Source organism: Arachis hypogaea, chromosome 4 (assembly GCF_003086295.3).
Source record: "Arachis hypogaea cultivar Tifrunner chromosome 4, arahy.Tifrunner.gnm2.J5K5, whole genome shotgun sequence".
NCBI classification, from domain to species: Eukaryota; Viridiplantae; Streptophyta; class Magnoliopsida; order Fabales; family Fabaceae; genus Arachis; species Arachis hypogaea.
In genome coordinates this window covers 98,415,282-98,487,370 of record NC_092039.1, presented here as the reverse complement: position 1 = coordinate 98,487,370, position 72,089 = coordinate 98,415,282, and the positions used below count along the sequence as shown (strand labels likewise).

Here is a 72,089-nt window from a genome sequence, read left to right as displayed (position 1 = left end):
TATCTTGTTGCTTAGATTAGGACTATTTTATTTTAGTTGGTTTAGAGTCTTTTATTTGAGTTTAGTTTCATATTTTAAGTTTGGTGTCAATTGCATGCTTTTGTTGTCTTTCAGTTTTTCAAATTTGCATGTTCTTAGTCCTTTCTAGTTCTTTAAAAATTCTATGTTTGGTGTCTTCTTTGTGTTTTTCCTTTAAAATTTTCAAAAATTAGTGTTTGATTTTCTAAAAAAAAAAATTTAAGTTTGGTGTCATTTTGTTGTTTTTCTCTTTCCTCATTTCAAAAATCAAATCTTTTTCAAAATAATTTTCAATTATATCTTTTCAATTGATTTAGTTTTCAATTTGCTTTGATCTTATTTTCTTTTAGTTTTCGAAATTTTCTTTTATTTTCTTTTTTTTTTTATTTTTTTATTTTATTTTTATTATTTTCGGTCATCCCAAAAAAAAATAATATATATATATATTTTTTACTTTACTTGTGAATTCATATCATATTCCCTTTCTCCATCATGGACTTAAGTGGAATTGAGGACATGATTGTCAAGGTTGGGCCATTTGCCTTTCCAACTGACTTTGTAGTGCTGGAAATGCAGGAGCACAAGAGTGCAACTCTCATTCTAGGAAGACCTTTCCTAGCAACTGGACGGACCCTCATTGACGTCCAAAAAGGGGAATTAACCCTGAGAGTCAATGAGGATGAGTTCAAGTTGAATGTTGTCAAAGCTATGCAGCATCCAGACACATCAAATGACTGCATGAGCACTGATATTATTGACTCTTTGGTGGAGGAGGTCAATATGACTGAAAGTCTTGAATCAGAGCTAGATGACATCTTTAAAGATGTTTAGCCTGATCTGGAGGAACTAAAGGAAATAAAAGAAATTCTGAAAATTCCTCAAGAAGAAGATAAACCTCCTAAACCAGAGCTCAAGCCACTACCACCATCCCTGAAATATGCATTTCTGGGAGAAGGTGACACTTTTCTAGTGATCATAAGCTCTGCTTTAAATCCACAGGAAGAGGAAGCACTAATTCAAGTGCTAAGGACACACAAGACAGCTCTTGGGTGGTCCATAAGTGATCTTAAGGGCATTAGCCCAGCAAGATGCATGCACAAGATCCTATTGGAGGATGATGCTAAGCCAGTGGTTCAACCACAAAGGCGGCTAAATCCAGCCATGAGGGAGGTGGTGCAGAAAGAGGTCACTAAGTTACTAGAGGCTGGGATTATTTATCCTATTTCTGACAGCCCCTGGGTGAGCCCTGTCCATGTTGTCCCCAAGAAGGGAGGCATAACAGTGGTTCATAATGAAAAGAATGAACTAGTTCCTACAAGAACAGTTACAGGGTGGCGTATGTGTATTGACTACAGAAGGCTCAATACAACCACCAGGAAGGATTATTTTCCTTTACCATTCATAGACCAGATGCTAGAGAGACTGGCAGGTCATGAATATTACTGCTTTTTGGATGGCTATTTAGGTTACAACCAAATTACAGTAGATCCTCAGGACCAAGAGAAAACAGCATTTACATGTCCTTCTGGAGTATTTGCCTACAGAAGGATGCCTTTTGGTCTGTGCAATGCACCTGCAACCTTTCAGAGGTGCATGCTCTCTATCTTCTCAGATATGGTAGAGAAATTTCTAGAAGTCTTTATGGATGACTTTTCAGTATTTGGAGACTCATTTAGCTCCTGCCTTAACCATCTAGCACTTGTTCTGAAAAGATGCCAAGAGACTAACTTAGTCTTAAACTGGGAAAAATGTCACTTTATGGTGACTGAAGGAATTGTCCTTGGGCATAAAATTTCAAGCAATGGAATAGAGGTGGATAAGGCAAAGGTAGAGGTAATTGAAAAATTACCACCACCTGCCAATGTTAAGGCAATCAGAAGCTTTCTAGGGCATGCAGGATTCTACAGAAGGTTTATAAGGGATTTTTCAAAAATTGCCAAACCTCTGAGTAATCTGCTAGCTGTTGACACTCCATTTATTTTTGATAATGAGTGTCTGCAGGCGTTTGAGACTTTGAAAGCTAAGCTGGTCACAGCACCAGTCATCTCTGCACCAGACTGGACATTACCATTTGAACTAATGTGTGATGCCAGTGACCATGCCATTGGTGTAGTATTGGGACAAAGGCATGGTAAGCTTCTGCACGTCATTTATTATGGCAGCCGTATTCTAAATGATGCACAGAAGAACTACACAACCACAGAAAAGGAGTTACTTGCAGTGGTTTATGCCATTGACAAGTTCAGATCTTATTTAGTAGGATCAAAAGTGATTGTGTACACTGACCATGCTGCTCTTAAATATCTACTCACAAAGCAGGATTCAAAACCCAGGCTCATAAGATGGGTGTTGCTTCTGCAAGAGTTTGATATAGAAATAAGAGACAGAAAAGGGACAGAGAATCAAGTAGCTGATCACCTGTCAAGGATAGAACCAGTAGCAGGAGCATCCCTCCTTCCTACTGAGATCTCTAAAACCTTTCCGGATGAGCAATTATTTGCTATTCAGGAGGCTCCGTGGCTTGCAGACAGTGCAAACTATAAGACTCAAGGTTCTTCTTCTGTAACCATGGAGAGGAAGCATGAAGAGCTTCTCTCAAAACAGAGTCAAACAGAGCCCCCACAGTCAAACTCTAAGTTTGGTGTTGGGAGGCCACCACCAACTTCTAAGTTTGGTGTTGAACCCCCACATTCAAACTCTAAGTTTGGTGTTGGGAGGTTCCACCATTGCTCTGAACATCTGTGAGGCTCCATGAGAGCCCACTGTCAAGCTACTGACATTAAAGAAGCGCTTGTTGGGAGGCAACCCAATGTTATATTTATTATTTTCCTTTGTTATTTTATGTTTTCTATAGGTTGATGATCATGGGAAGTCACAAATTCAATTGAAAAAGCAGAAACAGAATGAAAAACAGGAAGAAAAATAGCACACCCTGGAGGAAAACCTTGCTGGCGTTTAAACGCCAGTAAGGGCAGCAAATGGGCGTTTAACGCCCAGTCTGGCACCATTCTGAGCGTTTAATGCCAGAAAGGGGCACCAGACTGGCGTTAAACGCCAAGAATGGGCACCAAGCTGGCGTTAAACGCCAGAAATGGGCACCAGCCCGGCGTTTAACGCCAGGATTGGCAGAAGGAGCATTTTTGCTCGCCACTTGGTGCAGGGATGAATTATCCTTGACACCTTAGGATCTGTGGACCCCACAGGATCCCCATCTACCCCACTATCTCTCTCTTCTTTCTTCTTTTGCTCGAGGACGAGCAAACCTTCTAAGTTTGGTGTGGTAAAAGCGTTGCTTTTTGTTTCTCCAAAACCATTTATGGCACCTAAGGCCGGAGAAACCTCTAGAAGGAGGAAGGGGAAGGCAAAAGCTTCCACCTCCGAGCCATGGGAGATGGAGAGATTCATCTCAAGGGATGCACTTTCCTCCACAAAACTATTGGGAGCAAATCAACACCTCCCTAGGAGAATTGAGTTCCAACATGGGACAACTAAGGGTGGAGCACCAAGAACATTCCAGCCTCCTCCATGAAATTAAAGAAGATCATAGAATCATGAGAGAGGAGCAACAAAGGCAAGGAAGAGACATTGAGGAGCTCAAGCACTCCATAAGATCTTCAAGAGGAAGAACAAGCCGCCATCACTAAGGTGGACCCGTTCTTTAATCTCCTTGTTCTTTATTTTCTATTTTTCGAATCTTTATGCTTATGTTTATCCATGTTTGTGTCTTATTACATGATCATTAGTATCTTAGTGTCTATGCCTTAAAGCTATGAATGTCCTATGAATCCATCACCTCTCTTAAATGAAAAATGCTTTAATCACAAAAGAACAAGAAGTACAGGATTTCGAATTCATCTTTGAAACTAGTTGAATTAGTTTGATGTGGTGACAATACTTTTTGTTTTCTGAATGAATGCTTGAACAGTGCATATGTCTTTTGAATTTGTTGTTTTAAGAATGTTAAAATTGTTGGCTCTTGAAAGAATGATGGAAAAGGAAAACTGTTATTGAGGATCTGAAAAATCATCAAAGTGATTCTTAAAGCAAGAAAAAGCAGTGAATACAAAAAAAAAGAAAAAAAGAAAAGAAAGAGAAAAAGAGAAAGAAAGAAATAAAGTTGTGATCCAAAGCAAAAAGAGTGTGCTTAAGAACCCTGGACACCTCTAATTGGGGACTCTAGTAAAGCTGAGTCACAATCTGAAAAGGTTCACTCAATTATGTGTCTGTGGCATGTATGTATCCGGTGGTAATACTGGAAGACAGAGTGCTTTGGGCCACGGCCAAGACTCATAAAGTAGCTATGTTCAAGAATCATCATACTTAACTAGGAAAATCAATAACACTGTCTGAGTTCTGAGTTCCTGTGGATGCCAATCATTCTAAACTTCAAAGGATAAAGTGAGATGCCAAAACTGTTCAGAAGCAAAAATCTACTAGTCCCGCTCATCTAATTGGAGCTAAGTTTCTTTGATATTTTGGAGTCTATAGTATATTCTCTTCTTTTTATTCTATTTTGATTTTCAGTTGCTTGGGGACAAGCAACAATTTAAGTTTGGTGTTGTGATGAGCAGATAATTTATACGCTTTTTGGCATTATTTTTAGTGTGTTTTGAGTATATTTTAATTAGTTTTTATTATATTTTTATTATTTTTTAGTTAAAATTCACTTTTCTGGACTTTACTATGAGTTTGTGTGTTTTTCTGTGATTTCAGGTATTTTCTGGCTTAAATTGAGAGTCCTGAGCAAAAATCTGATTCAGAGGCTGAAAAGGACTGCAGATGCTGTTGGATTCTGACCTCCCTGCACTCGAAGTAGATTTTCTGGAGCTACAGAAGCCCAATTGGTGCGCTCTTAACGGCGTTGGAAAGTAGACATCCTGGGCTTTCCAGCAATGTATAATAGTCCATACTTTGCCCCAGATTTGATGGCCCAAACCGGCGTTGCAAATCAGCTTCAGAATTCCCGGCGTTTAACGCCGGAACTGGCATAAGAATTGGAGTTAAACGCCCAAACTGGCATAAAAACTGGCGTTTAACTCCAGAAAAAGTCTCTACACGAAAAGTATCAATGCTCAGCCCAAGCACACACCAAGTGGATCCCGGAAGTGAATTTTTATGTCATTTACTCATTTCTGTATACCCTAGGTTACTAGTTCACTATTAATAGGATCTTTTGACATTGTATCTGTACCTTATGACACTTTACACGTTTCTCATTGTATCTTCTACAGCATGAGTCTCTAAACCTCATGGTTGGGGGTGAGGAGCTCTGCTGTGTCTTGATGGATTAATGCAATTACTACTGTTTTTCATTCAATCATGCTTGCTTCCATTCTAAGATATCACTTGTTCCTAAATCTGATGAATGTGATGATCCGTGACACTCATCATCATTCTCACCTATGAACGTGTGCCTGACAACCACCTCCGTTCTACTTTAGATTGAGTAGATATCTCTTGGATTCCTTAATCAGAATCTTCGTGGTATAAGCTAGAATTGATGGCGGCATTCAAGAGAATCCGGAAGGTCTAAACCTTGTCTGTGGTATTCTGAGTAGGATTCAAGGATTGAATGACTGTGACGAGCTTCAAACTCCTGAGGGCTGGGCGTTAGTGACAGACGCAAAAGAATCACTGGATTCTATTCCAACCTGATTGAGAACCGACAGATGATTAGCCGTGCTGTGACAGAGCGCGTAGAACATTTTCACTGAGAGGATGGGAGGTAGCCATTGACAACGGTGAAACCCTACATACAGCTTGCCATGGAAGGAGCCTTGCGTGTTTGAAGAAGAAGACAGTAGGAAAGCAGAGGTTCGGAAGACAGAGCATCTCCAAAACCTTAACCTGTTCCCCATCACTGCAAAACAAGTACTTATTTCATGTTCTTTTGCTTTTTACAATCAATCCTGATAATTATTGATATCCTGACTAAGAGTTACAAGAGAACCATAGCTTGCTTCAAGCCGACAATCTCCGTGGGATCGACCCTTACTCACGTAAGGTATTACTTAGACGACCCAGTGCACTTGCTGGTTAGTTGTGCGGGATTGCAATTTCGTGCACCAAGTTTTTGGCACCGTTGCCGGGGATTGTTGAGTTTGGACAACTGACGGTTCATCTTGTTGCTTAGATTAGGTATTTTTCAGAGTTCTTAAAGAACGAATTCTAGTGTTTCATGATGATCTGTTGAAGTCTGGCTGGCTGTGAAGCCATGTCTAATTTTATTGGACTGAGGTTTCAACTTATCATCACAAGAGCTTGTTGATTTCTATCAATCTTGCTGTTGGAGCAGTGATCTGCTAAGGCTTGGCTGGCCATTAGTCATGTCTAGTGTTTTGGACCGGAGCTTTCTTTGAAAGCTTGGCTGGCTATGAAGCCATGTCTAATTCCTGGACCGGAGTCTTAGACTAGCATTGCAATGATTCCTGGAATTCTCATTAAGAATTTTGATACCTTTATTCTCCACTTAATTTTCGAAAAAAAAAACAAAAACAAAAAAATTTACAAAATTATTAAAAATCCAAAAATATTTTTAATTTGTGTCTTTTCAAGTCAATAATACAGAGAATTGAAGATTCAGAACATACAACAGAGGAATTACACAGAAAAAGCTAGGCATTCAAAACGCCCAGTGAAGAAGGACAAACTGGCGTTTAAACGCCAGCCAGGGTGCCTGGCTGGGCGTTTAACGCCCAAAAGGGTAGTAGTTTGGGCGGTAAACGCCAGAATGTGCACCATTCTGGGCGTTTAACGCCAGGATGGCACAAGAGGGAAGATTTTGTTTTCAAATCAATTTTTTTAAGTTTTCAAAATATTTTCAAAATCAAATCTTTTTCAAATCAAATATTTTCAATCAAATCTTTTTCAAAATCAATTTCTTTCTATTTTCAAAAATACTTGCTATCAATTAATGATTTGATTCAACATTTCAAGTATGTTGCCTTTTCTGTTGAGAAAGGTTTAATGTTTGAATCATATCTTTTCTTGTTAGCCAAGTCATTAATTTTTAAAATCAAATCTTTTTAAATTGTTTTTCAAATCATATCTTTTTAATCACATCGTTTTCAAGGTAGTTTTCAATCATATCTTTTTAATTTCTTATTTCAAAATCTTTTTCAAAAATTACTTGATTTCTTTCTCAATCTTAGTTTTCGAAAATCAAATTGTGTTTTTCAAAATGTTTTTAAAATCTCTTACCTAATTTTCGAAAATTCTTCCCCTCTTTTCACATTCTTCTTCTACCTCTTCCTTCTATTTTTCTATTCCTCTGACACCTCAAGGAATCTCTATACTGTGACATAGAGGATTCCATATTTCCTTGTTTTCTTCTCTTTCATATGAGCAGGAGCAAAGACAAAAGCATTCTTGTTGAGGCTGACCCTGAACCTGAAAGGACCTTGAAGCGAAAGCTAAGGGAAGCTAAGGCACAATTCTCTGTAGAGGACCTAACAGAAATCTTCAAAGAAGAAGACCCCATGGCAGCCGAAAACAACAACGATGCCAACAATGCAAGGAAGGTGCTGGGTGACTTTACTGCACCTACTCCCGACTTCTACGGGAGAAGCATCTCTATCCCTGCCATTGGAGCAAACAACTTTGAGCTTAAGCCTCAATTAGTTTCTCTAATGCAACAGAATTGCAAGTTTCATGGACTTCCATTGGAAGATCCTCATTAGTTTTCGGCTGAGTTCTTGCAAATCTGTGACACTGTCAAGACCAATGGGGTTGATCCTGAGGTCTACAGACTTATGCTATTCCCTTTTGCTGTAAGAGACAGAGCTAGAATATGGTTGGACTCACAACCTAAAGAAAGCCTGAACTCTTGGGAGAAGCTAGTCAATGCCTTCTTGGCAAAGTTCTTTCCACCTTAAAAATTGAGTAAGCTTAGAGTGGAAGTCCAAACCTTCAGACAGAAGGAAGGAGAATCCCTCTATGGAGCTTGGGAAAGATACAAACAATTGATCAGAAAGTGTCCCTCTGACATGCTTTCTGAATGGAGCATCATAGGTATTTTCTATGATGGTCTGTCTGAACTGTCCAAGATGTCTTTGGATAGCTCTGCTGGAGGATCTCTTCATCTGAAGAAGACGCCTACAGAAGCTCAAGAACTAATTGAAATGGTTGCAAATAACCAATTCATGTACACTTCTGAAAGGAATCCTGTGAACAATGGGACAAATCAGAAGAAAGAAGTTCTTGAGATTGATACTCTGAATGCCATATTGGCTCAGAACAAGATATTGACTCAGCAAGTCAATATGATTTCTCAAAGTCTGTCTGGAATGCAAAATGCACCATGCAGTACTAAGGAAGCTTCATCTGAAGAAGAAGCTTATGATCCTGAGAACCCTTCAATGGAAGAGGTGAATTACATGGGAGAACCTTATGGAAACACCTATAATCCTTCATGGAGAAATCATCCAAATCTCTTATGGAAGGATCAACAGAGACCTCAACCAGGTTTCAACAACAATAATGGTGGAAGAAACAGGTTTAGCAATGGCAAGCCTTTTCCATCATCTTCTCAGCAACAGACAGAGAGTTCTAAGCAGAACACCTCTGACTTAGCAACCATGGTCTCTGATCTAATCAAAACCACTCAAAGTTTCATGACTGAAACAAGGTCCTCCATTAGAAACTTGGAGGCACAAGTGGGTCAGCTGAGCAAGAAATAACTGAACTCCCTCCCAGTACTCTTCCAAGCAATACAGAAGAAAATCCAAAAGGAGAGTGCAAGGCCATCAACATGGCCGAATTTGGAGAGGAGGAAGAGGCAGTGAACGCCACTGAGGAAGACCTCAATGGACGTCCATTGGCCTCCAATGAGTTCCCTAATGAGGAACCATGGGAATCTGAGGCTCCCACTGAGACCAAAGAGATTCCATTGGATTTACTCCTGCCATTCATGAGCTCTGATGAGTATTCTTCCTCTGAAGAGGACGAATATATCACTGAAGAGCAAGTTGCTAAATACCTTGGAGCAATCATGAAGCTAAATGACAAGTTATTTGGTAATGAGACTTGAGAGGATGAAACCACTTTGCTCACCAAAGAACTGGATGACTTGTCTAGGCAGAAATTACCTCAAAAGAGACAAGATCCTGGGAAGTTCTCAATACCTTGTGCCATAGGCACCATGACCTTCAAGAAGGCCTTGTGTGACCTAGGGTCAAGTATAAACCTCATGCCTCTCTCTGTAATGGAGAAGCTAGGGATCTTTGAGGTGCAAGCTGTAAAAATCTCACTAGAGATGGCAGACAATTCAAGAAAACAAGCTTATGGACTTGTAGAGGATGTTCTGGTAAAAGTTGAACACCATTACATCCCTGCTGATTTCATAGTCCTAGAGACTGGGAAGTGCATGGATGAATCCATCATCCTTGGCAGACCCTTCCTAGCCACAGCAAAGGCTGTGATTGATGTTGATAGAGGAGAATTGATCATTCAAGTGAATGAAGAATCCTTTGTATTTAAAGCTCAAGGATATCCCTCTGTCACCATGGAGAGGAAGCATGAAGAGCTTCTCTCTAAACAGAGTCAAACAGAGCCCCCACAGTCAAACTCTAAGTTTGGTGTTGGGAGGCCACAACCAACTTCTAAGTTTGGTGTTGAACCCCCACACTCAAACTCTAAGTTTGGTGTTGGGAGGTTCCAACATTGCTCTGAGTATCTCTGAGGCTCCATGAGAGCCCACTGTCAAGCTACTGACATTAAAGAAGCGCTTGTTGGGAGGCAACCCAATGTTATATTTTATCTATTTTCTTTTGTTATTTTATGTTTTCTGTAGGTTGATGATCATGAGAAGTCACAAAATCAATTGAAAAAGCAAAAACAGAAAGAAAAACAGAAAGAAAAATAGCACACCCTAGAGGAGAGCTTGGTGGCGTTTAAACGCCAATAAGGCTAGCAGATGGGCATTTAACGCCCAGTCTGGCACCATTCTGGGCGTTTAACGCCAGAAAGAGGCACCAGACTGGCGTTAAACGCCAGGAAAAGGCAAGAACTCGGTGTTAAACGCCAGAAATGGGCACCAGCCCGGCGTTTAACGCCAGAATTGGCACAAAGGGCGTTTTTGCTCGCCACTTGGTGCAGGGATGACTTTTCCTTGACACCTCAGGATCTGTGGACCCCACAGGATCCCCACCTACCCCACCACTCTCTCTCTTCTTCACCCATTCACCAATCACCTCAACACCTCTTCCCCAAAAAACCCTTCACCTATCAAATCCCATCTTTCTCTTCACCACTCACATCCATCCTTCATAAAATCCCACCTACCTTACCATTCAAATTCAAACCACTTTCCCTCCCAAACCCACCCATATATGACTGAACCCTACCCCTCTCTCCACCCCTATATAAACCCATCTTCACTCCTTCATTTTCAGACAACCTAAACACTACTTCTCCCCCTTTGGCCGAATCACAAAGCCATCTCCCTCTCCTTTATTTCTTCTTCTTCTACTCTCTTCTTTCTTCTTTTGCTCGAGGACGAGCAAACCTTTTAGGTTTGGTGTGGTAAAAGCATTGCTTTTTGTTTTTCCATAACCATTTATGGCATCCAAGGCCGGAGAAACCTCTAGAAAGAGGAAAGGGAAGGCAAAAGCTTTCACCTCTGAGTCATGGGAGATGGAGAGATTCATCTCAAGGGTGCATCAAGACCACTTCTATGAAGTTGTGGCCTTGAAGAAGGTGATCCCCGAGGTCCCTTTCAAACTCAAAAAGAGTGAATATCCAGAGATCCGACATGAGATCCAAAGAAGAGGTTGGGAAGTTCTTACCAACCCCATTCAACAAGTCGGAATCTTAATGGTTCAAGAGTTCTATGCCAATGCATGGATCACCAAGAACCATGATCAAAGTGTGAACCCGGACCCAAAGAATTGGCTTACAATGGTTCGGGGGAAATACTTGGATTTTAGTCCGGAAAATGTAAGGTTGGCATTCAACTTGCCCATGATGCAAGGAGATGAACATCCTTACACTAGAAGGGTCAACTTTGATCAAAGGTTGGACCAAGTCCTCACAGTCATTTGTGAAGAGCACGCCCAATGGAAGAGAAATTCAAGAGGGAAGCCGGTTCAATTGAGAAGGCATGACCTCAAACCCGTGGCTAGGGGATGGTTGGAGTTTATCCAACGCTCAATCATTCCCACTAGCAACCGGTCCGAAGTTACTATAGACCGGGCCATCATGATTCATAGCATCATGGTTGGAGAAGAAATAGAAGTTCATGAGGTCATAGCCCAAGAGCTTTATAAGGTGGCGGACAAGTCCTCTACCTTGGCAAGGTTAGCCTTTCCTCATCTCATTTGTCACCTCTGTTATTCAGTTGGAGTTGACATAGAGGGAGACATCCCCATTGATGAGGACAAACCCATCACTAAGAAAAGGATGGAGCACACAAGAGATCCCACTCATCATGAGATCCCTGAGATCCCTCAAGGGATGCACTTTCCTCCACAAAACTATTGGGAGCAACTGAACACCTCCCTAGGAGAATTGAGTTCCAACATGGGACAACTAAGGGTGGAGCACCAAGAACATTCCATTCTCCTCCATGAAATTAGAGAAGATCAAAGAATCATGAGAGAGGAGCAACTAAGACAAGGAAGAGACATTGAGGAGCTCAAGCACTCCATAGGATCTTCAAGAGGAAGAACAAGCCGCCATCACTAAGGTGGACTCGTTCTTTAATTTCCTTGTTCTTTATTTTCCTGTTTTTCAAATTTTAGTGCTTATGTTTATCTATGTTTGTGTCTTGTGATCATTAGTGTCTTAGTGTCTATGCCTTAAAGTTATGAATGTCCTATGAATCCATCACCTCTCTTAAATAAAAAATGTTCTTAATTAAAAAAGAGAAGAATTGCATGAATTTTGAATTTTATAACAGTTTAATTATTTTGATGTGGTGGCAATACTTTTGTTTTCTGAATGTATGCTTAAACAGTGCATATGTCTTTTGAATTTGTGGTTCATGAATGTTGGCTCTTGAAAGAATGATGAAAAAGGAGACATGTTACTGAGGATCTGAAAAATCATAAAAATGATTCTTGAAGCAAGAAAAAGCAGTGAAAAAAAAAGAAGGAGAAAAACGAAAAAAAAAGAGGGAGAAAAGAAAAAAAAGAGAAAAAGAAATGAATAAAGTTGTGATCCAAGGCAAAAAGAGTGTGCTTAAGAACCCTGGACATCTCTAATTGGGGACTCTAGCAAAGTTGAGTCACAATCTGAAAAGGTTCACCCAATTATGTGTCTGTGGCATGTATGTATCCGGTGGTAATACTGGAAGACAGAGTGCTTTGGGCCACGGCCAAGACTCAATAAGTAGCTGTGTTCAAGAATTATCATACTTAACTAGGAGAATCAATGACACTATCTGGATTCTGAGTTCCTAAAGAAGCCAATCATTCTGAATTTCAAAGGATAGAGTGAGATGCCAAAACTGTTCAGAGGTAAAAAGCTAAAAGTCCCGCTCATCTAATTAATACTGATCTTCATAGATGTTTTTGGAATTCATTGCATATTCTCTTCTTTTTATCTTATTTAATTTTCAGTTGCTTGAGGACAAGCAACAATTTAAGTTTGGTGTTGTGATGAGCGGATAATTTGTACGCTTTTTGGCATTGTTTTTAGTATGTTTTTAGTATGATCTAGTTAGTTTTTAGTATATTTTTATTAGTTTTTAGTTAAAATTCACTTTTCTGGACTTTACTATGAGTTTGTGTGTTTTTCTGTGATTTCAGGTATTTTCTGGCTGAAATTGAGGGACCTGAGCAAAAATCTGATTCAGAGACTGAAAAGGACTGCAGATGCTGTTGGATTCTGACCTCCCTGCACTCTAAGTGGATTTTCTGGATCTACAGAAGCCCAATTGGCGTGCTCTCAATGGCGTTGGAAAGTAGACATCCTGGGCTTTCCAGCAATATATGATAGTCCATACTTTTCCCAAGATTTGATGGCCCAAACCGGCGTTCAAAGTCACCATCAGAATTCCCAGCGTTAAACGCCGGAATTGGCACAAGAATGGGAGTTAAACGCCCAAACTGGCATAAAAGCTGGCGTTTAACTCCAAGAAGAGTCTCTACATGAAAATGCTTCAATGCTCAGCCCAAGCACACACCAAGTGGGCCCGGAAGTGGATTTTTATGTCATTTACTCATTTCTGTAAACCTTAGGCTACTAGTTCTTTATAAATAAGACCTTTTTCTATTGTATTTTCATCTTGGTTCTTCTGGTTCTCTCTCTGGGGGCCGAAGCCAATGATCACACTATCACTTATGTATTTTCAACGGTGGAGTTTCTACACACCATAGATTAAGGTGTGGAGCTCTGCTGTACCTCGAGTATTAATGCAATTACTATTGTTCTTCTATTCAATTCAGCTTGTTCTTGTTCTAAGATATCACTTGTTCCTAAACTTGATGAATGTGATGATCCGTGACACTCATCATCATTCTCACCTATGAACGTGTGCCTGACAACCACCTCCGTTCTACCTTAGATTGGGTGGATATCTCTTGGATTTCCTTAACCGGAATCTTCGTGGTATAAGCTAGAATTGATGGCGGCATTCAAGAGAAGCCGGAAGGTCTAAACCTTGTCTGTGGTATTCTGAGTAGGATTCAATGATTGAATGACTGTGACGAGCTTCAAACTCCTGAGGATTGGGTGTTAGTGACAGACGCAAAAGAATCACTGGATTCTATTCCAACTTGATTGAGAACCGACAGATGAATAGCCGTGCCGTGACAGGGTGCGTTGAACATTTTCACTGAGAGGATGGGAGGTAGCCACTGACAACGGTGAAACCCTTGCATACAGCTTGCCATGGAAAGGAGTAAGAAGGATTGGATGAAGACAGTAGGAAAGCAGAGAGACGGAAGGAACACAGCATCTCCATACGCTTATCTGAAATTCCCACCAATGAATTGCATAAGTATCTCTATCTTTATCTTTATGTTCTATTCATCATTCATAACCAATTGAGTTTGCCTGACTAAGATTTACAAGGTGACCATAGCTTGCTTCATACCAACAATCTCTGTGGGATCGACCCTTACTCGCGTAAGGTTTATTACTTGGACGACCCAGTACACTTGCTGGTTAGTTGTGCGAAGTTGTAGTGATCACAATTTCGTCCACCAAGTTTTTGTGTGATGAGCGGATAATTTATACGCTTTTTGGCATTGTTTTCAGTATGTTTTTAGTATATTTTAGTTAGATTTTAGTATACTTTTATTAGTTTTTAGTTAAAATTCACTTTTCTGGACTTTACTATGAGTTTGTGTGTTTTTTTGTGATTTCAGGTATTTTCTGGCTGAAATTGAGGGTCCTGAGCAAAAATCTGATTCAGAGGCTGAAAAGGACTGCAAATGTTGTTGGATTCTGACCTCCCTGCACTCAAAGTGGATTTTCTGGAGCTACAGAAGCCCAATTGGCGCGCTCTCAATGGCGTTGGAAAGTAGACATCCTGGGCTTTCCAGCAATGTATAATAGTCCATACTTTGCCCGAGATTTGATGGCCCAAACTGGCATTGCAAATCAGCTTCAGAATTCCCAGCGTTTAACGCTGGAACTGGCATAAAAATTGGAGTTAAACGCCCAAACTGGCATGAAAGCTGGCATTTAACTCCAGAAAAGGTCTCTACACATGAAAGCTTCAATGCTCAGCCCAAGCACACACTAAGTGGACCCAGAAGTGGATTTTTACGTCATTTACTCATTTCTGTATACCCTAGGTTACTAGTTCACTATTAATAGGATCTTTTGACATTGTATCGGTACCTCATGACACTTTACACGTTTCTTTGTGTACTTCCTATGGCATGAGTCTCTAAACCCCATGGTTGGGGGTGAGGAGCTCTGCTGTGTCTTGATGGATTAATGCAATTACTACTGTTTTTCATTCAATCATGTTTGCTTCCATTCTAAGATATCATTTGTTCTTAAAACTGATGAATGTGATGATCCGTGACACTCATCATCATTCTCAACTATGAATGTGTGCCTGACAACCACCTCCGTTCTACCTTAGATTGAGTAGATATCTCTTAGATTCCTTAATCAGAATCTTCGTGGTATAAGCTAGAGTTGATGGCGGCATTCAAGAGAATCCGGAAGGTCTAAACCTTGTCTGTGGTATTCTGAGTAGGATTCAAGGATTGAATGACTGTGACGAGCTTCAAACTTCTGAGGGCTGGGCGTTAGTGACAGACGCAAAAGAATCACTGGATTCTATTCCAACCTGATTGAGAACCGACAGATGATTAGCCGTGCTGTGACAGATTGCGTAGAACATTTTCACTGAGAGGATGGGAGGTAGCCATTGACAATGGTGAAATCCTATATACAGCTTGCCATGGAAGGAGCCTTGTGTGCTTGAAGAAGAAGACAGTAGGAAAGCAGAGATTCAGAAGATAGAGCATCTCCAAAACCTCAACCTGTTCCCCATTACTCCAAAACAAGTACTTATTTCATGTTCTTTTGCTTTTTACAATCAACCCTAATAATTATTGATATCCTGACTAAGAGTTACAAGATAACCATAGCTTGCTTCAAGCCGACAATCTCTGTGGGATCGACCCTTACTCACTTAAGGTATTACTTGGACGACCCAGTGCACTTGCTGGTTAGTTGTGCTGAATTGCAAAAGTGTGATTGCAATTTCGTGCACCAAGTTTTTGGCGCTGTTGCCGGGGAGTGTTCGAGTTTGGACAACTGACGGCTTATCTTGTTGCTTAGATTAGGACTATTTTATTTTAGTTGGTTTAGAGTCTTTTATTTGAGTTTAGTTTCATATTTTAAGTTTGGTGTCAATTGCATGCTTTTGTTGTCTTTCAGTTTTTCGAATTTGCATGTTCTTAGTCCTTTCTAGTTCTTTAAAAATTCTAAGTTTGGTGTCTTCTTTTTGTTTTTCCTTTAAAATTTTCGAAAATTAGTGTTTGATTTTCTAAAAAAAATTTTAAGTTTGGTGTCATTTTGTTGTTTTTCTCTTTCCTCATTTCAAAAATCAAATCTTTTTCAAAATAATTTTCAATTATATCTTTTCAATTGATTTAGTTTTCAATTTGCTTTGATCTTATTTTCTTTTAGTTTTCGAAATTTTATTTTTTTTTTTTTTATTTTTTTATTTTATTTTTATTATTTTCGGTCATCCCAAAAAAAATAATATATATATATATATATATATTTTACTTTACTTGTGAATTCATATCATATTCCCTTTCTCCATCATGGACTTAAGTGGAATTGAGCAGTCCAGAAGGACTCTGGGGTCATATGCTAACCCCATCACAGCTGCATATGGGAGTAGCATCTGTATACCTCCCATCAAAGCAAGCAGCTTTGAGCTAAATCCTCAACTCATCATCATGGTGCAGCAAAATTGCCAGTATTCCGGTCTTCCACAGGAAGAACCTACTGAGTTTCTGGCACAGTTCTTACAAATTGCTAACACAGTACGTGATAAAGAGGTGGATCAGGATGTCTACAGACTATTACTGTTTCCATTTGCTGTAAAAGATCAAGCTAAGAGGTGGTTGAATAACCAACCTACAGGAAGCATAAAGACATGGAAACAGTTATCAAACAAATTCCTGAATCAATTTTACCCTCCAAAAAGGATGACACAGCTAAGGCTGGACATCCAAGGCTTTAAACAAGAGGACAATGAATCCCTTTATAATGCCTGGGAGAGGTATAGAGGTATGCTAAGAAAATGCCCCTCTGAAATGTTTTCAGAGTGGGTACAGTTAAACATCTTCTACTATGGGCTTACAAAAAAAGCTCAGATGTCTTTAGACCACTCAGCTGGTGGATCTATACACATGAGGAAGACAATTGAAGAGGCTTAAGAACTTATAGATACTGTTGCTAGAAATCAATATTTGTATGCTAGCACTGAGTTCTCTACAAAAGAGGAAGCTATGGCAGTAGCCACTGATCCTAATCCTCAAGAACAGATGATTGAGCTTAATCAGCAATTACACCTGATGACAAAACAGTTAGCAGAATTTAAAGAGATGCTCCAAGAAACTAAAATTGCTAACAAGAACATATAATCTCAGTTGAATCAGGCAAAACAGCAGCTATCTAAACAGATAACAGAAGAATGCCAAGCAGTTCAACTGAGGAGTGGGAAGACATTGAATAACACTGCTTAAAGTGGCAAAAAGCCAAATAAGGAACAATTGACAGAGGATGACCAAACCACTGTCCAAAATCCCTCTGAGGACAGTAAGAGCCCAGAGAGGAATACTCTTGGCGTTCAAACGCCAGAAAAGGGGGGAAAGCTGGCGTTAAACGCCCATTCCCTGCCCAGTTCTGGCGTTCAAACGCCAAAAAAGGGGGAAAGTTGGCGTTAAACGCCCATTTTCCACCCAACCCTGGCGTTCAAACGCCAATGGGGAATCAGACACCTGAGAGTGCTGATAGTAACCCCTCTAAAAAGGCTTCTCCAACCACTTCTGTAAGGAATAAACCTGCAGCAACTAAGGTTGAAGAATATAAAGCCAAGATGCCTTATCCTCAGAAACTCCGCCAAGCGGAGCAGGATAAGCAATTTGCCCGCTTTGCAGACTACTTAAGGACTCTTGAAATAAAGATTCCGTTTGCAGAGGCACTTGAGCAAATACCTTCTTATGCTAAGTTCATGAAAGAGATCTTAAGTCATAAGAAGGATTGGAGAGAAACTGAAAAAGTATTTCTCACTGAAGAATGCAGTGCAGTCATTCTGAAAAGCTTACCAGAAAAGCTTCAAGATCCAGGAAGCTTTATGATACCATGCACATTAGAAGGTGCTTGCACCAAGACAGCCCTATGTGATCTTGGAGCAAGCATCAATCTAATACCTGCATCCACTATCAGAAAGCTTGGGTTGACTGAAGAAGTCAAACCAACCCGGATATGCCTCCAACTTGCTGATGGCTCCATTAAACATCCATCAGGCATAATAGAGGACATGATTGTCAAGGTTGGGCCATTCGCCTTTCCAACTGACTTTGTGGTGCTGGAAATGGTGGAGCACAAGAGTGCAACCCTCATTCTAGGAAGACCTTTCCTAGCAACTGGACGAACTCTCATTGATGTACAAAAAGGGGAAGTAACCCTGAGAGTCAATGAGGATGAGTTCAAGTTGAATGCTGTAAAAGCTATGCAGCATCTAGACACACCAAATGACTGCATGGGCGCTGACATTATTGACTCTTTGGTGGAAGAGATCAATATGACTGAAAGTCTAGAATCAGAGCTTGAGGACATCTTCAAGGATGCTCAGCCTGATCAGGAAGAACCAGAGGAAACAAAAGAATTTTTGAAAATTCCTCAGGAGGAGGATAAGCCTCCCAAACCTGAACTCAAACCATTACCACCATCCCTGAAGTATGCATTTCTGGGAGAGGATGACACTTTTCCAGTGATTATAAGCTCTGCTTTAAATCCACAGGAAGAGGAAGCACTGATTCAGGTGCTGAGGACACACAAGACAGCTCTTGGGTGGTCCATAAGTGATCTTAAGGGCATTAGCCCAGCTAGATGCATGCACAAGATCCTGTTGGAGGATAATGCCAAACCAGTAGTCCAACCACAAAGGAGGCTAAATCCAACCATGAAGGAGGTGGTGCAGAAAGAGGTCACTAAATTACTAGAGGCTGGGATTATTTATCCTATTTCTGATAGCCCCTGGGTGAGCCCTGTCCAAGTTGTCCCCAAAAAGGGAGGCATGACAGTAGTTCATAATGAAAAAAATGAACTGGTTCCTACAAGAACAGTCACAGGTTGGCGTATGTGTATTGACTATAGAAGGCTCAATACAGCCACCAGAAAGGATCATTTTCCTTTACCATTCATAGACCAAATGCTAGAAAGACTAGCTGGTCATGATTATTACTGCTTTTTGGATGGCTATTCAGGTTACAATCAAATTGCAGTAGATCATCAAGACCAAGAGAAAACAGCATTTACTTGTCCTTCTGGCGTGTTTGCCTACAGGAGGATGCCTTTTGGTCTGTGTAATGCTCCTGCAACCTTTCAGAGATGAATGCTATCCATCTTCTCTGATATGGTGGAGAAATTCCTGGAAGTCTTCATGGATGACTTCTCAGTACATGGAGACTCATTCAGCTCCTGTCTTAACCACCTAGCACTTGTCCTGAAAAGGTGCCAAGAGACTAACCTGGTTTTAAACTGGGAGAAATGTCACTTTATGGTGACTGAAGGAATTGTCCTTGGACACAAAATTTCAAGCAGGGGAATAGAGGTGGATAAGGCAAAGGTAGAGGTAATTGAAAAATTACCACCACCTGCCAATGTTAAGGCAATCAGAAGCTTTCTGGGGCATGCAGGATTCTACAGGAGGTTTATAAAGGATTTTTCGAAAATTGCAAAACCTTTGAGCAACCTGCTAGCTGCTGACACACCATTTGTGTTTGACACACAGTGTCTGCAGGCATTTGAGACCCTGAAAGCCAAGCTGGTCACAGCACCAGTCATTTCTGCACCAGACTGGACATTGCCATTCGAACTAATGTGTGATGCCAGTGACCATGCCATTGGTGCAGTGTTGGGACAGAGGCATAATAAGTTTCTGCACGTCATTTATTATGCCAGCCGTGTTCTAAATGATGCACAGAAGAATTACACAACCACAGAAAAAGAGTTACTTGCAGTGGTCTATGCCATTGACAAGTTTAGATCCTATCTAGTGGGATCAAAGGTGATTGTGTACACTGACCATGCTGCTCTTAAGTACTTACTTACAAAGCAGGATTCAAAACCCAGGCTTATAAGATGGGTGTTGCTTCTGCAAGAGTTTGATATAGAAATAAGAGACAGAAAAGGGACAGAGAACCAAGTAGCTGATCATCTGTCCCGAATAGAACCAGTAGCTGGGGCATCCCTCCCTTCTACTGAGATCTCTGAGACTTTCCCAGATGAGCAACTCTTTGCCATTCAGGAAGCTCCATGGTTTGCAGATATTGCAAATTATAAAGCTGTGAGGTTCATACCACAGGAGTACAGCAGAGTGCAAAAAAAGAAATTAATTTCAGATGCCAAGTACTACCTATGGGATGAGCAATATCTCTTTAAGAGATGTGCAGACGGAATGATCCGCAGATGTGTACCCAGAGAAGAAGCACAAAGGATCCTGTGGCATTGCCATAGATCACAGTATGGGGGACATTTTGGAAGTGAGCGAACAGCCACTAAGGTCCTCCAATGTGGCTTCTACTGGCCTACTCTCTATAGAGATGCCCGAGAGTTTGTGCGCAACTGTGACAGTTGCTAAAGAGCTGGTAACTTGCCTCACGGATACGCCATGCCTCAACAAGGGATCTTAGAGATTGAGTTGTTTGATGTATGGGGAATTGACTTTATGGGTCCATTCCCACCATCATACTCAAACACTTACATTCTGGTGGCAGTGGACTATGTATCTAAATGGGTAGAAGCAATTGCTACACCCACTAATGATACTAAAACCGTGCTAAAATTCCTCCAGAAACACATCTTCAGCAGATTTGGTGTTCCCAGAGTCATAATCAGTGATGGGGGTACTCATTTCTGCAATAAACAGCTTTACTCTGCTATGGTCCGATATGGAATTAGCCACAAAGTGGCTACCCCATATCATCCACAGATAAATGGGCAAGCTGAAGTCTCTAACAGAGAGCTAAAAAGAATCCTAGAACGGACTGTAATAGCCCGAAGAAAGGATTGGGCAAGGAGCTTGGATGATGCTCTGTGGGCATACAGAACAGCATTCAAGACCCCAATAGGAACCTCGCCATACCAACTTGTGTATGGCAAGGCCTGTCATCTGCCCGTGGAACTGGAACATAAAGCCTACTGGGCAACCAGATTCCTAAACCTGGATGCTAAGTTAGCTGGTGAAAAGAGATTACTCCAGCTAAATGAGCTAGACGAATTTAGACTCAGCGCCTTTGAAAATGCAAAGATTTATAAGGAAAAGGCAAAGAAGTGGCATGACAAGAAGTTGTCATTCAGAGTCTTTGAGACAGGACAAAAATTTCTGCTCTTCAACTCTAGGCTCAGATTGTTCCCAAGAAAACTTAAATCCCGGTGGAGGGGTCCGTATGTGATTACAGGAGTTTCACCATATGGATATGTTGAGCTTCAGGATACTGATTCTGACAAAAAGTTCATTGTTAATGGACAAAGGATCAAGCATTATCTTAAAAGCAATTTTGAGCAGGAATGCTCAAAACTGAGGCTGGAATGATCCTCAGTAAAGGTCCAGCTAAACACAATAAAGAAGCGCTTGCTGGGAGGCAACCCAGTCATTAGCAGGTTATATGTTTTGTTTCTACAAGGGCAAGTATCAAAATTGAAGGAATTCACAGAGTTACAGAAGGATTCAGTGCAAAAAGCAAAGAAAAAGAGCTTACTGGCGAAAAAACGCCAGTAAGGGGTACTTTGGGCGTTAAACGCCAGAATGGTGCCCATTCTGGCGTTTAACGCCAGTAAAGGTGCCATTTTGGGCGTTTAACGCCAGGTGTGCAGCATCCTGGGCGTTTAGCAAAACGCCCAGTGATAAAGGGTTTTCTGGCGTTTAACGCCAGCCAGGTACCCTGGCTGGCGTTTAACGCCAGCCAGGTACCCTGGCTGGCGTTAAACGCCCAAATTGGCCAACAAATGGGCGTTAAACGCCAGAATGGATGCCATTCTGGGCGTTTAACGCCAGAAAGGCAGGGGGAGGAGATTTTGTTTCCCACTTCAAATTTTTTCAAACTTTCTTGTTTTGATTCATATTTTTCTGCATAAACACATTACAAACTTTCATCATTCACTTTCCAATTTCAAAAATTAAAATCTTCTTCAAATCTATTTCAAATCCCTTCTTAGGCTCTTTCAAAAACTCAATTATCTCCTCAAATTTTTTCCATATCTTCTCAAATCTCCCTCAATTTTCAAAAATTTATCCCCCCTCTCCTATTTAAACACGTTCGGCCACCCTATCTCCCCATACCATTCGAATTTGCTCTCCTCCTCTCTCCCCTCTTTCCTTTCTTTTGCTTGAGGACAAGCAAACCTCTAAGTTTGGTGTGCTTTTCCGTGATCACTAAGCCAAGATTCATCAAGATCATGGCTCCTAAAGGAAAACAAACCAATTTAAGAGGAAAGAAAGAGAATAATCCAAAGAATCTTTGGAATCAAGAGAAGTTCTTAACTAAAGAACATGAAGACCATTATCACAAAATAATGGGTCTGAGGTCAGTGATCCCGGAAGTCAAATTCGATCTGAAAGAAGATGAATATCCGGGGATCCAAGAGCAAATTCGAAACAGAGGATGGGAAGTTCTAACCAATCCTGAGATAAAGGTTGGAAGAAATATGGTTCAGGAATTCTACTCAAATCTGTGGCTGACAGATAAGCAGAGAATGACTGGAACTGCTTTCCATACTTACAGAACCATGGTCAGAGGGAAAGTTATCTACTTCCATCTGGACAAAATAAGAGAGGTCTTCAAATTGTCTCAACTGCAAGATGATCCTGAATCCTTTAATAGGAGAATGGTGAGAGCAGATAAGGGGTTGGATCAAGTTCTAGAGGACATTTGCCTCCCTGGAACTAAGTGGATAACCAATTCAAAAGGTGTCCCAAACCAACTCAAGAGGGGAGACCTCAAACCAATTGCAAGAGGCTGGCTAGACTTTGTTGGGCGCTCCATATTGCCCACTAGCAACCGTTCTGAGGTCACCATCAAGAGAGCAGTGATGATTCATTGCATTATGCTTGGAAAAGAAGTGGAGGTTCATCATCTAATTGCTTGTGAGATCTACACAATTGCAAATAAGAATTCCACTGAAGCTAAACTGGCTTACCCAAGCTTGATCTCCTTGCTCTGTAAAGAGGCTGGGGTGAAGATGGGAGTAGATGAATTCATACCCATTGAACATCCAATCACCAAGAAGTCAATGGAAGGACAAATGCAAGACAACTCTATCAAGAAGAGGGCGCAGGAGTTCCTCCCTGAATTCCCTGAAATTGACTACTGGACCAGCCTAGAAGCATCTATCACCAAGTTGCAAGAAACTATGGAGCAACTTAAGGAAGAACAGCAGAATCAGAACTGCATGCTCTGCAAATTGCTTAAGGAACAAGAGAAGCAGGGGCGTGAACTTCAAGAGTTGAAATGCCAAAAGCTCTCCTCTCAAGTTGAGGGAGCATCCACTTCTCAAAATCAAGGTTTTTGAGTCCTAACTCTGTGATAACCTCTATCATTAGGAGCCTATTTAAATTTTTGTTTTCTATTCCTACTAGTCTTATCTTATATCTATTTTTGAGTCTTGTTCTTAATTCATAATTAATAAAATTTAAAGTTCATGCCTTAAAAGCTATGAATGTCCTATGAATCCATCACCTCTCTTAAATGAAAAATGCTTTAATCACAAAGAACAAGAAGTACAGGATTTCGAATTCATCTTTGAAACTAGTTGAATTAGTTTGAAGTGGTGACAATGCTTTTTGTTTTCTGAATGAATGCTTGAACAGTGCATATGTCTTTTGAATTTGTTGTTTTAAGAATGTTAAAATTGTTGGCTCTTGAAAGAATGAAGGAAAAGGAGAACTGTTATTGAGGATCTGAAAAATCATCAAATTGATTCTTGAAACAAGAAAAAGCAGTGAATTCAAAAAAAAATGAAAAGAAAAGAAAGAGAAAAAGAAAAGAAAAAAATAAAGTTGTGATCCAAGGCAAAAAGAGTGTGCTTAAGAACCCTGGACACCTCTAATTGGGGACTCTAGCAAAGCTGAGTCACAATCTGAAAAGGTTCACCCAATTATGTGTCTGTGGCATGTATGTATCCGGTGGTAATACTGGAAGACAGAGTGCTTTGGGCCACAACCAAGACTCATAAAGTGGCTATGTTCAAGAATCATCATACTTCACTAGGAGAAACAATAACACTATCTGAGTTCTGAGTTCCTATAGAGGCCAATCATTCTAAACTTCAAAGGATAAAAGTGAGATGCCAAAACTGTTCAGAAGCAAAAAGCTACTAGTCCCGCTCATCTAATTGGAGCTTAGTTTCTTTGATATTTTGGAGTCTATAGTATATTCTCTTCTTTTTTTTTTCTATTTTGATTTTCAGTTGCTTGGGGACAAGCAACAATTTAAGTTTGGTGTTGTGATGAGCGGATAATTTATACGCTTTTTGGCATTATTTTCAGTATGTTTTTAGTATATTTTAGTTAGTTTTTAGTATACTTTTATTAGTTTTTAGTTAAAATTCACTTTTCTGGACTTTACTATGAGTTTGTGTGTTTTTCTGTGATTTCAGGTATTTTCTGGCTGAAATTGAGGGTTCTGAGCAAAAATCTGATTCAGAGGCTGAAAAGGACTGCAGATGCTGTTGGATTCTGACCTCCCTGCACTCGAAGTGGATTTTCTGGAGCTACAGAAACTCAATTGGCGCGCTCTCAACGGCGTTAGAAAGTAGACATCCTGGGCTTTCCAGCAATGTTTAATAGTCCATACTTTACCCGAGATTTGATGGCCCAAACTGGCGTTGCAAATCAGCTTCAGAATTCCCAGCGTTTAACGCTGGAACTGGCATAAAAATTGGAGTTAAACGCCCAAACTGGCATGAAAGCTGGCGTTTAACTCCAGAAAAGGTCTCTACACATGAAAGCTTCAATGCTCAGCCCAAGCACACACTAAGTGGACCCAGAAGTGGATTTTTACGTCATTTACTCATTTCTGTATACCCTAGGTTACTAGTTCACTATTAATAGGATCTTTTGACATTGTATCGGTACCTCATGACACTTTACACGTTTCTTTGTGTACTTCCTACGGCATGAGTCTCTAAACCCCATGGTTGGGGGTGAGGAGCTCTACTGTGTCTTGATGGATTAATGCAATTACTACTGTTTTTCATTCAATCATGCTTGCTTCCATTCTAAGATATCACTTGTTCTTAAACCTGATGAATGTGATGATCCGTGACACTCATCATCATTCTCAACTATGAACGTGTGCCTGACAACCACCTCCGTTCTACCTTAGATTGAGTAGATATCTCTTAGATTCCTTAATCAGAATCTTCGTGGTATAAGCTAGAATTGATGGCGGCATTCAAGAGAATCCGGAAGGTCTAAACCTTGTCTGTGGTATTCTGAGTAGGATTCAAGGATTGAATGACTGTGACGAGCTTCAAACTCCTGAGGGCTGGGCGTTAGTGACAGACGCAAAAGAATCACTGGATTCTATTCCAACCTGATTGAGAACCGACAGATGATTAGCCGTGCTGTGACAGAGCGCGTAGAACATTTTCACTGAGAGGATGGGAGGTAGCCATTGACAATGGTGAAACCCTACATACAGCTTGCCATGGAAGGAGCCTTGCGTGCTTGAAGAAGAAGACAGTAGGACAGCAGAGATTCAGAAGATAGAGCATCTCCAAAACCTCAACCTGTTCCCCATTACTGCAAAACAAGTACTTATTTCATGTTCTTTTGCTTTTTACAATCAACCCTGATAATTATTAATATCCTGACTAAGAGTTACAAGATAACCATAGCTTGCTTCAAGCCGACAATCTCCGTGGGATCGACCCTTACTCACGTAAGGTATTACTTGGACGACCCAGTGCACTTACTGGTTAGTTGTGCGGAATTGCAAAAGTGTGATTGCAATTTCGTGCACCACTTTCCATTTTTCATCCAAAGGAGAACACTCTGACGCACAGTAGAGAGTACAGCTTTAACCCCGTGAATCCAACCCCGGCCTAATAAGGCATTATAGCTTGCTTTTGACGGCACCACCATGAAAATAGTGTTTTGATAAGAAGATCCTACCTGCACCCCCAAGGTAACCAGACCTTTAGCAGGAGTAGAAGTACCACTAAAGTCTGTTACGGCAATATTGGTGGGAACCAAATCATCATGATGTTTGCCAACCTTCATCAGCATCCTCTCCGATAAAAGGCTTATTGCTGCTCAGCCATCAATTAAAACTTTGTTTACCTTTATCCCACTCATAGTTGCAGTGATATGAAGTAGATGGAGATGGGACTTTTGTTTCTCAGATGGCCTCAGAAAATATCCCGGTTCATCCTCATATCGAATGAACGAATAGACCTCTTCATCATCCATATCATAATCATCTTCAGGGTCACCTTCATATTCACCCAAATACTCAGTTGGGATAATGGAAATAGTCCTAACCATCTCATCATCTCCTTCTTCGAAATACTCTTCATTTACGTCAGCATCTTTGTCTTTGTCAACAACTGAAGTATTAACCACTGACTTACCTTTATTCAACTTTGCAAGGGACAGAATATCCTTTGGATAAGTTTCTCCATCAAATGGAAAGACTATTCGAGAATGCACTGAAGGTGTTGCTCCCTTGCCTTTATTAATTTGAGGCTTATTTGTTTGCTGTTGATTCCTTATTCCTCTACCTCTTGGGTATCCTCTAGCTCGGCCACGATAGTAGGGATACTGGCCTTGTGGGGGTCCTCGATGTCCCCACTGTGGGTTTTTCCTATATTGAGCATCTCGATTCTGGAATTCTTGACAATTCTGAATCCATTGAACTCCTATAGCCTGAGAATGGCTTATTGGTGCAATAACATTTTGCGAGGAGCCTTGGAGCTTTGTCCTTTTTCTCGTCGAATTGGTTACTTCTGACGAGCCTGCTCCTCTCTATATGCCAGTTCTTTCTTCATTATTTCTTTCTCAAATATCGTTGCGGCTTCAGTGTCAAACACAACATTGCATCGAGGACACAGAGATACGTCCCGATCATTAAGCTTTTGCTGCATCAAAAAATCCAACAAATTGTCTCCCACACGAGGGTATAAAGATCGGACTTGTGATTTGAAATCACCCAAAGCCACATCGAAACAATAAGACATTCCAACCATATTCACACCAAAATATGGCTTAGCAAAACTGGCTTCAACATCAAAAGGATCAGAATCAACTTTCATCTCCTTTTTTCCATCATCAAACTTCAAACGTCCTTCCCTAATAGCCTCCTATATAAGACCCCTAAAACGAACACAATTGTTTGGCGAATGACTAGTTGCTTGGTAAAATTTACAATAAGGTTTTCCTTTTAAATCTTTCACCGAAAGTAAAGTTCTGCCTTCAGGCAAAATTAACTGTTTATCTTTAAGAAACACATCAAAAATCTGGTCAGATTTCGAGATATCAAAACTATATCTCTTTCCATTCTTTAGTTTTGAATCATTTGACTTCTCATTACTATGGATCTTTTTAAGAAAAGAACAAACGTTCGAAGGACCCTTCTTAAGTTCAGCTAAATCAACCTCTACTTCTAAATCGGACTCCTCCTCCAAGGATTCCATGGCCACATAAGCAACCTTTTCCTTTCGAACAAAGGGTCTAATCTTTGGCCTCTTTTCATTCTCATATTTCTCCTTTTCCTTCTTCAGAAGTTCGACTTGACGAACCCTTTCAACCAAATGTGCTAAGTCAGGAATATGAACATTAAGCAGTTTTCAACGCATATAAAATCCTAACCCCATAATTGCTATTTTCACCACTTCACTCTCAGGCAATGACACATAACATCTACTTCTAGCATTTTTGAAACGTATCATATAATCATTGATGGTTTCACCATCTTCTCGTTTCAAAGCTACTAGATCAGTAACTGCTACGTTCAATTCCCCTCGATAAAACTGGGCATGAAAAGCAGTTTCCGACTGAGCCCAAGTCGTTATCGAATTTGGTCTAAGATTTGAAAACCAACTAAACGCATTCTTCGTTAACGAAGAAGAAAAAACTTTATTTTCAAATTCTCATCATTAGCTAGATTCCCAATCTCGACCAAATATCAAGCGACATGTTCATTGGTCAATTTTCCTCGCAAATTTTGTAATTAATTTTAGATTTTTCACACCTTTTGTCACTTCGGCCATTTGAACAACTTGAGGAAAAGCGGATACAAAATGGGGTCGATTTATTAACTCGACATTCAAATCGACTCTATTGAGCATATCTTCTACAATTCTTGTCACTTGATAACGTCCACTGACCTGATTAGCATGTAATCGAGCCAAGACGTCATCTGTATTTTGACCATGAGGAATTAACTGAGATTCTCTCTGTTTCTCAAAATAATATTTTTATTTTGAAATATATTTTCAAAATTCTCATTATTCCCTCTGGTATCATACCTTTCTCCTTCATCATAACCAACGATTCGAGCAATCCGTTCGACTTGCCTTGCAAGACGTTTGAATTTCGATTCATGATCAGCCATCATAGGATTCAAAATTGTGGTCATTTGTTGAGTCAACAAGTTGACCAAATAATGATGACTTTTCTCTACCTGTTGTCAAAATGCTGCCATCGAATTAGAGGCATTCAACGTAGAGTCCACATTATAATCACGAGAATACTCGGAGTACTGTTGTAGGATTTGAGAATTATTTACTCCAATCATACTCCCAACATAGATAGGAGGAACAAAACCACTCACCAGTGCAGTATAACCAGAAGGAAGGACATAAGGAGGCCAACCAATAATTACCGAAGGCTGTATTGGTGGTAAATTACCATGTGGACGAATATTGCATCCATTATTTCCAGTCTGAATGCTAGTAACCACTACACTTTCACTCACGATCATGCCTTCTGAACGCGAAGTAACGTTCGAAAGTTGTACAGTTACTGGTATGCTATCATTGGTGGACAAACCACCGTTTATGTAACATCCCAACTTTTTGAATCAAGTCATTTTTTTAATAACTAATTAATTAATTAAAATAGTAATGATTTGAGATTTGAATTTTAATCCGATTGACTTTGTTTAAGATTCGTTTTAAAGCTAATTCAATTCTCTATAAATTTGTCTCTAATAGCTATTTCCAAATTCCAAACGTATAAAACTTTATAGGGCTCACAAAGTGACGTTTCATATTGAAGATTTCACCTAAATGCCTCCTAACATAATCTGCACATACCTGAGAGCTATTTGATCCTTCCTTTTTCATTCTATTCCCTTCTTCTATACAAAAAATTCTAGTATACACAAAGTCTAGCCATGGAACAAGTCTCTCTTCACTAACATATTTGCATCAAAATACCTATCAGAACTTTACTCGATGTAAGGGGTTTTATGCTAATTTTTATGTCAAATGTTAAATGTTTTTGGATATAGATGTTAGCATTACATGTCATGATATAATGTCTCTTTTCTTTATACACATTATGCATTATAATAACAATCTTATGTGCATTAAAGAACTGAGGGAATAATCCTTCGGTAAGGAAAGGTGACCCCCAAAGACAAGATAATCGAGATGATCATTCGGTAAGGGAAGGTGATCGAATTTAGATGATCCTTTGGTAAGGGAAGGTGATCGGTAAACTTTTGTGAACCTTCGGTAAGAGAAGGGGACTCCCATCAATTTTATATAATAAGATATCTTTGTTGATATAACTCTTTTCTTGTGTATGTCTAAATAACCTTGATTGTAAATTGAACTGAGGGAATGATCTTTCGGTAAGGGAAGGTGACTCCCAAAGACAAGATATCGACATGATCCTTCGGTAAGGGAAGGTGATTGATCGAGATGATCATTCGGTAAAGGAAGGTGATCGTCAAAACGTTTGGGATAAGAACCTTCGATAAGGGAAGGGGACTCCCACCTTTTATACCGGTTTGAGCTCAATAACTTCCATAAAAGCTACGAAAAAAAGTAATGAAAAGTACAATGAAAAGTATGATCATGATTGTTCTTCTTTTATCCTTTTTAATTTATGATTATGATTGCATTTAAAGATCCTTCCTTTATCCAAAATTCCTTTTGTATGATGTATGATATTGTTTAAGATCTCTATTTTATTCAGATCTATCCTGTTTGACTTATCTATGCCAATGTTACTATTCTTCTCTTATTTATTATTTATTTTGCCTTACTTTATGGCCTATGAGAACATCAAACTAAGGTTTATGAGTTTACATGTTTTAACGCTATAGGCATTTTGTATGCATCACACATGTCACAACATAAGTAAATGAGAAGCATCTAAAAGTCACACCACTTCGACTAACAAGGATTTTTGAAAATAATAATTGAACAATCTTGCATTATTACTGTTTTTATTTTAAAACTCGGAGTGGCTGGAGATGGATACGATGACATCATATAGATAAACTATTGAGAAACTTTTGTTTCTCACCCCTCTCTCCGTACCATCTTCAGGAAGGATGCGGCACAAAGCAATGCCCTGTTCAGTTGAGGTGAAAAGACAAGTGCACTATTAGGAGCGAGCTATCAAGAACGTAGATACGAAACATTAAGCGTTTATCTTAAGAAGGAAGAATAGGCGATTGCTTCAGTCATATTTAAACAAATTAAGAGAATTAGGATTTCCTATCTGTCTTGTTTTATTTTTATTGAGTGATTGTAATTGTAACTATGATATTTCTTTTTATGATTATTTGGTATGAGTAAAGTTTGTCATTGTTGTGCCTTCATAGTTTAGCACGCCCGCTTTTTTGGTAGTATTTTTAGATCAACTTATATTTTTCAACTAGTAAATATTCTAATAAAAACTAGTCATTTAATATTTTTATATATAAATTATTTTATATTTGTTTTTAAAAGAAAATTTTCGCAAGGTTTTAAATATCTGCTACTAAATATAATCCAGATAAAGCTTAACTCAATTTAAAAGCATTAGGGTGTTACAATTCACATTCGACATTTCATCTACTATGTGAATAATTCTTTCACTTCTTAGTTGCATACACCAAATGACACCAAAATTATTTGACACACTTCAGTTTAAAACTGTTCTACCGGACGTGCCAATTTGTTTTGTTGATTTTTAGCAAATCGATGGTGGTTCGATTCTAATGGTCTGGGAGCACCTACTCCTCTTTTTGCAGGTACCAGTTTCTCTATAAGTGCATCAAAGGTCCTCGAATTAGACGAGTATTGAAATAGAAAAAAGTTCAAAAGATGCAACATAAGCTTTTAAAAGACAAATTGACTAAAATCGAAAGAAATTTGCAAAGTAGTTAAATAAAGCAATAAAAATACTTTCGATTGAATCAAATGACTTTTAACATGGAAATTAAAGATGTTGAAATGTAAATTTAACAAAGAAATTAAAGGTTGCTTGAAAAATAAATTGAACAGGAAAAGTAAAGTTTACTGAATTTATAAATTAAAAAGATAAAGACATGGAAATAACCCTACAAAAATCGAACTCGAATGCATACTCAGAAATTCACTAGGATGTGAGTGTGCTTGAGTGTATTTCTGAAGAAAAGTTTCAACCCTGATTTCTTAATACTTTCTAATATTTATACCCCTCTTCCGTAACTGATCATTAATGACATGATCCCCCCCTTGTGTGCGAAAGTCTGGGTAACCACTCCCGCTCTTTTGCCCAAACGTGTGCCAATTACTGAAAATCTTTAACTCAAGAAAACCTTCGATCTTTCTCATTTGATTAACTTCTCGATTTACTATGTCCATCAAAACCGTGTCAAACAGTTTCCCACTCGATGCCTTCATGGGCATCCCTTTTGATCTCTATTTCCTTTTCAAAATTTTATTAATATTTCGAATAAGCTCAACCTTTAAATATAATTATTTTTTGACTAACAACATCAATTTATTATAATTCAATAGAGCTTCTCTTTTTAATGAAAAGAAAAATTAGTGACCCATAGTTAAAAAATTACAAAACAGAAAAATTGAAAAAAAAAGTAGCAGTAAAGATAGAAGTCTCCTTCCTTAGTCTTTACTCTGTATTTGTATACTACTCTAGTCTCTCCAATTTAAATTCAACTCAAATTACAAAATTACATTTCATTTGATACCCATGAGGCTTGTTCTCTAAATTAGATCTTGTTGGGCTTTGAATTGAAAACTTCAGCACGACTTTACAAAATATTTTATTGATAGCATTAAAAAATATTGAGTGTGTTTAGTAAACACGTTGAAAAAGATAAAAGTGTATTTAAATTTCTTGAACGCTGTTTCTTGGTATTTGGTATTTTTTTTGCTCTAAACAAAAAGGTATAACTTCTGCATTCACTTAACATGTTGTGTTTACGCTTATTATTAGTCATTATTAATTTTAATAATTTTTTATAGAATTTTTATATTTGTTTTAAGTCATTTTAAATATTTTAATTTTTTAATTTTTAGTGTTTTCATTCATATTTCAATTTTTTATTTTTAATTAAATTTTTTATTATAATTTTATTATAATATAAATTATTGACCTTATTAAAAAGGGCAAAATAAAAAAAATTGATCATAAATAATAATTTAATGCATAAATATTAATTATTATAAAAAAAACTTAAAAAGTTGTCCATATGTTATTTTTAATTTAATTAATAAATATTAATTTTTATTATAATAGTAAAAAATTATAACATACTAAAATAGAATACTATAAAAAATATTATATAAAAAATACTAAAAAAATATAAAAAATAAATATACTTTAAAAAATAACATTATAATTTAATATTATATTTTTTTCGTAATTAATTAATTATCTATCTAAAAATAATTTTAATTAATATTATTCAAATAATATATATTATTTTATCAAAATTAATTTTAATATAAAATTATCAAATATAAATTAAATTGGCATAAACCCTCTTCTATCCAAAATTAATTATAAAATATCATTTTCATTTAAATTTCAATTTTATAAACGCCAAAACTCAAATACACATTTTAGCACTGAAGCTCTCGAGAATTCACAGAGGATAGATGACGTTAGTGAAGATGACGCCCCTCAAAATTAGCGATATCAACGCCTAACAGAATTATCATTTAATCGAACAATTTACCATTTAAAATTTATTAGGATTTTATTATTTTATATGTTATGTATTTCATTTATTTTTTATTTTAAGTAAAATCTCAATTTTTTCTATTTTTTATGAGGATGTTTATGCTCCAATTTAATTCAAAGATTCGGGCCTGAATCCTATTGATTTGTACTAAATTTGTGTCGATTTGGCGATTTTATTTAGAATTGGTCGGATCTGACATCAAATAGTTTTACTCGGTTAAATGGATATGTCTAAAACGAGCTCAATAACTATGTACATATTGAATGAGCCATACTTATATAGGCCATTAGATCTTATTAGATGAAAATCAAAGGCTAATATAAAAGAAGAGCATTGATGGACTCTAATAAATATAGAATATCCTAGTACATAAATAAATACTTTAAATGACAATACTTTAATACACAATACTTTAAACGGCAACAGAATCTGCAATTGTCATAACCGAACCGATGATTGAATCGGTCAGGTTACTGGATCACTGAGTTACTTATTCGACCAGTGAGTTACTGGTTGAACCGTTTAATCCGGTCCTATATAAATAAAAAAAACTAAAAATTTAAAATACATGTTTTCACTAACATTTTAAGAATATTAAACTATTTTAAAATAATATGGAATAGGAACAATAAGTATTTTGTTATTTTTATTCTATCATAAATATTTTTATTTTGTTTTTGTATTAAAATAACTATTATTTTTAAATTTCAATAATTTATTAATTAGTTTATATCTATTATACTATTATATACTACAAGTATTTATTAAAAAATAATATTAATATATATTATATAATTATGAAAAGAAAGAATAAGTGAGTTTATAATTATTGTTAAATAAAAATATAATTAAAAAGATCGAATTTATAACTAAAATTAAAATAAATTAAATAAAAGTAAATTATTTAATAAAAGATATATATATATATATATATATATATATATATATATATATATATATATATATATATATATATATATAATTTGCATATAAATGAACAAGGAATGTAACAGCCTAGGGCTGTGATTAGGGGTGAAAATAGGCCAGGTGGCCTACCAGGGGCCTGTAGCCTGGCCTGTGTTTGGCCTGATCTAGCCTGGTCTGATAGGAAATAGGCTCAGGCTCAAGCTATTAAAAAAGTCTATATTCATAAATTTATTATTTTATATTTTATAATTGTTAAAATTAAATTATATCTTAAATTTAATTATTATTAAAAAAACAGGCCTATTGACAGGCTTCAGGCCAGGCCAGATTTAACAACAGGCTAAGCACAGTACTCATTAAAAAATCTATACCAGGCTACAGACCAGGTTAAGGCCAATATACTCTATTACAGGCCTGGCCTGTTAAGAATAAAGCCTGACCTGGCCTGATTTATTTCCACACCTAGCTGTGATAGCATTTTAGTTCCCTCCAACATTTTGAACAAATTTACATTTTCAATCGAATCGATTTTGATCGAATTTAACCGATTTTCAATGGTTCATTCCGAATCTAATTGGTTCACACCGTTTTCTTTCTTTATACGGTCTGACTATTGAACCGAATTGAAATATGGTCTAATTTATTGATTTTTCGGTTGAATCGGTCGGTCCGATCTAATTTTTATAACTACGAAATCTTTTATTTTTAAATAATTAAATATATAAATATAAAATATATAAGTATTTTTTATTTAATAAAATTAATTATTATGCAAAACTTTTTTATAATATTAAAAAATTATATTAAAATAATATTTTAAATTGTAACATACAAATATAAAATTATTAAAATTTTATTTTATATTACTTGATAAATAATTAGATTATTATATTTAAAATTTATTAATTAACTACTTTTATTAAAGATATTATAATATAATATAATTTTTTATAAAAATATTTTAAACAAATAATTTATTTAAAATATTATTTATAATACATGACAATATTAATTTTTTATTTTTTTAATTAAAAAAAATAGAATAAATAATATACTTTTAAATACATACTTAAATAAAAAATTAATATTTTCATGTATTATATATAACGTTTTAAATAAATTTTACTTTTACAAATATTTTGATAAAAATTTATATTATATAATAATATATTTAACAAAGTAATTAATTAATAAATTTTAAATATAATAAACTAATTATTTGTCAAGTAATATAAAATAAATTTTATTTATTTTATATTTTTATGTTGTAGTTTAAAAAATTATTTTAATATTATAAAATAAAATTTGTATAATAATTAATCTTAATGAATAAAAAACTTATATTTTTTGTATTTATTTATTTTATATTTTTTAGAAAAAAAATTTTTTATCTTTATATAATAAAATATGTGATAATCTTCTCTTATATATATATATGGGGTAGTAAAACGGGTCGAATCTGTCGGGCCGAATCCGCTAAAAAGGGTGGGTCGGACTAGAATTTGAGACTTGTCAAATTAAAAAAATTCGTCAAATTATGTATATATGTTTCAATTATGTGACTTTATTTGTTTTATTTTACAATTTCGTATATATGTTCAAATTATGTGACTTATTTTTTAAAATAAAGATGGTTCTATTGACAAATATTATTTTGAACAATTTTATTGAAGTTAAAAATTAAAAAATATAGTAAAAAAATTATATTATAATTTGACTATTTTTTATTTGTATTTAATTGTTTAATTATTATTTTTTTGTTAATTTTAATTAATTTTACTTTAAAAAAAACAAAGTCAAACGACTAACATTTTGTATCCACTTTAGTCGGCGGGGCGAGTCGGCCCGCATTGCCACTCCTAATATATACTATCTAGTAATTTTTTTATATATTAAATAATTATAATTATATAATAACATTAAAATCAGAAAACATATTAAATCTGTTATAGTATAACTATTTAAAATACCATTTTAATATTATAAAAAAATTTTGCATAAAAATTTTGCGGATTTGGCAAATTTTTTTAATTTGACAAGTTTCAAATTCTAGTCCAATCCACCTTTTTTAGCGAATTCCGCGGATCGTCCCGACGGACTCGACCCGTTTTGCCACTCCTAATATATATATTAAGAAGATTATCACATATTTTACTATATAAAGGTAGAACTTTTTGTTCTTAAAAGTATAAATTAAATAAATACAAAAAATATAAGTTTATTTATTCATTAAGATTAATTATTAAGCAAAATTTTTTTTTACAATATTAAAATGATATTTTAAACTATAATATAAAAATATATAATAATTAAATTTATTTTATATTACTTGACAAATAATTAGATTATTATATTTAAAATTTATTAACTAATTACTTTGTTAAATATATTATTATATCATATAATTTTTTATCAAAATATTTGTAAAAGTAAAATTTATTTAAAAAGTTATATATAATACATAAAAATATTAACTTTTTTATTTAGGTATGTATTTAAAATTATATTATTTATTCTGTTCTTTAAAAAAATTAAAAAAATAAAAAAGTTAATATTTTTATGTATTTATATATAATATTTTAAATAAATTATATTTTTAAAATACTTTTAATAAAAAATTATATTATATAATAATATCTTTAATAAACATAGTTAGTTAATAAATATTAAATATAATAATCTAATTATTTGTCAAGTAATATAAAATAAAATTTTAATTATTTTATATTTTTATGTTAGTTATAATTTAAAATATTATTTTAATATAATTATTTAATATTATAAAAAAATTTGCATAATAATTAATTTTAATAAATAAAAATATTCATATATTTTATATTTAATTATTTAAGAATAAAAGATTCTGTTGCCGTTTAAAATATTGTATATTAAAGTATTGTTATTTAATGTATTTATTTATGTACTATGATATTTTATATTTATTAGAGTCCATCAATATTTTTCTTTTATATTAATTTTTGATTTTCATCTAATAAAATTTAATGGCCTATATAAATATAGCTCATGCAATAAAAACATAATTGTTGAGCTCGTTTTATCCATACTCCGATTAAATCACTTAATCGAGTTAAACAATAAAATTAACGACGATCTTTTTTCTAAAAGTACTTTGTTTTTTCTGTGAATAAAAATTGAAGTGAACGTCTAAAATATTGCAAGGACAATCGAGAAGCATTGGGAAATGCCCCACTATAAGCAAAGCAAAGCAAAGCATAAAACACATCCCATGTCCACAGAATTTCAGCCAAAATGACCATTTTGTCACAGTCAATAACTGCCACTGTGCATGTATATAACAGAGAGAGAGAGAGAGAGAGGGAGAGAACAAGGACCAAAGAGGAAGATGGTGGGACCAAAGAGGCCTCAATTCGTGTTGTTTGGTTCTTCCATCGTTCAACACAGCTTCTATGACCAAGGTTGGGCGGCCATTCTTTCTCACTTGTATGCTCGCAAGGTACAATTTTCTCTCTCTTTTCCAATTCATGATTCCAGTGCTATTTATAAAAAATTATAGAAATTAAAAATCAACAAGTTATATTTTCGATTTGAATTAATAGAAGCGTTCGGTATAGAGACTTGAGAATATGGTAGATATCCTAACAGTTAAACAAAGGTAATGAAGAATAAAATAAAACTCTAGGTGACACCTTTAGATCTCAATCTACATAAGAAATTATTACTTTTGTAGTGTTTTTATTGGTGTAGGCTAATAGACATAGCCACCATGCTTGCTGAACAATGGAACTGGAATAACGTTCATATGTGGCTTTGTGGGACTAATAATGCATTTTGATGGATTAATTCACGAGACATTCGCATGGCACAGGCAGACATAATTTTGCGAGGATATGCTGGTTGGAATTCGAGGCGTGCTCTCCAGGTTTTGGATGACATTTTCCCCAAGGTACTAAGCATCTGATTGTTAAACAAGGATCTTGAATGAGGCTAGCATGGATTTTAAGTTTGATTTTTGCAATATTATACGAGAGGAGTGTTAGGGGGCCACCAGGTTTTGTGATTTGTAGCCATCAATTAGCCATCATTAGTATTTTTAATAGTGTGAGATTACTCACTTTTCTTTTGCTGGTTAAGTGCTAGTCAGAGTTTAATAAAAGTGCTGGTCTTCTAGACTTTCTCGTTAATCATTATACAATAATGATCTCCTTAATAGTTATATGTAGTGATTAATTGATTTATGCTCTGACTTGCAAATAAAGAATCACCCTTTTGTTTTTGCAATCTTCTTCGACTCAGAATGCCAGTGAGCAACCATCACTTGTAATTGTGTACTTTGGTGGCAATGATTCAGTTCTTGCGCATCCAAGTGGCCTCGGACAACATGTACCTCTCCAAGAATACATTCAAAATATGACCAAAATAGCTATCCATCTAAAGGTAAACAAATGTTTCCCACTAGAGTACCATTTTTTTCCTGTGCAGCTAGTGTATATATCGGTCCAAAGTTTGACATGAATGTCAATGATTGCCAGAGCCTTTCGAAGAAGACTCGCATTATATTTCTTGGTGCTCCTCCTGTCAATGAAGCACAAATTCTTGGAAACAGGTCCTGACTGCAGTTAAATTGCAATATAATTTTGCAGAATTGAAAAGGCAGAGATACACATAATGGCAATATCTATATTTATATAGAGGATAAGATTAGATAGTGATGCATATAACCTTACTTAAAGCTATGCTGCATTTCATCTACTTGTGACAACTTGTGAAAATTCTGAAGTATGGCTGGTTGCTTTTCTATTTCCCGATTTTAATTCCGGGGTTTTTACTTGAATCTTAAATCTGATGAATAAGTTGTTGGACTGGAAACACAGTGATCTACTGGGTCAGCCGCTGAGGACAAATGAATCGTGTCGAATATATTCAGAAGCCTGTTTGGAGCTGTGTCGCGAGATGAATCTCAAGGCCATTGACATCTGGTCTGCCATCCAGAAAAGGAAAGACTGGCGAGACGTATGCTTCAAGTAAGTATGCTCTCATACCCCCCAGAATTGGAAAAGAATGGGTTCAAATTCTGCACTTCCTTTATTTGATTTGCTGGTTTGGTTATTTGTCCTTAGCGATGGGATTCATCTGACGGCTGAGGGAAGCGAGATAGTTGCAAGAGAGATACTGAAGGTCCTCAAAGAAGCAGAGTGGGAACCAAGTCTGCATTGGAAGTCAATGCCAATTGAGTTTGGAGAAGATTCGCCGTATGATCCGGTTGCTGCAGATGGAAAGACAACTAAAAATGTCTCAAGGGAGCCCTTCCCTGAAAATTTGGATTGGGATTAGACTTGTGGATGCTGCTGATTTGTGGAGGCATCTTAAGAGATTATGAAGGCAGGTTCTGGGCTTGATGGCTGGGAACTTCATGACGAATTCGAGAGGCGAATGGTTGTGCAGATCGACTGGTTTTGCATGGTCATGGATTAGTTTGGATGTTACATTTTTATACTCTTCCCCATTGTATGTCTTTATGTTTCAAAGCTGATGCTATTGGCAGAGCATTTCCTAGATTAGTGTCGTTTCTTCCTTGGGCATTTTGTCCTCCAGTTAATATCACTTCTGCTGTTACTTGTAATTTTATTCATAATAAATATCTATTTTTGATAAAATAAACAAAAGTCTTAAACATTAATTTACATAGTCAATATATAAATATCGACAAATATCAAATATGAATCTTTATGATTTTAATTACCTGACATAAAAAACAATGTTGTGGATGATAATATAAACCTAATTCCAACTGTCAAGTTTCATCGAAACACACTTTCATATATCAATTTATGAAATTTGTTGTCTATTGAAGGATTTTCTTTTATTGGGCTGCGAAATTAGCCTTGTTGGTTTGTCCTCCTTCTCCTTCCACCAACGGTATTGGTCCACTTTGTTTCTGCCATCATTTTGCTCCTGTCTTGCTCCACCTCCACCGCTTTATAATCTGTCCATGTCTTAAGTTGCTTTTGCTTTTTGTTTAGTTCTAATTGCGTTTAGCCTACCAAATATGTGATTGTCACTTGCTAATTTAACGTATTTTGCTCTTTTGGACAAAATTTATTTTATTTTTGTAAATTTGTGCAAGTTAATTTATCAATAATCCCAAATTTCAGAATTTGATAACACAGGTTAATTTTTGTTTCTATAATTATTTAGAAACTATCTATCTATCTATTCTATTATATAAAAATCGGATGTCTAGCTGACGTGGCATGCTTCGGAGAGTGTTTCCCGATTTAATTATTTTAACTTATTCAATATAATTTATTGCACTGACTTAATTCTATTAACTAATTGATTTGATTAGATATTTAAATATTAATATAATTAATATGATTATTATAATTTATATTACCTAATTAATTATATTACATTAATTATGATTCGTTATATTAGTGAATTAGTAATTTCATTTATAAAGTCTAAAATAAAATAAATAAATTGTTATTATTCTAATTAAATTTATTTATATACTATATATAAATTAACGTTAATTTATAAAATATAGAATTTGTGGATTGTGATAAAAACGCAAATCAGAAAAAAATGCATACAATTATAGAAGAATTAAATCTATTCTCTTTATTTATTTTTAACCATCATTTTAGATTTTAATTTTTTTTAAAAACCAGTGATAGTGAAATTTTATTAATGCTAGATAAAATTATAGAAGAATCTACGAAGCAGTATAAATTGTTGCTCTTTCAATCAAATCATACCACATACAAAAATAAATTAAATTAAATAAATCGAATTTGTATTTCTATATAATTCGATTCGATTTAGGCAAATATGTAGTAAATTGAATTTATAAGGGTCGAATTATATGCAACTTTTAAATAATTATAATAATATAGGTATTTTATATAAAAATTAATACAAAAATAATTTAAATTTCGTACAATATTTTTTTGTATTTATGAGCTAATTCATTAATATATGTAATTTAAAACCCTAATCCCAAATTGCATGCAACACATATATAATTAATTTTATCATACAACTAGTGTATGTTTCCGTACCCTGTACGGGATAATATATAAAATTATATAAAAATTTTTATTAAAAAAATTAAATAAAAATATATTTGGTTTCTAAGGCGACTACCTCTATATTTTCAAGAATATGATGAAATTTCTTTATCTATATCACCATCTTATAGCAAAATACACCAATTTTTAAATGGAGATCAAAATCAACAACCAAATTAAAAAAAAAAAGCCAAATACATGAATGTCTAATTACTATGATACATAGATAAATGTGAAAGTACAATTACACAAGAATTTTTCTAAGCCATAATTCAAAATTCACCTATCTATTCTATCAATTAAACAACATATTCGAGCGTCACAATCTCTGTAAGCCACTATGTAGTCTTTCGAACACTTAAAAAACTCTCATTTTCTTTAGTGTAAGTCATGCAAACCTCCTAGTTCATAGATTTCACCATGCTCTCAAACCACATTCATGACATAAATATTCAAATCTTTTATAGCTGCAGCAAACCTGGAGACCAAAAAATAATTATAAAACAAAGGTAGTGACAATGATAGATTTATATAATTTGGATTAACATTTCAAAAATGATTTTTCTTATCCTATGTAGATTGATCTTATATCCACAACATTTTGAATATTTGGCCATTGAATTTCTATTCGAACACATTTTTAGTGTTCATAGTCTATGTTAAAATTGTTAGGGATAGACTTTTCATAAACTCCAACTTGAGAATTTGTCAACCATGGTCCATGAATACTTCATGGTTAACGTATTAGTTTAAAGGTGAACGCGAATCGGATCGGATCGGATATGACCAAATTTTCAACTCGATCCGCACTAAAATCATCAGTTTGGATCGGATCCAATATCCGCAGTTTTTAAGCTTAGATCCGATCCGATCCGCACATTTGCGGATCGGTTCGGATCGGATATCGGATATATCCGCAAAATTTAAAAATATTTTTTAAAGCTTATTTTTATTAGAAAATATCAATAAAATTTATTTTTCTATTCTTTTAAATATGTTTACTCTTAAAATAATATTAAACATACTTTTCTTAAATAATAAATTAAAATAATACAACATATATAATAATTATTAGTTGAAATAAAACATAAAAAGAATATTTACTTATTTATTTCTTTATTTTTACGGATATGCGGATCAAAAATGCGGATACCAACACGAAATTCACAATCTGATCCGATTAGTGTGCAGATCCGATAGCCTTACGGATCGGATCCATATCCGCAATTTTCGGATCGGATTCGGATAAACACTGCGGATATGAGGATCAGATCCGATCCATGAACACCCCTACATATTGTATATAGCTTTGAATGAGAGTTGGAGGATCTGGTGGCTTGTATCCACGATAAGTCGACACTTACCTTCTTGCCACGACGTCTCATAAGAAGAAAAAAATTATTGTAAAAACTACCAAATAAAAGAGTAATTAATAAAAAAATGAGATCCTCTTCTAATATATATGACATTTTATAATGATAAAATAAAAATAGAAGGAATAAAATTTTATATTTTTATATTAGAAATATAATTTAATATTTATTCTAATAAAATTAAATAATGGATTAGTTATAATTAATATATTTAAATAAATAAAACAAATCAAATAAAAATATTTTTAAAAATTAATCAAATCAATTAGTTAATACAAATAATTAGTATAATTGATGTGATTTGATTTAATTTACTGAATTCAAAAAAATAAATAAAAAAATAATTAATTAAATTCAATGAATTAAAAAGACAAATAGAGAAACACTCTCTTAGGAGACAATAATTTTCTTAACTAAATTAATCTGTCTTTATTATATTCAATTAGAATAAATAACAAATTATCTATTTTAATGTGCACCTTATAAATTAATAAATTAAAATAATTGATATAATAAATTATAATTAATTAATTGATATAAATTATAATAAATTATGTGATATTTAAATATCTAATCAAATCAATTAGTTGATATAATTAATTTACTGTAATGAATTGTATTTAATGAATTAAAAGAAATAAATTGAAAAATATTTTTAATAATTAATTGTTTGATATAAATTATAATAAATTATATAATATTTAAATATATAATAAAAAATTAGTTGCTATAATTAATTCACCGTAGTAACTTGTATTTAATGAGTTAAAATAAATAAATTGGGAAATACTCTCAGAAGCATGCCACGTCAACTTCATCATTAAGTGCAGAAATCTGATTTTTATATAATAGAATAGATTAATCCTATTTTTAATACGTCTTTTCACGTAATTTTTTTTATTTTGTCTAAATTTTGTATGTTTTTTTTATGTCTTATATTGCAATAATTTTTTTGGAGTCAATAAAAATCAAAGTCTCAAATTTTAAATTATAGAAAATATGATACTATATTATAAACTTATTTTTTCTAATAATTTAAGCTCATAAAAAAGGCATATGGGATAAAACTATCTTAAATTTGTTGCGTATGATGCCTAGTTTAGAAAACAACAATAAAAGGATGAAAAGACCACAAATTTGTTGAAATAGGAATGATTCACAAAAATAATGGTACAAATTTTAAACAATCATAACATGAGACTGATATATATTACTCATATTCTAAATTCTTTAACCTGAAACTCAAAATTCGCAAATAAAAATTAGTATATGGATTTTTCGAAATAAAATAATAACAATAATAAAAAGTGCTTTTAATTTATTATTAATTAGTCATTGAACGTTAAATTATCAAATAAAAAATTATTAAATGAGAGTAGTTGCTGAATGGAAGTAATTGTCAAGGTGTTGGTGTTGTATCCTGCTTTGGCTCATTAAAGTAGGTTACATTATATTTATGACTCCGTAAACGGAAATTTTTTATTTCGTTCAAAAAAGAAAATTTTAGATTTGAAATAAAATAATTTCTTTGATTCTTTCCAACAAATTATAACATATACACATTAAAATTTTAGCCCAATGATGAGCGGATAATTTATACGCTTTTTGGCATTGTTTTTAGTATGTTTTTAGTATGTTTTAGTTAGTTTTTAGTATATTTCTATTAGTTTTTAGTTAAAATTCACTTTTCTGGACTTTACAATGAGTTTGTGTGTTTTTCTGTGATTTCAGGTATTTTCTGGCCGAAATTGAGGGACTTGAGCAAAAATCTGATTCAGAGGCAGAAAAGGACTGCAGATGCTGTTGGATTCTGACCTCCCTGCACTCGAAGCATAATTTCTAGAGTTACAGAAGCCCAATTGGCACGCTCTTAACGGCGTTGGAAAGTAGACATCCTGGACTTTCCAGCAATATATAATAGTTCATACTTTTCCCGAGATTTGATGGTCCAAACCGGTGTTCCAAATCAGCTCAAAACTGCCCGGCGTTAAACGCCGGAACTGGCACAAGAATGGGAGTTAAACGCCCAAACTGGCACAAAAGCTGGCGTTTAACTCCAAGAGAAGTCTCTACACGAAAATGCTTCAATGCTCAGCCCAAGCACACACCAAGTGGACCCGGAAGTGGATTTTTATGTAATTTACTCATCTTTGTAAACCTTAAGCTACTAGTTCTCTATAAGTAGGACCTTTTGCTATTGTATTTTCATCTTTTGATCTTTTGAATCTTTTGATCACTTTAGATCTTAGATCAGATCTTGGTTCTTCTGGTTCCCTCTCTGGGGCCGAAGCCAATGATCACTTTTGTTCTTATGTATTTTCAACGGTGAAGTTTCTACACACCATAGATTAAGGTGTGGAGCTCTGCTGTACCTCGAGTATTAATGCAATTACTATTGTTCTTCTATTCAATTCAGCTTATTCTTGTTCTAAGATATTCATTTGCACCCAAGAACATGATGAATGTGATGATTATGTGACACTCATCATCATTCTCACTTATGAACGAGTGCCTGACAACCTCTTCTGTTCTACAAGCAAACAAGGCTTGAATGTTTATCTCTTGGATCCCTTGATCGGAATCTTCGTGGTATAAGCTAGAATTGATGGAGGCATTCAAGAGAATCCGGAAGGTCTAAACCTTGTCTGTGGTATTCTGAGTAGGTTTCAATGATTGAATGACTGTGACGGGCTTCAAACTCCTGAAGGCTGGGCGTTAGTGACAGACGCAAAAGAATCACTGGATTCTATTCCAACCTGATTGAGAACCGACAGATGATTAGCCGTACCGTGACAGGGTGCGTTGAACATTTTCACTGAGAGGATGGGAGGTAGCCACTGACAACGGTGAAACCCTACATACAGCTTGCCATGGAAAAGAGTGAGAAGGATTGGATGAAGACAGTAGGAAAGCAGAGAGACGGAAGGGACAAAGCATCTCCATACGCTTATCTAAAATTCTCACTAATGAATTACATAAGTATCTCTATCTTTATCTTTATGTTTTATTCATACATCATCCATAACCATTTGAGTTTGCCTGACTAAGATTTACAAGGTGACCATAGCTTGCTTCATACCAACAATCTCCGTGGGATCGATCCTTACTCGCGTAAGGTTTATTACTTGGACAACCCAGTACACTTGCTGGTTAGTTGTGCGAAGTTGTGATAAATAGTTGAGATTGCAATTGAGCGTACCATGTTGATGGCGCCATTGATGATCACAATTTCGTGCACCAAGTTTTTGGCGCCATTGCCGGGGATTGTTGAGTTTGGACAACTGACGGTTCATCTTGTTGCTTAGATTAGGTATTTTTCAGAATTCTTAAGAATGAATTCTAGAGTTTCATGATGATCTGTTGAAGTCTGGCTGGCTGTGAAGCCATGTCTAATTTTATTGGACCGAGGTTTCAACTTATCATCACAAGAGCTTGTTGATTTCTATCAATCTTGCTGTTGGAGCAATGATCTGCTAAGGCTTGGCTGGCCATTGGCCATGTCTAGTGTTTTGGACCGAAGCTTTCTTTGAAAGCTTGGCTGGCTATGAAGCCATATCTAATTCCTGGACCGGAGTCTTAGACTAGCATTGCAATGATTCTTGGGATTCTCATTAAGAATTTTGAATCCTTTATTTTACTTTTCCACATAGTTTTCGAAAAAATCCAAAAAAAAATTTACAAAATCATAAAAACCAAAAATATTGTATATTTCTTGTTGAGTCTAGAGTCTAATTTTAAGTTTGGTGTCAATTGCATGTTTTTATTCTTCTTGCATTTTTCGAATTCATGCATGTGTCTTCATTAATCTTCAAGTTGTTCTTGATGATTTACTTGTTTTGATCTTTAAATTCTCTTGTCTTGAGTATTTTGTTAGTGTCAGTAGTATACAAACTTCTAAGTTTGGTGTCTTGCATGCATTGTTTATTTGATTTTAGTTGCATTTTGATTATTCCTCATTATTAAAAATCCAAAAATATTTTTAATTTGTGTCTTTTCAAGTCAATAATACAGAGAATTGAAGATTCAGAACATACAGCAGAGGAATTACACAGAAAAAGCTGGGCGTTCAAAACGCCCAGTGAGGAAGGCAAACTGGCGTTTAAACGCCAGCCAGGGTGCCTGGCTGGGCGTTTAACGCCCAAAAGGGTAGTGCTTTGGGCGTTAAACGCCAGAATGTGCACCATTCTGGGCGTTTAATGCCAGGATGGCACAAGAGGGAAGATTTTGTTTTTAATGCCAATTTTTTTTTAAGTTTTCAAAATTTTTCAAAATCAAATTTTTTTCAAATCAAATCTTTTCAATCAAATCTTTTTCAAAATCAATCTCTTTCCATTTTCAAAAATACTTGCTAACAATTAGTGATTTGATTCAACAATTCAAGTATGTTGCCTTTTCTGTTGAGAAAGGTTTAATGTTTGAATCATATATTTTCTTGTTAGCCGAGTCATTAATTTTTAAAATCAAATCTTTTTAAATTGTTTTTCAACTCATATCTTCTCAATCAAATCTTTTTAAAACCATAACTTATCAATCATATCTTTTTAATCACATCTTTTTCAAAATAGTTTTCAATCATATCTTTTTGATTTCTAATTTCAAAATCTTTTTCAAAAATCACTTGATTTCTTTTCCACCCTTGGTTTTCGAAAATCAATTAGAGTTTTTCAAAATGTTTTTAAAATCTTTTTAATTTTATTCTTCCCCTCTTCTCACATCCTTCGATTTATGGACTAACACTACTCCTTAATGCACAATTCGAACTCCATCTTCCTTGATAAGTTCGAATTTTCTACCTCTTTCTTCTATTTTTCTTTTCCTCTGACACCTCAAGGAATCTCTATACTGTGACATAGAGGATTCCATATTTTCTTGTTCTCCTCTCTTTCATATGAGCAGGAGCAAAGACAAAAGCATTCTTGTTGAGGGTGACCCTGAACCTGAAAGGACCTTGAAGCGAAAGCTAAGAGAAGCTAAGGCACAATTCTCTGTAGAGGACCTAACAGAAATCTTCAAAGAAGAAGAACCCATGGCAGCCAAAAACAACAACAATGCCAACAATGCAAGGAAGGTGCTGGGTGACTTTACTGCACCTACTCCCGACTTCTATGGGAGAAGCATCTCTATCCCTGCCATTGGAGCAAACAACTTTGAGCTTAAGCCTCAATTGGTTTCTCTAATGCAACAGAATTGCAAGTTCCATGGACTTCCATTGGAGGATCCTTATCAGTTTTTAGCTGAATTCTTGCAAATCTATGACACTGTCAAGACCAATGGGGTTGACCCTGAGGTCTACAGACTTATGCTATTCCCTTTTGCTGTAAGAGACAGAGCTAGGACATGGTTGGACTCACAACCTAAAGAAAGCCTGAACTATTGGGAAAAGCTAGTCAATGCCTTCTTGGCAAAGTTCTTTCCACCTCAAAAATTGAGTAAGCTTAGAGTGGAAGTCTAAACCTTCAGACAGAAGGAAGGAGAATCCCTCTATGAAGCTTGGGAAAGATACAAACAATTAATCAGAAAGTGTCCCTCTGACACGCTTTCTGAATGGAGCATCATAGGTATCTTCTATGATGGTCTGTCTGAACTGTCCAAGATGTCATTGGATAGTTCTGCTGGAGGCTCTCTTCATCTAAAGAAGACGCCTGCAGAAGCTCAAGAACTTATTGAAATGGTTCCAAATAACCAATTCATGTACACTTCTGAAAGGAATCCTGTGAACAATGGGACGAATCAGAAGAAAGGAGTTCTTGAGATTGATACTCTGAATGCCATATTGGCTCAGAACAAAATATTGACTCAGCAAGTCAATATGATTTCTCAAAGTCTGTCTGGAATGCAAGCTGCACCAGGCAGTACTAAGGACGCTTCATCTAAAGAAGAAGCTTATGATCCTAAGAACCCTTCAATGGAAGAGGTGAATTACATGGGAGAACCCTATGGAAACACCTATAATCCTTCATGGAGAAATCATCCAAATCTCTCATGGAAGGATCAACAGAGACCTCAACAAGGTTTCAACAATAATAATGGTGGAAGAAACAGGTTTAGCAATGACAAGCCTTTTTCATCATCTTCTCAGCAACAGACAGAGAATTCTAAGCAGAACAACTTTGACTTAGCAACCATGGTCTCTGATCTAATCAAAACCACTCAAAGTTTCATGACTGAAACAAGGTCCTCCATTAGGAATTTGGAGGCCCAAGTGGGACAGCTGAGCAAGAAAATTACTGAACTCCCTCATAGTACTCTTCCAAGCAATACAGAAGAGAATCCAAAAGAAGAGTGCAAGGCCATCAACATGGCCGAATTTTGGGAGGAAGGAGAGGCAGTGAACGCTACTGAGGAAGACCTCAATGGACGTCCACTGGCCTCCAATGAATTCCCCAATGAGGAACCATGGGAATCTGAGGCTCAAAATGAGACCATAGAGATCCCATTGGACTTACTTCTGCCATTCATGAGCTCTGATGAGTATTCTTCCTCTGAAGAGGATGAGTATGTCACTGAAGAGCAAGTTGCTAAATACCTTGGAGCAATCATGAAGTTAAATGACAAGTTATTTGGAAATGAGACTTGGGAGGATGAAGCTCCTTTGCTCACCAAAGAACTGGATAACTTGTCTAGGCAGAAACTGCCTCAAAAGAGACAGGATCCTGGGAAGTTTTCAATACCTTGTACCATAGGCACCATGACCTTCAAGAAGGCCTTGTGTGACTTAGGGTCAAGTGTAAACCTCATGCCTCTCTCTGTAATAGAGAAGTTAGGGATCTTTGAGGTGCAAGCTGCAAAAATCTCACTAGAGATGGCAGACAATTCAAGAAAACAAGCCTATGGACTTGTAGAGGATGTTCTGGTTAAAGTTGAAGACCATTACATCCCTACTGATTTCATAGTCCTAGAGACTGGGAAGTGCGTGGATGAATCCATCATCCTTGGCAGACCCTTCCTAGCCACAGCAAGGGCTGTGATTGATGTTGATAGAGGAGAGTTGATCATTCAAGTGAATGAAGAATCCTTGGTGTTTAAGGCTCAAGGATATCCCTCTGTCATCATGGAGAGGAAGCATGAAGAGCTTCTCTCAAAACAGAGCCAAACAGAGTCCCCACAGTCAAACTCTAAGTTTGGTGTTGGGAGGCCACAACCAAACTCTAAGTTTGGTGTTGAACCCCCACATTCAAACTCTAAGTTTGGTGTTGGGAGGTTCCAACATAGCTCTGAACATTTCTGAGGCTCCATGAGAGTCCTCTGTCAAGCTAATGACATTAAAGAAGCGCTTGTTGGGAGGCAACCCAATGTTTTATAATTAACTATTTTCTTTTGTTATTTTATATTTTTTAGGTTGATGATCATGAGAAGTCACAAAATCAATGAAAAAAGCAAAAACAGAATGAAAAACAGAAAGAAAAACAGCACACCCTGGAGAAAGAACCCACTGGCGTTTAAACGCCAGTGAGGCTAGCTGTTGGGCGTTTAACGCCCAGTCTGGCACCCTTCTGGGCGTTTAACGCCAGAAAGGGGCACCAGACTGGCGTTAAACGCCAGAAAAGGGCAAGAAGCTGGCGTTAAACGCCAGAAATGGGCACCAGCCCGGCGTCTAACGCCAGAATTGGCACAAAACGAGATTTTGTTTGCCATTTGGTGCATGGATGACTTTTCCTTGACACCTCAGGTTCTGTGGACCCCACAGGATCCCCACCTACCCCACCACTCTCTCTCTTCTTCACCCATTCACCAATCACCTCAACACCTCTTCCCCAAAAACCCTTCACCTATCAAATCCCATCTTTCTCTTCACCACTCACATCCATCCTTCATAAAACCCCACCTACCTCACCATTCAAATTCAAACCACTTTCCCACCCAAACCCACCCTCACTTGACCGAACCCTACCCTTCCCCCTCTCCTATATAAACCCATCTTCACTCCTTCATTTTCACACAACATACACACCACTTCTCCCCCCTTTGGCCGAACACAAAGCCATTCCCTTCTTCCTCATTTCTTCTTCTTCTACTCTCTTCTTTCTTCTTTTGCTCGAGGACGAGCAAACCTTTTAAGTTTGGTGTGGTAAAAGCATTGCTTTTTGTTTTTCCATAACCATTTATGGCATCCAAGGCCGGAGAAACCTCTAGAAAGAGGAAAGGGAAGGCAAAAGCTTCCACCTCCGAGTCATGGGAGATGGAGAGATTCATCTCAAGGGTGCATCAAGACCACTTCTATGAAGTTGTGGCCTTGAAGAAGGTGATCCCCGAGGTCCCTTTTTCACTCAAAAAGAGTGAATATCCGGAGATCCGACATGAGATCCGAAGAAGAGGTTGGGAAGTTCTTACCAACCCCATTCAACAAGTCGGAATCTTGATGGTTCAAGAGTTCTATGCCAATGCATGGATCACCAAGAACCATGACCAAAGTGTGAACCCGGATCCAAAGAATTATCTTACTATGGTTCGGGGGAAATACTTGGAGTTTAGTCCGGAAAGTGTAAGGTTGGCATTCAATTTGCCCATGATGCAAGGAGATGAACACCCTTACACTAGAAGGGTCAACTTTGATCAAAGGTTGGACCAAGTCCTCACAGTCATATGTGAATAGGGCGCCCAATGGAAGAGAGATTCAAGAGGGAAGCCGGTTCAATTGAGAAGGCATGACCTCAAACCCGTGGCTAGAGGGTTGTTGGAGTTTATCCAACGCTCAATCATTCCCACTAGCAACCGGTCCGAAGTTACTATAGACCGGGCTATCATGATTCATAGCATCATGATTGGAGAAGAAATAGAAGTTCATGAGGTTATAGCTCAAGAGCTTTATAAGGTGGCGGACAAGTCCTCTACCTTGGCAAGGTTAGCCTTCCCTCATCTCATTTGTCACCTCTGTTATTCAGTTGGAGTTGACATAGAGGGAGACACCCCTATTGATGAGGACAAACCCATCACTAAGAAGAGGATGGAGCACACAAGAGACCCCACTCATCATGAGATCCCTGAGATGCCTCAAGGGATGCACTTTCCACCACAAAACTATTGGGAGCAACTAAACACCTCCCTAGGAGAATTGAGTTCCAACATGGGACAACTAAGGGTGGAACATCAAGAACACTCCATCATCCTCCATGAAATTAGAGAAGATCAAAGAATCATGAGAGAGGAGCAACAAAGACAAGGAAGAGATATTGAGGAGCTCAAGCACTCCATAGGATCTTCAAGAGGAAGAAAGAGCCGCCATCACTAAAGGTGGACCCGTTCTTTAATCTCCTTGTTCTTTATTTCCTGTTTTTCGAATTTTAGTGTTTATGTTTATCTATGTTTGTGTCTTGTGATCATTAGTGTCTTAGTGTCTATGCCTTAAAGTTATGAATGTCCTATGAATCCATCACCTTTCTTAAATGGAAAATGTTCTTAATTGAAAAAGAAAGAATTGCATGAATTTTGAATTTTATAACAGTTTAATTATTTTGATGTGGTGGCAATACTTTTGTTTTCTGAATGTATGCTTAAACAGTGCATATGTCTTTTGAATTTGTGGTTCATTAATGTTGGCTCTTGAAAGAATGATGAAAAAGGAGACATGTTACTGAGGATCTGAAAAATCATAAAAATGATTCTTGAAGCAAGAAAAAAAAGCAATGAAAAAAAAAGAGAAAAAAAGGGAGAAAGATAAAGAAAAGGAATAAATTTGTGATCCAAGGCAAAAAGAGTGTGCTTAAGAACCCTGGACACCTCTAATTGGGGACTCTAGCAAAGCTGAGTCACAATCTGAAAAGGTTCACCCAATTATGTGTCTGTGGCATGTATGTATCCGGTGGTAATACTGGAAGACAGAATGCTTTGGGCCACGGCCAAGACTCAATAAGTAGCTATGTTCAAGAATCATCATACTTTACTAGGAGAATCAATAACACTATCTGGATTCTAAGTTCCTAAAGAAGCCAATCATTCTGAATTTCAAAGGATAAAGTGAGATGCCAAAACTGTTCAGAGGCAAAAAGCTAAAAGCCCCGCTCATCTAATTAATGCTGATCTTCATAGATGTTTTTTGAATTCATTGCATATTCTCTTCTTTTTTTATCTTATTTGATTTTCAGTTGCTTGAGGACAAGCTACAATTTAAGTTTGGTGTTGTGATGAGCGGATAATTTGTACGCATTTTGGCATTGTTTTTAGTATGTTTTTAGTATGATCTAGTTAGTTTTTAGTATATTTTTATTAGTTTTTAGTTAAAATTCACTTTTCTGGACTTTACTATGAGTTTGTGTGTTTTTATGTGATTTCAGGTATTTTCTGGCTGAAATTGAGGGACCTGAGCAAAAATCTGATTCAGAGACTGAAAAGGACTGCAGATGCTGTTGGATTCTGACCTCCCTGCACTCGAAGTGAATTTTCTAGAGCTACAGACACCCAATTGGCGCGCTCTCAACGGCGTTGGAAAGTAGACATCCTGGGCTTTCCAGCAATGTATGATAGTCCATACTTTGCCCAAGATTTGATGGCCCAAACCGGCGTACAAAGTCACCCTCAGGAATTCCAGCGTTAAACGCCGGAACTGGCACCAAAATGGGAGTTAAACGCCCAAACTGGCACAAAAGCTGGCGTTTAACTCCAAGAAGAGTCTCTACACGAAAATGCTTCAATGCTCAGCCCAAGCACACACCAAGTGGGCCCGGAAGTGGATTTTTATGTCATTTACTCATCTCTGTACACCCTAGGCTACTAGTTCTCTATAAGTAGGACCTTTTACTATTGTATTTTCATCTTTGGAATCTTTTGATCACTTTAGATCTTTGGATCTTTTGGACATCTAGTTCTTAGATCATTGGGAGGCTGGCCATTCGGCTATGCCTAGACCTTGTTCTTATGTATTTTCAACGGTGGAGTTTCTACACACCATAGATTAAGGTGTGGAGCTCTGCTGTACCTCGAGTATTAATGCAATTACTATTGTTCTTCTATTCAATTCCGCTTGTTCTTGTTCTAAGATATCACTTGTTCTTCAACTTGATGAATGTGATGATCCGTGACACTCATCATCATTCTCACCTATGAACGTGTGACTGACAACCACCTCCGTTCTACCTTCGATTGGGTGAATATCTCTTGGATTCCTGATACACGATGCATGGTTGATCGCCTGACAACTGAGTGCTCGCCTAACAAACGAGCCAACCATTCCGTGAGATTAGAGTCTTCGTGGTATAGGCTAGAACTGATGGCGGCATTCAAGAGAATCCGGAAGGTCTAACCTTGTCTGTGGTATTCTGAGTAGGATTCAATGATTGAATGACTGTGATGTGCTTCAAACTCCTGAGGGCGGGGCGTTAGTGACAGACGCAAAAGAATCACTGGATTCTATTCCGGCCTGATCGAGAACCGACAGATGGATAGCCGTGCCGTGACAGGGTGCGTTGAACATTTCCACTGAGAGGATGGGAGGTAGCCACTGACAACGGTGAAACCCTTGCTTAAGCTTGCCATGGAAAGGAGTAAGAAGGATTGGATGAAGACAGTAGGAAAGCAGAGAGACGGAAGGGACAAGCATCTTCATACGCTTATCTGAAATTCCTACCAATGAATTACATAAGTATCTCTATCTTTATCTTTATGTTTTATGCGTTTATCACCATACCCATTTGAGTTTGCCTGACTAAGATTTACAAGGTGACCATAGCTTGCTTCATACCAACAATCTCTGTGGGATCGACCCTTACTCGCGTAAGGTTTATTACTTGGACGACCCAGTACACTTGCTGGTTAGTTGTGCGAAGTTGTGTTTATGCCATGGTGTTGAATACCAAGTTTTTGGATTCATTACCGGGGATTATTTGTGTTGTGAAAAGTATTGATCACAATTTCGTGCACCAATCCCCGAGGTCCCTTTCAAACTCAAAAAGAGTGAATATCCAAAGATCCGACGTGAGATCCGAAGAAGAGGTTGGGAAGTTCTTACTAACCCCATTCCACAAGTCGGAATCTTAATGGTTCAAGAGTTCTATGCCAATGCATGGATCACCAAGAACCATGATCAATGTGTGAACCCGGACCCAAAGAATTGGCTTACAATGGTTCGGTGGAAATACTTGGATTTTAGTCCGGAAAATGTAAGGTTGGCATTCAACTTGCCCATGATGCAAGGAGATGAACACCCTTACACTAGAAGGGTCAACTTTGATCAAAGGTTGGACCAAGTCCTCATAGACATCTGTGAAGAGGGCGCTCAATGGAAGAGAGATTCAAGAGGGAAGCCGGTTCAACTGAGAAGGCATGACCTCAAGCCCGTGGCTAGGGGATGGTTGGAGTTTATCCAACGCTCAATCATTCCCACTAGCAACCGGTCCGAAGTTACTATAGACCGGGCCATCATGATTCATATCATCATGATTGGAGAAGAAGTAGAAGTTTATGAGGTTATAGCCCAAGAACTTTATAAGGTGGCAGACAAGTCCTCTACCTTGGCAAGGTTAGCCTTTCCTCATCTCATTTGTCACCTCTGTTATTCAGTTGGAATTGACATAGAGGGAGACATCCCCATTGATGAGGACAAGCCCATCACTAAGAAAAGAATGGAGCAAACAAGAGATCCCTTTCATCATGAAATCCCTGAGATACCTCAAGGGATGCACTTTCCTCCACAAAACTATTGGGAGCAACTGAACACCTCTCTATGAGAATTGAGTTCCAACATGGGACAACTAAGGGTGGAGCACCAAGAACATTCCATTCTCCTCCATGAAATTAGAGAAGATCAAAGAATCATGAGAGAGGAGCAACAAAGGCAAGGAAGAGACATTGAGGAGCTCAAGCACTCCATAAGATCTTCAAGAGGAATAACAAGCCGCTATCACTAAGGTGGACCCGTTCTTTAATCTCCTTGTTCCTTATTTTCCTGTTTTTCGAAAAATCATGCTTATGTTTATCTATGTTTGTGTCTTATGATCATTAGTGTCTTAGTGTCTATGCCTTAAAGTTATGAATGTCCTATGAATCCATCACCTTTCTTGAATGAAAAATGTTCTTAATTGAAAAAGAGAAGAATTGCATGAATTTTAAATTTTATAACAGATTAATTATTTTGATGTGGTGGCAATACTTTTGTTTTCTGAATGTATGCTTAAACAGTGCATATGTCTTTTGAATTTGTTGTTCATGAATGGTTGGCTCTTGAAAGAATGATGAAAAAGGAGACATGTTACTGAGGATCTGAAAAATCATAAAAATGATTCTTGAAGCAAGAAAAAGCAGTGAATATAAAAAAAAAGAAAAAAAAGAAAGGAAAGAGAAAAACGAAAAAAGAGAGAGAAAAAAATAATAAAGTTGTGATCCAAAGCAAAAAGAGTGTGCTTAAGAACCCTGGACACCTCTAATTGGGGACTCTAGCAAAGCTGAGTCACAATCTGAAAAGGTTCACCCAATTATGTGTTTGTGGCATGTATGTATCCGGTGGTAATACAGGAAGACAGAGTGCTTTGGGCCACGGCCAAGACTCATAAAGTAGCTGTGTTCAAGAATCATCATACTTAGCTAGGAGAATCAATAACACTATCTGGATTCTGAGTTCCTATAGAAGCCAATCATTCTGAATTTCAAAGGATAGAGTGAGATGCCAAAACTGTTCAGAGGCAAAAAGCTAAAAGCCCCGCTCATCTAATTAACACTGATCTTCATAGATGTTTTTGGAATTCATTGCATATTCTCTTATCTTTATCTTATTTGATTTTCAGTTGCTTGGGGACAAGCAACAATTTAAGTTTGGTGTTGTGATGAGCGGATAATTTATACGCTTTTTGGCATTGTTTTTAGTATGTTTTTAGTATGTTTTAGTTAGTTTTTAGTATATTTCTATTAGTTTTTAGTTAAAATTCACTTTTCTGGACTTTACTATGAGTTTGTGTATTTTTCTGTGATTTCAGGTATTTTCTGGCTGAAATTGAGGGACTTGAGCAAAAATCTGATTCAGAGGCTGAAAAGGACTGCACATGCTGTTGGATTCTGACCTCCCTGTACTCGAAGCAAATTTTCTGGAGCAACAGAAGCCCAATTGGTGCGACCTCAACGGCGTTGGAAAGTAGACATCCTGGCACAAGAATGGGAGTTAAACGTCCATACTTTGCTCGAGATTTGATAGCCCAAACCGGCGTTCCAAATCAGCTCAAAACTGCCCGGCGTTAAACGCCGGAACTGGCACAAGAATGGGAGTTAAACGTCCAAACTGGCACAAAAGCTGGCGTTTAACTCCAAGAGAAGTCTCTACACGAAAATACTTCAATGCTCAGCCCAAGCACACACCAAGTGGGCCCGGAAGTGGATTTTTATGTAATTTACTCATCTTTGTAAACCTTAAGCTACTAGTTCTCTATAAGTAGGACCTTTTGCTATTGTGTTTTCATCTTTTGATCTTTTGAATCTTTTGATCACTTTAGATCTTAGATCAGATCTTGGTTCTTCTGGTTCCCTCTCTGGGGCCGAAGCCAATGATCACTTTTGTTCTTATGTATTTTCAACGGTGAAGTTTCTACACACCATAGATTAAGGTGTGGAGCTCTGCTGTATGATGAGCGGATAATTTGTATACTTTTTGGCATTGTTTTTAGTATGTTTTTAGTATGATCTAGTTAGTTTTTAGTATATTTTTATTAGTTTTTAGTTAAAATTCACTTTTCTGGACTTTACTATGAGTTTGTGTGTTTTTCTGTGATTTCAGGTATTTTCTGGCTGAAATTGAGGGACCTGAGCAAAAATCTGATTCAGAGACTAAAAAAGACTGCAGATGCTGTTGGATTCTGACCTCCCTGCACTCGAAGTGGATTTTCTGGAGCTACAGAAGCCCAATTGGCGCGCTCTCAACGGCGTTGGAAAGTAGACATCCTGGGCTTTCCAGCAATGTATGATAGTCCATACTTTGCCCAAGATTTGATGGCCCAAACCGGCGTTCAAAGTCACCCTCAGAAATCCCAGTGTTAAACGCTGGAACTGGCACCCAAATGGGAGTTAAACGCCCAAACTGGCACTAAAGCTGGCGTTTAACTCCAAGAGGAGTCTCTGCACGAAATTTGCTTCATTTCTCAGCCCAAGCACACACCAAGTGGGCCCGGAAGTGGATTTTTATGTCATTTACTCATCTCTGTACACCCTAGGCTACTAGTTCTCTATAAGTAGGACATTTTACTATTGTATTTTCATCTTTGGACATCTAGTTCTTAGATATATCAGGGTAGCCATCTTCATTTTATGCTATCTTAGATCATTGGGAGGCTGGCCATTCGGCCATGCCTAGACCTTATGCTTATGTATTTTCAACGGTGGAGTTTCTACACACCATAGATTAAGGTGTGGAGCTCTGCTGTACCTCGAGTATTAATGCAATTACTATTGTTCTTCCATTCAATTCCACTTGTTCTTGTTCTAAGATATCACTTGTTCTTCAACTTGATGAATGTGATGATCCGTGACACTCATCATCATTCTCACCCATGAACAAGGTGACTGACAACCACTTTTGTTCTACAAGCAACCAAGGCTCCAGTGAATATCTCTTGGATTCCTGATTGCACGATGCATGGTTGATCGCCTGACAACCGAGTGCTCGTCTGACAAACGAGCCAACCATTCCGTGAGATCAGAGTCTTCGTGGTATAGGCGAGAACTGATGGCAGCATTCAAGAGAATCCGGAAGGTCTAACCTTGTCTGTGGTATTCTGAGTAGGATTCAATGACTGAATGACTGTGACGTGCTTCAAACTCCTGAAGGCGGGGCGTTAGTGACAGACGCAAAAGAATCACTGGATTCTATTCCGGCCTGATTGAGAACCGACAGATGAATTCCGCTATGCTGTGACAGAGCATATGCAATCGCTTTCACTGAGAGGATGGGAGGTAGCCACTGACAACGGTGAAACCCTTGCTTGAGCTTGCCATGGAAAGGAGTAAGAAGGATTGGATGAAGACAGTAGGAAAGCAGAGAGACGGAAGGGAAGGCATCTTCATGCGCTTATCTGAAGTTCCTACCAATGAATTACATAAGTATCTCTATCTTTACCTTTGTGTTATTTTCGTTCATCACCATTACCATTTGAGTTTGCCTGACTAAGATTTACAAGATGACCATAGCTTGCTTCAATACTAACAATCTCCGTGGGATCGACCCTTACTCGCGTAAGGTTTATTACTTGGACGACCCAGTGCACTTGCTGGTTAGTTGTGCGAAGTTGTATTAATGCCATGGTATTGAACACCAAGTTTTTGGGGTTCATGACCGGGGATTATGAGAGTTGTGAAAAGTATTGTTCACAATTTCGCGCCACCACTGTACCTCGAGTATTAATGCAATTACTATTGTTCTTCTATTCAATTCAGCTTATTCTTGTTCTAAGATATTCATTTGCACCCAAGAACATGATGAATGTGATGATTATGTGACACTCATCATCATTCTCACTTATGAACGAGTGCCTGACAACCACTTCTGTTCTACAAGCAAACAAGGCTTGAATGTTTATCTCTTGGATCCCTTGATCGGAATCTTCGTGGTATAAGCTAGAATTGATGGCGGCATTCAAGAGAATCCGGAAGGTCTAAACCTTGTCTGTGGTATTCTGAGTAGGATTCAATGATTGAATGACTGTGACGGGCTTCAAACTCCTGAAGGCTGGGCGTTAGTGACAGACGCAAAAGAATCACTGGATTCTATTCCAACCTGATTGAGAACCGACAGATGATTAGCCGTGCCGTGACAGGGTGCGTTGAACATTTTCACTGAGAGGATGGGAGGTAGCCACTGACAACGGTGAAACCCTACATACAGCTTGCCATGGAAAAGAGTAAGAAGGATTGGATGAAGACAGTAGGAAAGCAGAGAGACGGAAGGGACAAAGCATCTCCATACGCTTATCTGAAATTCTCACCAATGAATTACATAAGTATCTCTATCTTTATCTTTATGTTTTATTCATACATCATCCATAACCATTTGAGTTTGCCTAACTAAGATTTACAAGGTGACCATAGCTTGCTTCATACCAACAATCTCCGTGGGATCGACCCTTACTCGCGTAAGGTTTATTACTTGGACGACCCAGTACACTTGCTGGTTAGTTGTGCGAAGTTGTGATAAATAGTTGAGATTGCAATTGAGCGTACCATGTTGATGGCACCATTGATGATCACAATTTCGTGCACCACCCAACCCAAAATACAATAGCTCTATATAAGAACTCTACAATTACATATAATTATCATATTCAATATTTAATTATTAGATATTTTTTGAAGGTGTTACTGTTGCACATTGCACCACATCTTTATATAAGTTTTATTTTTTTCATTTCAAATAAATTTTTTAAATGTCGATTAGTCTTCTATTAATTAGTGTTTTCATTTTATTTTGTTTAACTTCTTTGCAATTTTATTTTTTTACGGTTCACATGTTATAAATTTATTAGCTTAGTAATTGAAAATAAATAATATTTATATAATTGTTAAATATTTGAAAAAAAATAAGACTATTATGCACTCTCTAAAAGTACTATTACTACACAATACACTATGTTTTATGTAAGTTTCATATATTTTATGTAAGTTTCATTTTTTTTTACCAGATAAATTAAAATTTGTTAATTTGGATACTAATTTTTATTATTCACTTAATCTAATTATCCAAAAAAATTATTTTATTATTTATAAAATAAATTTAAAAATTACATGTCACGGAGAACATGCAGTAATACCTTCTTTTAAAAGTATATTATTTTGTTAGTGTCAGTAGTATACAAACTGCTAAGTTTGGTGTCTTGCATGCATTGTTATTTGATTCTTGTTGTATTTTGATTTTTCCTTATTATTAAAAATCCAAAAATATTTTTAATTTGTGTCTTTTCAAGTCAATAATACAGAGAATTGAAGATTCAGAACATACAGCAGAGGAATTGCACAGAAAAAGCTGGGCGTTCAAAACGCCCAGTGAAGAAGGACAGACTGGCGTTTAAACGCCAGCCAGGGTACCTGGTTGGGCGTTTAACGCCCAAAAGGGTAGCATTTTGGGCGTTAAACGCCAGAATGTGCACCATTCTGGGCGTTTAACGCCAGGATGGCTAGAAGGGAAGATTTTGTTTTCAAATCAATTTTTTTTTAGTTTTCAAAATCTTTTCAAAATCAAATCTTTTTCAAATCAATTTTTCAATCAAATCTTTTTCAAATTCAATTCTTTTCCATTTTTAAAGATACTTACTATCAATCAATGATTTGATTCAACATTTCAAGTATGTTACCTTTTCTGTTGAGAAAGGTTTAATGTTTGAATCATATCTTTTCTTGTTAGTCAAGTTTTTAATTTTCAAATCAAATCTTTTTAAAATGTTTTTCAAATCATATCTTCTCAATCACATTTTTTTTAAAACCAATCATATCTTCTTAACCACATCTTTTTCAAAATAGTTTTCAATCAAATCTTTTTGATTTCTAATTTCAAAATCTTTTTCAAAAATCACTTGATTTTTTTTCCAATTTCATTTTCGAAAATTAAGTAATGTTTTTCAAAAATGTTTTCAATTATTTTTCACTTGATTTTCGAAAATGACTTCCCTCCTTCTCACATCCTTCTATTTATGGACTAACACTATCCCTTAATGCAAAATTCGAACTCCATTTCCTTTGATAAGTTCGAATTTTCTACTTCTGTCTTCTACTCTTCTTCTCCTCTGACACTTCAAGGAATCTCTATACTGTGACATAGAGGACTCCACATTTTCTTGTTCTCTTCTCTTTCTTATGAGCAGGAGCAAAGACAAAGGCATTCTTGTTGAGGCTGATCCTGAACCTGAAAGGACCTTGAAGAGAAAGCTAAGAGAAGCCAAAGCACAACTCTCTTTAGAGCACCTGAACGAATTCTTCAAAGAAGAAGAACACATGGCAGCCAAAAACAACAACAATGCCAACAATGCAAGGAAGGTGCTGGGTGACTTTACTGCACCTACTCCCGACTTCTATGGGAGAAGCATCTCTATCCCTGCCATTGGAGCAAACAACTTTGAGCTTAAGCCTCAATTAGTTTCTCTAATGCAACAGAATTGCAAGTTCCATGGACTTCCATTAGAAGATCCTCATCAGTTTTTAGCTGAGTTCTTGCAAATCTGTGACACTGTCAAGACTAATGGGGTTGACCCTGAGGTCTACAGACTAATGCTATTCCCTTTTGCTGTAAGAGACAGAGCTAGAACATGGTTGGATTCTCAACCTAAAGAAAGCCTGGACTCTTGGGAAAAGCTAGTCAATGCCTTCTTGGCAAAGTTCTTTCCACCTTAAAAATTGAGTAAGCTTAGAGTGGAAGTCCAAACCTTCAGACAGAAGGAAGGAGAATCCCTCTATGAAGCTTGGGAAAGATACAAACAATTAATCAGAAAGTGTCCCTCTGACATGCTTTCTGAATGGAGCATCATAGGTATTTTCTATGATGGTCTCTCTGAACTGTCCAAGATGTCTTTGGATAGCTCTTCTGGAGGATCTCTTCATCTGAAGAAGACGCCTACTGAAGCTCAAGAACTGATTGAAATGGTTGCAAATAACCAATTCATGTACACTTCTGAAAGAAATCCTGTGAACAATGGGACTAGTCAGAAGAAAGGAGTTCTTGAGATTGATACTCTGAATGCCATATTGGCTCAGAACAAAATATTGACTCAACAAGTCAATATGATTTCTCAAAGTCTGTCTGGATTGCAAAATGCACCAAGCAGTACTAAGGAGGCTTCATCTGAGGAAGAAGCTTATGATCCTGAGAACCCTTCAATGGAAGAGGTGAATTACATGGGAGAACCCTATGGAAACACCTATAATCCTTCATGGAGGAATCATCCAAATCTTTCATGGAAGGATCAACAGAGACCTCAACAAGGTTTCAATAATAATAATGGTGGAAGAAACAGGTTTAGCAATAGCAAGCCTTTTCCATCATCTTCTCAGCAACAGACAGAGAGTTCTAAGCAGAATACCTCTGACTTAGCAACTATGGTCTCTGATCTAATCAAAACCACTCAAAGTTTCATGACTGAAACTAGGTCCTCCATTAGGAATTTGGAAGGACAAGTGGGACAGCTGAGCAAGAAAATTACTGAACTCCCTCCAAGTACTCTCCCAAGCAATACAGAAGAAAATCCAAAAGGAGAGTGCAAGGCCATCAACATGGCCGAATTTTGGGAGGAAGAAGAGGCAGTGAACACCACTGAGGAAGGCCTCACTGGACGTCCACTGGCCTCCAATGAGTTCCCCAATGAAGAACCATGGGAATCTGAGGCTCAAACTGAGACCATAGAGATTCCATTGGACTTATTTCTGCCATTCATGAGCTCTGATGAGTATTCTTCCTCTGAAGAGGATGAGTATGTCACTGAGGAGCAAGTTGCTAAATACCTTGGAGCAATCATGAAGCTAAATGACAAGTTATTTGGAAATGAGACTTGGGAGGATGAACCCCCTTTGCTCACCAAGGAACTGGATGACTTGTCTAGGCAGAGACTGCCTCAAAAGAGACAGGACCCAGGGAAGTTTTCAATACCTTGTACCATAGGCACCATGACCTTCAAGAAGGCTTTGTGTGACTTAGGGTCAAGTGTAAACCTCATGCCCCTCTCTGTAATGGAGAAATTAGGGATCTTTGAGGTGCAAGCTGCTAAAATCTCACTAGAGATGGCAGACAACTCAAGAAAACAAGCCTATGGACTTGTAGAGGATGTTCTGGTTAAAGTTGAAGACCATTACATCCCTACTGATTTCATAGTCCTAGAGACTGGAAAGTGCATGGATGAATCCATCATCCTTGGCAGACCCTTCCTAGCCACAGCAAAGGCTGTGATTGATGTTGATAGAGGAGAGTTGATCATTCAAGTGAATGAAGAATCCTTGGTGTTTAAGGCCCAAGGATACCCCTCTGTCATCATGGAGAGGAAGCATGAAGAGCTTCTCTCAAAACAGAGCCAAACAGAGCCCCCACAGTCAAACTCTAAGTTTGGTGTTGGGAGGCCACAACCAAACTCTAAGTTTGGTGTTAAACCCCCACATTCAAACTCTAAGTTTGGTGTTGGGAGGTTCCAACACGGTTCTGAGCATTTCTGAGGCTCCATGAGAGTCCTTTGTCAAGCTAATGACATTAAAGAAGCGCTTGTTGGGAGGCAACCCAATGTTTTATGATTAACTATTTTCTTTTGTTATTTTATGTCTTTTGTAGGTTGATGATCATAAGAAGTCACAAAATCCATGAAAAAAGCAAAAACAGAATGAAAAACAGGAAGAAAAACAGCACACCCTGGAGGACGCACCCACTGGCGTTTAAACGCCAGTGAGGTTAGCTGGTGGGCGTTTAACGCCCAGTCTGGCACCATTCTGGGCGTTTAACGCCAGAAAGGGGCACCAGACTGGCGTTAAACGCCAGAAAGGGGCAAGATGCTGGCGTTAAACGCCAGAAATGGGCACCAGCCCGGCGTTTAATGCCAGAAATGGCTCAAAACGTGATTTTGAATGCCATTTGGTGCAGGGATGACTTTTCCTTGACACCTCAGGATCTGTGGACCCCACAGGATCCCCACCTACCCTACCACTCTCTCTCTTCTTCACCAATCACCTCAACACCTCTTCCCCAAAAACCCCTCACCTATCAAATCCCATCTTTCTCTTCACCACTCACATCCATCCTTCATAAAACCCCACCTACCTCACCATTCAAATTCAAACCACTTTCCCACCCAATCCCACCCTCAAATGGCCGAACCTCTCTCTCCCCCTCTCCTATATAAACCCTCCTTCACTCATTCATTTTCACACACCTTAAACACTACTTCTTCCCCCTTTTGGCCGAACACAAAGCCCTCTCCATCTCCTCATTTCTTCTTCTTCTACTCTCTTCTTTCCTCTTTTGCTCGAGGACGAGCAAACATTTTAATTTTGGTGTGGTAAAAGCATTGCTTTTAGTTTTTCCATAACCATTTATGGCATCCAAGGCCGGAGAAACCTCTAGAAAGAGGAAAGGGAAGGCAAAAGCTTCCACCTCCGAGTCATGGGAGATGGAGAGATTCATCTCAAGGGTGCATCAAGACCATTTCTATGAAGTTGTGGCCTTGAAGAAGGTGATCCCCGAGGTCCCTTTTTCACTCAAAAAGGGTGAATATCCGGAGATCCGACATGAGATCCGAAGAAGAGGTTGGAAAGTCCTTACCAACCCCATTCAACAAGTCGGAATCTTGATGGTTCAAGAGTTCTATGCCAATGCATGGATCACCAAGAACCATGACCAAAGTGTGAACCCGAATCCCAAGAATTATCTTACTATGGTTCGGGGGAAATACTTGGATTTTAGTCCGGAAAGTGTGAGGGTGGCATTCAACTTGCCTATGATGCAAGGAGATGAGCATCCTTACACTAGAAGGGTCAACTTTGATCAAAGGTTGGACCAAGTCCTCACAGTCATATGTGAAGAGGGCGCCCAATGGAAGAGAGATTCAAGAGGAAAGCCGGTTCAATTAAGAAGGCATGACCTCAAGCCCGTGGCTAGAGGATGGTTAGAGTTCATACAATGCTCAATCATTCCCACTAGCAACCGGTCCGAAGTTACCATAGACCGCGCTATCATGATCCATAGCATCATGATTGGAGAAGAAATAGAGGTTCATGAGGCTATAGCCCAAGAACTCTATAAGGTGGCGGACAAGTCCTCTACCTTGGCAAGGTTAGCCTTTCCTCATCTCATTTGTCACCTCTGTTATTCAGTGGGAGTTGACATAGAGGGAGACACTCCCATTGATGAGGACAAGCCCATCACTAAGAAGAGGATGGAGCACACAAGAGACCCCACTCATCATGAGATCCCTGAGATTCCTCAAGGGATGCACTTCCCTCCACAAAACTATTGGGAGCAATTAAACACCTCCCTAGGAGAGTTGAGTTCCAACATGGGACAACTAAGGGTGGAGCATCAAGAACACTCCATCATCCTTCATGAGATTAGAGAAGATCAAAGAATCATGAGGGAGGAGCAACAAAGACAAGGAAGAGACATTGAGGAGCTCAAGCACTCCATAGGATCTTCAAGAGCAAGAAAGAGCCGCCATCACTAAGGTGGACCCGTTCTTTGATTTCCTTGTTCTTTATTCTTCTGTTTTTCGAATTTTATGCTTATGTTTATCCATGTTTGTGTCTTGTGATCATCAGTGTCTTAGTGTCTATGCCTTAAAGTTATGAATGTCCTATGAATCCATCACCTTTCTTGAATAAAAATGTGCTTAATTGAAAAAGAAAAAGAATTGCATGAATTTTGAATTTTATAACAGTTTAATTATTTTGATGTGGTGGCAATATTTTTGTTCTCTGAATGTATGCTTAAACAGTGCATATGTATCTTGAATTTGTGGTTTATGAATGTTGGCTCTTGAAAGAATGATGAAAAAGGAGACATGTTACTGAGGATCTGAAAAATCATAAAAATGATTCTTGAAGCAAGAAAAAGCATTTCTATTCAAAAAAAAAAACCGAAAAAAAGAGAGAAGAAAACGAAAAAAATAGAGAATAAAGAGTTGTGATCCAAGGCAAATAAGAGTGTGCTTAAGAACCCTGGACACCTCTAATTGGGGACTCTAGCAAAGCTGAGTCACAATCCGAAAGGGTTCACCCAATTATGTGTCTGTGGCATGTATGTATCCGGTGGTAATACTGGAAGACAGAGTGCTTTGGGCCACAGCCAAGACTCAATAAGTAGCTTTGTTCAAGAATCATCATACTTTACTAGGAGAATCATTAACACTATCTGGATTCTAAGTTCCTAAAGAAGCCAATCATTCTGAATTTCAAAGGATAGAGTGAGATGCCAAAACTATTCAGAGGCAAAAAGCTAAAAGCCCCACTCATCTAATTAATACTGATCTTCATAGATGTTTTTGGAATTCATTGCATATTCTCTTCTTTTTATCTTATTTGATTTTCAGTTGCTTGAGGACAAGCAACAATTTAAGTTTGGTGTTGTGATGAGCGGATAATTTGTATACTTTTTGGCATTGTTTTTAGTATGTTTTTAGTATGATCTAGTTAGTTTTTAGTATATTTTTATTAGTTTTTAGTTAAAATTCACTTTTCTGGACTTTACTATGAGTTTGTGTGTTTTTCTGTGATTTCAGGTATTTTCTGGCTGAAATTGAGGGACCTGAGCAAAAATCTGATTCAGAGACTAAAAAGGACTGCAGAAGCCCAATTGGCGCGCTCTCAACGGCGTTGGAAAGTAGACATCCTGGGCTTTCCAGCAATGTATGATAGTTCATACTTTGCCCAAGATTTGATGGCCCAAACCGGCGTTCAAAGTCACCCTCAGAAATCCCAGCGTTAAACGCTGGAACTGGCACCCAAATGGGAGTTAAACGCCCAAACTGGCACTAAAGCTGGCGTTTAACTCCAAGAGGAGTCTCTGCACGAAATTTGCTTTATTGCTCAGCCCAAGCACACACCAAGTGGGCCCGGAAGTGGATTTTTATGTCATTTACTCATCTCTGTACACCCTAGGCTACTAGTTCTCTATAAGTAGGACATTTTACTATTGTATTTTCATCTTTGGACATCTAGTTCTTAGATATATCAGGGTAGCCATCTTCATTTTATGCTATCTTAGATCATTGGGAGGCTGGCCATTCGGCCATGCCTAGACCTTATGCTTATGTATTTTCAACGGTGGAGTTTCTACACACCATAGATTAAGGTGTGGAGCTCTGCTGTACCTCGAGTATTAATGCAATTACTATTGTTCTTCCATTCAATTCCACTTGTTCTTGTTCTAAGATATCACTTGTTCTTCAACTTGATGAATGTGATGATCCGTGACACTCATCATCATTCTCACCCATGAACAAGGTGACTGACAACCACTTTTGTTCTACAAGCAACCAAGGCTCCAGTGAATATCTCTTGGATTCCTGATTGCACGATGCATGGTTGATCGCCTGACAACCGAGTGCTCGTCTGACAAACGAGCCAACCATTCCGTGAGATCAGAGTCTTCGTGGTATAGGCGAGAACTGATGGCAGCATTCAAGAGAATCCGGAAGGTCTAACCTTGTCTGTGGTATTCTGAGTAGGATTCAATGACTGAATGACTGTGACGTGCTTCAAACTCCTGAAGGCGGGGCGTTAGTGACAGACGCAAAAGAATCACTGGATTCTATTCCGGCCTGATTGAGAACCGACAGATGAATTCCGCTATGCTGTGACAGAGCATATGCAATCGCTTTCACTGAGAGGATGGGAGGTAGCCACTGACAACGGTGAAACCCTTGCTTGAGCTTGCCATGGAAAGGAGTAAGAAGGATTGGATGAAGACAGTAGGAAAGCAGAGAGACGGAAGGGAAGGCATCTTCATGCGCTTATCTGAAGTTCCTACCAATGAATTACATAAGTATCTCTATCTTTACCTTTGTGTTATTTTCGTTCATCACCATTACCATTTGAGTTTGCCTGACTAAGATTTACAAGATGACCATAGCTTGCTTCAATACTAACAATCTCCGTGGGATCGACCCTTACTCGCGTAAGGTTTATTACTTGGACGACCCAGTGCACTTGCTGGTTAGTTGTGCGAAGTTGTGTTAATGCCATGGTATTGAACACCAAGTTTTTGGGGTTCATGACCGGGGATTATGAGAGTTGTGAAAAGTATTGTTCACAATTTCGCGCCACCACTGTACCTCGAGTATTAATGCAATTACTATTGTTCTTCTATTCAATTCAGCTTATTCTTGTTCTAAGATCTTCATTTGCACCCAAGAACATGATGAATGTGATGATTATGTGACACTCATCATCATTCTCACTTATGAACGAGTGCCTGACAACCACTTCTGTTCTACAAGCAAACAAGGCTTGAATGTTTATCTCTTGGATCCCTTGATCGGAATCTTCGTGGTATAAGCTAGAATTGATGGCGGCATTCAAGAGAATCCGGAAGGTCTAAACCTTGTCTGTGGTATTCTGAGTAGGATTCAATGATTGAATGACTGTGACGGGCTTCAAACTCCTGAAGGCTGGGCGTTAGTGACAGACGCAAAAGAATCACTGGATTCTATTCCAACCTGATTGAGAACCGACAGATGATTAGCCGTGCCGTGACAGGGTGCGTTGAACATTTTCACTGAGAGGATGGGAGGTAGCCACTGACAACGGTGAAACCCTACATACAGCTTGCCATGGAAAAGAGTAAGAAGGATTGGATGAAGACAGTAGGAAAGCAGAGAGACGGAAGGGACAAAGCATCTCCATACGCTTATCTGAAATTCTCACCAATGAATTACATAAGTATCTCTATCTTTATCTTTATGTTTTATTCATACATCATCCATAACCATTTGAGTTTGCCTAACTAAGATTTACAAGGTGACCATAGCTTGCTTCATACCAACAATCTCCGTGGGATCGACCCTTACTCGCGTAAGGTTTATTACTTGGACGACCCAGTACACTTGCTGGTTAGTTGTGCGAAGTTGTGATAAATAGTTGAGATTGCAATTGAGCGTACCATGTTGATGGCGCCATTGATGATCACAATTTCGTGCACCACCCAACCCAAAATACAATAGCTCTATATAAGAACTCTACAATTACATATAATTATCATATTCAATATTTAATTATTAGATATTTTTTGAAGGTGTTACTGTTGCACATTGCACCACATCTTTATATAAGTTTTATTTTTTTCATTTCAAATAAATTTTTTAAATGTCGATTAGTCTTCTATTAATTAGTGTTTTCATTTTATTTTGTTTAACTTCTTTGCAATTTTATTTTTTTACGGTTCACATGTTATAAATTTATTAGCTTAGTAATTGAAAATAAATAATATTTATATAATTGTTAAATATTTGAAAAAAAATAAGACTATTATGCACTCTCTAAAAGTACTATTACTACACAATACACTATGTTTTATGTAAGTTTCATATATTTTATGTAAGTTTCATTTTTTTTTACCAGATAAATTAAAATTTGTTAATTTGGATACTAATTTTTATTATTCACTTAATCTAATTATCCAAAAAAATTATTTTATTATTTATAAAATAAATTTAAAAATTACATGTCACGGAGAACATGCAGTAATACCTTCTTTTAAAAGTATATTATTATTATTATTATTATTATTATTATTATTATTATTATTATTATTATTATTGAAACATACTACAAAGTTGTATTTAATTTTTAATAAGTAATTCAATTTTTAATATTTAAATTTTAAATGACTAAAATTATTTTATGTTGAATATTTTGTCCTTAACTAATTTTTTTTGTTATACGTTGATTAAAAAAATGTGATTTATTAATCACTTCTAATTCAATTTTAAAATTGTTGTGCATGAGTGTATATTTTTAATTAATTATTTAATAATATATAATATAAAAATTAGTTTACTTAACACAGCTATATTTAAATTGATTTAGTTTATATATATACTCTTTTTAATTAGATTATTAATTTATGAATTAAAAGTCACTGTATATATATTTTTACATATTTAAAAATTAAGTTTTTTATTTTTTAAGTTAAAAATGATACCTCATAAATTAATCAATAAATAATCAGTATTGTAAGTTAATAGATATTTAAAATTTAATTTTAAGATAAGTATTAAAATTTGAAAATTTGTATTCGTAGCTCATTGTTGTAGGAGAAGTACATTGTAGATAAGTGATTTAACAACGATAATGTAACCCACTTTAATCACACAATCCAAGATTGCAAGGTTAAGACGAAGGATAATTTTGGCAAAAAAACAAAAAAGACTTGATGATAATGAGTCTGCTTTTTTTTGTGCTTCTGGTAAGTGTTCTTGTGAAACTTTTTTAATTTCTATTTTTTTATGAGAAATACAGTTTAAACTATCATCATTGTTGAGAATATTAGCGAAGTAGTTTGTACTATACATAATTTTTTAAATATTTTAATTTAGTGATTGAAAAACTGTAAATAACTATTCATCTTTATAATTTTTTTTAAATTCATATTTAGTAAGCTATAAATTACATAAAAACTATGCAATCTTCAAATCTTCATGTACTTTTGTGTAGATCTATTTAACTCGATTTAAATAACTTAAAATTTTAAAATTATATTTAAATTTAGTATTTTATTTATTATTTAAATTGAATAGTATTTATTTTTATATGACTGGGTATATTTTAAATAATATGATATAGATACTCATTGATTTAGTTTAATAATTTAAAAAATAATTCAATAAAACTAAACCAATATAAAAAATTTTTAACTACGAAAGTATACTACTAAAATTATATAAAATTAAATACAAAATTAGTTAATTGAATAATTATTATTTGTGTTTCATTTATTTTTCTTGACATAACAGTGTCGAAGAACAACAATAATACAAATTTTAACGTTCATAAAAATGTGTATCATATTACTACAAGTCAAAAAATAGTGTGTCGAGAAACTGATACCTCATCTAATATTCTCATTACAATCCAGTGAAGATAAAGATGACATTTTTCTTACTGTAATTGACTCATATTTATCTAAATTTAATTTATATCAGTTTAATGACTAAAATTTTCTATATATTTCTCATTACTAATTCATAGGGAAGCAACTATCTATGTATGGTATACACTGTGCCTCACATGGAATTGGACAGGAAAATACTCCTCCTAATTGACAGAGATAAGACCTTCTACATCAGAGATAAGATCTAAATCTTTAACTCTACGGACGGATCCCTCATTGACAAGAACTCCACTGTCCGTGTTAACAAATAGTATGTATAATTAATGATTGCCAAATGATTCATACACCAATATTTAACAAAAAGTATACTTCATCGGAAATCATTTATATAACATAGATTTATTACAATTCTAGCATACTCCAGTGTAAAAGGACCCGCCAATAATCTAACGGAAGTCGTTTCGCAAAATCAGCTTCCATCACACTGCGGTTCCCATAGATCATGCCTAACAGAAAGGTAATTTAGAAAAGATGATCATCATTATTATATTCTTTTCTTTCCTATAGTGTCTAACGTTTAATTGAATAAAATTGAACTTTTTGTAAAGAAGTTCTACTATAATTGGGGTGCAAAAAAGACAATCTTCCTCTGTTGTTGCTTCGGTGGCTATTAATTTGGCACAACTTTATGAAGATGTAAATTTATCGAATGTTAAGAGGCACCCATCAAGTGGTGACACACAAAGTGGCCAAAATGTTGACCCTTTTGTTGATGATGAAGGTAATTTCTCATTATATCAAGAATTTAAGTTTGTAGTTTGCAAGAGATATGAATTATTAGTAATACATCAACATATATGTTTGCATTTTTTATAATTTTTATTTATTGTAGTTTTGAATGGTTATGATGATTCAATGTTGGATATGGATATGAAAGATAATTTTATACCATCCTCAGAAACCTTAGACGGTATGTAAAAATTTTATCTGTATATTTATTTGCATCTTTGTGTACATCATGGACTAAATTGCATTGATATGACAACTGAGTATCTAAAGAGAGTTCATTCGGTAGATGTCTGGGATATAGGAAATCCTATTTATCAATGTCAACACTGTAAAATATGAATGTGGTCTGGAGAAAGGATTGCTAAATCCAAACAGTCGCCCCAACCAAAGTTTTCATTATGTTGTATGGAAGAAAAGATCGAGCTTCCTCTACTTTCTATGCCTCCTGATGAGCTCATTCAGCTTCATACTGGAGGAGATCAAAGAAGTATTCATTTCCTAAAAAATATAAGGACGTTTAATTCAATATTTTATTTTACATCAATGGCTGAAAAAATTGACTGTGGGGATGAACAATGGGACTGCCCTCCAATTTTTAAGCTTGGGGGTCAAAACTACC

At 36.7% G+C, this 72,089-nt stretch overlaps 1 protein-coding gene and 1 non-coding gene across 4 annotated transcripts; one reads left to right on the top strand and one right to left on the bottom strand.

Annotated features, from left to right (window-relative positions):
* The first annotated feature begins 36,960 nt into the window (after positions 1–36,960).
* Positions 36,961–39,430, top strand: LOC112797024 (GDSL esterase/lipase WDL1). 3 transcript variants are annotated; one of them, XM_072235740.1, is made up of 6 exons: positions 36,961–37,260; positions 37,512–37,710; positions 38,061–38,201; positions 38,297–38,370; positions 38,639–38,788; positions 38,885–39,430. In XM_072235740.1, exons 2-6 carry the CDS (start codon positions 37,624–37,626, stop codon positions 39,096–39,098), a joined length of 666 nt encoding a protein of 221 aa, XP_072091841.1. In that variant the 5' UTR covers positions 36,961–37,260; positions 37,512–37,623; the 3' UTR covers positions 39,099–39,430. The 3 variants fall into 3 exon arrangements, with proteins under 3 accessions (XP_072091841.1, XP_025695542.1, XP_072091842.1); XM_025839757.2 differs by having other exon boundaries at positions 36,978–37,260; positions 37,633–37,710; XM_072235741.1 differs by having other exon boundaries at positions 36,983–37,260; positions 37,495–37,710.
* An 8,211-nt stretch (positions 39,431–47,641) lies between these two features.
* On the bottom strand, positions 47,642–47,749 carry LOC112798626 (small nucleolar RNA R71). The gene has a single exon (XR_003200230.1). It is a non-coding gene; the product is annotated as a small nucleolar RNA R71 (small nucleolar RNA).
* Between the last annotated feature and the right edge of the window lie 24,340 nt (positions 47,750–72,089).

Excerpts from the sequence above, each read along its gene's own strand:
- LOC112797024 (XM_025839757.2), top strand. The coding sequence starts at position 37,093 with ATGTATATAACAGAGAGAGAGAGAGAGAGAGGGAGAGAACAAGGACCA. Across the intron at positions 37,261-37,632 it reads CTCACTTGTATGCTCGCAAG|GCAGACATAATTTTGCGAGG; the intron begins GTACAATTTTCT and ends CGCATGGCACAG. Across the intron at positions 38,371-38,638 it reads GCACAAATTCTTGGAAACAG|TGATCTACTGGGTCAGCCGC; the intron begins GTCCTGACTGCA and ends CTGGAAACACAG.